General features: G+C 47.8%; 1 protein-coding gene and 1 long non-coding RNA gene across 9 annotated transcripts; one reads left to right on the top strand and one right to left on the bottom strand.

Moving 5' to 3' along the window:
* Positions 1–22875: 22875 nt before the first annotated feature.
* LOC102549056 (uncharacterized) lies at positions 22876–27061 on the bottom strand. Its single transcript, XR_359731.5, has 2 exons — positions 25396–27061; positions 22876–25170 (listed from the first exon to the last, which is right to left on the bottom strand). It is a non-coding gene; the product is annotated as an uncharacterized LOC102549056 (long non-coding RNA).
* An 815-nt stretch (positions 27062–27876) lies between these two features.
* Positions 27877–62693, top strand: LOC120096689 (uncharacterized). 8 transcript variants are annotated; one of them, XM_039092875.2, is made up of 5 exons: positions 27896–28006; positions 30723–30856; positions 47694–47824; positions 48880–48975; positions 49506–50452. In XM_039092875.2, the coding sequence occupies exons 2-5, from the start codon at positions 30771–30773 to the stop codon at positions 49841–49843; spliced, it is 651 nt and encodes a 216-aa protein (XP_038948803.1). In that variant the 5' UTR covers positions 27896–28006; positions 30723–30770; the 3' UTR covers positions 49844–50452. The 8 variants fall into 8 exon arrangements, 1 of the variants encoding a protein (XP_038948803.1); XR_010057615.1 differs by having other exon boundaries at positions 33865–47824; positions 48880–50452; XR_010057619.1 differs by lacking the exons at positions 27896–28006; positions 49506–50452 and adding an exon at positions 60519–62693 and having other exon boundaries at positions 29170–30856; positions 33865–47824.
* Positions 62694–71515: the final 8822 nt, after the last annotated feature.

The following is a 71515-nucleotide window of genomic DNA, read 5'->3' as shown; positions in this document are numbered from 1 at the left end:
GGCTCTTGTCAAGTGCCTGCTGGGAAAGTACAAACCCCCAGATTCGGATCCTTACCACTTTATTGTAACTCTAGCGCTAAATGCGGAGCAAGGCAGATCCTAATATCTCATTGGCTTGCCAGAGTAACCAGGTAATAAACTCCGGGTTTGGGGAGAGACCTGCTTCAAAAAAAAATAGAGATCGGGGTTGGGGATTTAGCTCAGTGGTAGAGCTGGTCCCCAGCTCCGGAAAAAAAGAAAAGAAAAAAAAAATAGAGATCAATGGAGAACATTGACTTCTGGCTTCTACATGTATGTGCACACACATGCACGCTCTGAAACACACGCTGTATTGTAGGGGGAGGTTCCCTAATGGTTTCACTGGGTCAATAAAGACAGCAGAAGCCAATCGTTGGGCGAAGATATGGAGGAGGGTTTTCCAGGTTCCAGGAGGCAGAGGAGGAGATGATATAGAGAAAGGGGCTTTGGGGCCAGACTTTGGAGAGAGGAGCACAGACACCATGTAGGCCTGGGGGCTATTAGAACCGGTGGTGACCTCTGCCACGGGAAGAATTCTGATATAAGATAGCTGATGAGTTTAAGACAATAGATTCTCTGCCCAGTGGTTGTGTTATCTGATTTTAAAATATTAAGGCTGTCTGGTGTTTTCCATCTGCAATGACTCAGGTGGGCGGGGAAAGCCTGCCTCAGGAGCTGTGGTCAGTGGAACACAAGGGGTAGCTCCAAGTGTTCTCAGGAGGGACAGTGGTTCAGTGGCTTAGTAAAGCCAGCCAGAGGAACGGGTGGGGCTCTCAGGAAAACGCCGGTCAACAACATGGCGGTGGCTCTTCTCATAAGCATAAGCATAGCCAGGAACTCAGGGAGAGCTTCCACGAAGGAGCTGGTGTGCATTTTAAAATTACTCGCAACACCACACACGTGCACACACACACTCACGCACATGCACACAACCACTTAAAAATTAGATGGGAGAGTGTTTGAGAAGGACACTTGATTCAACCTGAGGCCTCTACACGCATGTGCACACAAACACAAATGTATCCTCACATGCATGCGCGCATGTACACACACACACACACACACACACACACACACACACACACCACAAATAAGCAAACACTTATGCCTGCATGTCCTTTAGTGCTTAATCTCAGCCTACACTGGGATGTACTAGGAGAAAAAGGCTTATTTTTTTCTTATAGTGAAATCATATGGGTCCTAAATTTGAAGGAGAAAAGGAAACCCGGAGTGAGTATAGATGACCCACTAAACTTACTGAACAAACAGAGAAGGAGCTGCCAGAGTAGCCCAGGAGCTCAGCAGGGTGTACAGAAGTCTATGGGAGGCGAGAGCCTTTCTCCCAGCCTCATGTCCCGTGTATAAAGGCTGGGTTTTCTGAATCTGCAGCAGGAGGCATGGGGCCTTTGTGAGATTTGTTTTAAGTGGAGCAGTGCAGATGGAGGGCCAGCTGCAATGACTGACAATGGCTGCAAGGTAGGGACAGGAAGTGAAAACCAGGGCAGCAGCTGGAAGGGTACATGGAGCTAAAGTGGGTGTCACTAGAGCTGTGTGGCATCACTACTGATGTGTCCAAGTGCACGTGGGAGCAATGCACCGAAGTCAGGGATGGGGAAGAAAAACCAAATAGAATCAGGGCGAGTATGGAAATTAGAGAAAGCTAGGTATGTGGCTCGGATGGTAGAGTGCCTGCCTGCCTACCTGATACCCAGAGCCACACAGAAACCAGTGCAGTGGTACAAGACGGGAGTTTGAAGCAGGGAGGTCAGAAGTTCAAACTCAGGCTCCAGTGAGAGGCTAGCCAGAGCCAGGGCTACATAGAGTGCTCATAGTGAGGCTCTATCTTAAAAACAAACAAACAAACAAACAAACAAACAAACGAGAGAGGGTTAGGGAAAGCGAAAGAAAGAGAGAGAAAGAAAAGGGTAATGGGGGGTGGCTGGGGTGTTAATCATGGTTCAGATGAGCTTCCGAGGCCCCCTGGGCAGCCTCCAGCTGTTCAGAACCAATAGAGCCAGGAGACCCCGGACAAAGGAAATGCTAGTTGCTGTTCATGCAGGCAAACCCATGCATCTGGCTAAGTGGCTTGTCTAGCTGCAGCTAGCCTCTGGCCCCTGGCCAGCCACACACTGGGAGCAGAGTCTGAAGGCAGGCTTTGTTCAGAGGAAGGATGGTGTGCGTGGGCACTGAGCCGTGGAGGGCAGCCAGGGCCCGCTGTAGAACTGAGGGGACCTGGGAGCCTGGGGAGAAAAGGCAAAGGGATGCCACCCCCATCTCCCCCTCTCTCTCTCTCCACAACGTGTCTCTTAACCAAAGGACGTGGTGTGAGGTAACTCGTTTTCTTCTTACCACCTTTCTCAGTGTTACCACTCTGAAAGGCAGCCCTGCTCTTTCTTCCTGGATGAATCTGCACCCAGGTCTAAAGCTCTGTTGTGGAGGCGATGGAGGAACGGGGCACAATGGAGCTCTAGGAGCCAAGAGGCAGGCAGCGACAGCTGGACAGCTGCGGAACCTTCCTTAGGAAGCCCAGGGGAGGTGCAACTCAGTATCCCCGCACCCTGTGTAGATGCGCATGCTCATACCCAATTCACTGTCCCACTCGAGAATCGGTGAACTTGAGCTTTAGTGAACACGAATCTTTTATAATCTGTGCTTTCTTTCTCTTCCAGAACTTCTTTCATCCATCCACCCCCCCCACGCTCCCTCCCGCCTCTCAGATCAGAACTTTTCAAACTATCATGTGCAAATGAGTATCTGTGAGATAGCTCAGAGGTAAAGAAGATTGTGAAACAGATGACCCGGCTACCCACCAGATGAAAAGAGAGAATGGACTGCCTCGCCTAAATTGTTCTTACACACGCATGCGCACGCTATAACATGACGAAGAAACACTGAGGCGTTGTGTTGAAATTGGAAGTCTGGATCAGTAGATTGGGGCTAACCTGAGAGCCAGCATTTACAAACTTGCCTGTTTGTCATAAATGAGGCTGAGGCTCCATGGTTTCTCGCCCACTCTGAGTAGCGAAGTTTCAGAAGAAGCAACAATGTTTTTCCTGGTAAACACTGGTATGCGCCTACGCACATATGGGAATTATTACATATGTACAGGAAGCCACCAGGACCACACACCCCAAACAAATTTGACTGTCTGGTTGATTTGGAGATTTAAAAAATTTTAATTTAGGGGTTGGGGATTTAGCTCAGTGGTAGAGCGCTTGCCTAGGAAGCGCAAGGCCCTGGGTTCGGTCCCCAGCTCCGAAAAAAAAGAACGAAAAAAAAATTTTTTTTAATTTAATTTTTTTGTCAAGTTGCTACCCCATCTATTTTCCCTAACTCCACCCTAGGGGATCTCGGATCTTAAAGGGCATCATAGAGAGGTTAAAAAGGATTCACCTGGGACCTGATTCCCTCGGTTTCAGAATGGATGTAAGATCTCCCAGATGATCCTGCTTCCGGTTTGTTGAATACACCTGGAAAAACAAAACTAGAAACACCGGCTTAGAGAATCTATGCATTGGAGGTTGGAAATAGGAAGGCTTGAAAGGATGAAGCTCGTGGAGGGGAGGTCTACAGTGAGGTTGGTTACTTACAGCAGGGAACCCACCAAGCATCCCCTCGCACTGCCTTGGTGTGAAGCTGCTCAATCACGTGCTTAATTAATTGGTCCTTCTTTTCTGCTGACCAGTGGCTCCCAGGGAGGTGGCAGTTATTTTCTCCAGCAGTGGTGATGAATTTGAACACGCTGATCAGGGACTCCTGGAGACAAAGCACACTTGCTGTTAGCTGCCACTTTTTTTCACATGTGTGTGCGTGTGTGTGTGTGTGTGTGTGTGTGTGTGTGTGCATGTGTATGTGAATTTACATGTGTGGACAGCTCAGCAGTTGATGTAGGGTGTTTTCTTTATTGTCCACTTTTTTTGTTTTAATTTCTTTTGGTTTTGTTTATTTGTTGCTTTGTTTGGGGGGTTGTTTTTGCTTTTTTGTTTTTTTGGGTTTTTTGTTTGTTTGTTTGGTTGGTTGGTTGGTTTGTTTTGGTTTTTTTTTTTTTTTGAGACAGGTTCTCTCACTGACCCTGGAGTTTAACAATCCGACTAGAGCCCTAGCTGCTGGACTTTCTGACCTGCATCCAGGGACCTTCCTATCTCTGCCCCTCAGCACTGGATTACAGACTTGCCTCCAGCCTTTTTTTATTTTTGCATATGGATTCTAAGGGAACAAACTTAGGTCCCAATGATTGCACAGCAGTCACGTGACAACTAAGTCACACACATGCACACAGCCTGTGCTGTTTATCTTGTTTGTTTTGATATAGGATCTTACTCTGTAGCCCAGGCTGGCTCGAAACTCCCTATGTAGTCCAGCTTATCTTGAACTCATGGCGACCTTCCTGTCTCAGGCTGAGTACTAGGATTTCAGACACCAGCTGCCATGTTCAGCTCATCCTGACCATTTGGCCTGCACCAGTACCACCTAGAAGGCCCTTTCCTAGGGCCTCTGATTCAGTGGCTGGTGAATGCCAATGTCTGACAAGGTCCCTGCCGATCTTACGTTCCAAAGAGTCACCTCAGGAATTACTGCTCAGGAAACACTGCTTCACAGACCTAAAAGCATACCTTCCTAAAACGCCAACCATCTGCATGTCTAACAAGCTCCTGTGTCCATCATACAAACCACACTTGAGTGACTGCTGTGGACTCATGAGGCCCTAAGTTTGGTCCGTTGGAGCCCAGGTTTCCCAGGGTAGCTTAGCGGCGGCTCTCAGCTCTGCCCTACAGCAGAAACTTTGCAGAAGCTTTGAAAACGCCCCATCCATGGGCCACACCTGATCAATTAAGTGACCTATTCTAGGAATGAAGTGAGTGGTTTTTAAAGTTCCCCAGGTAATGTGAGGCTGAAATTAGGGACACATAATGAATATGATGCTTGGGAAAAATACCCAGCCTTATTCCTAATCCTTTTTGCATGTGGAATGCTTTTCTAAGTGGCCTAACTTCAATCTGTTACCCACACAATCAGTGCACGCGCTCGCGCACACACACACACACACACACACACACACGTGCGTGTGTGCGTGCGTGCGCGCGCAAACACTCCTTAAAACTTTCAACAGCTTGTCTTTAGGATAAAAGCAACAGCCAGAATTTCTAGAAATGAGGCTTGGGGTCCTTGCATTTTTTTTTTTTTTTTGGGTCTTTGCATTTTAAGTTCTCCGTTAGTCTTAGACCTAGGGCTCCTAGGTACATTTCATCCGCTTGCTCCTCAGTGTCTACCCATTAAAGGCTGCCTGCCTGGGGACACTTCCCTGCCTAGCCTGCCATTGTCTGCTTTGGTTGCTGTCATTGAGCGATATAGGCATGTTTTTATACACTGTGAAAAGTCTACCCTGGTTGTTACACACATGCGTGTTCTCTCTTCATATCTCGTTTCAATGTAGACATGGCATTGTAATGGTTATACCAAGAATCTCCTGTCCCAGGGTTGTGAAACCGTTCTTACCTTGTCAATAAATGCTGATCATCCACAAGCTGGGCAGAATAGAGAGTAAGGCAGGATGTCTGCCAACCTGAAGAAGCAGAGAGGGAGATTCAGACCATTGAGGAGGATGGAGGAACTCGAGCCATGAGGAAGAGGTCCAGAGAGAGGTCATAGGAACACAGCTGAAGCCCAAAGGGCCAGACCAATGGTAATGTGCAGGTATCATGAGCTGGGGCTGGAAGGTAGCTGGGTGGCCATAGAAGGCTCAGGTAGATCATTTAAATGCTCAACTATTGAGGTACAGTTTTAAATAAATATTGTTTCTCTGTGTGGTGACCAGTGGCTAGCATAAGGTAAAGAAATACAGCTGCCAGGCTACTTACTGTCACATTGATTTTAAGAATAATTCATTTGTAGCATGACCTTGGTTTTCAGCATGGACTCTCAGAGCTCTCTTTCCTCTGGGTTCTGACTCTGATCACATCTTCCCCCGTACCCTTGACCTTTGACTCTGCACACTCCCCACTTTACTCCCCACTTTAGTCCTTCCCTATCCTCCAGTGCTGGCTACCAGTTTACACTCAGTGCTTGGGGACGGGTCTATATACCTTCTGAAAATATTTACTGGATGTCTCCAAGGTACCAGGAATGGTGCTGGACATGGGGAATTTTCATATTCCTATATGTAGAGGACAATCATCAAATGTAAAACTACTACAGTGTGTTGTCTGGGAACTAGATGGGCACAGTCATGAGATCTATCACGGAAAAACCTTCCAGGGAGGAAGCTAAGATCCAAAGGTTTGGTGGGAGTTACCTAGATGAAGTTGGAGGAGGTTCTGGGAGGGGGGTTAGGGAAAAAATGAAAAAGGCAAGGTCTGGGTCACAGGGGAGAGTAAGACATGGGGACCATGTAAGGTGGGGACCATGGCCTTGGTGGCTATAACAAATGTAGAGGTTTTGGGGATTTTGTTAGACGTTCTGAACTTAAATGGTTCCTGCTTCCTATTAGGTCCAGCAGACAGCAGCACCGGCTTTGGCAGTGACTGGCCACAATTGGGCATATTATGTTATCCTAGTTACCCATGCAGTAAAATAGACCTCGCCTCTTCCTGCTTCCTACTTCTGTTAAACACACACACACACACACACACACACACACACACACACACACACACACCACTTGGGTACTTCATGCAGAGACAAGCCCAGTTACTTTCTCTATCAAATTAAATCTTTCTGTAGCTATAACTGAATATCAGACATCGATGATGTATAAAGAATAGTTTATCCAGGTCATAGTTCTGGAAACAAGGAGGGTCCAAGGTCCAGGACTTACAATCAACTGATGAAGATCTTCTTACTGGAAGTGCAGAGTCCCAGCATAGCACAGGGTGTCGTGTGTGTGTGTGTGTGTGTGTGTGTGTGTGTGTGTGTGTGTATGTGTGTATGTGTGTGCATGTGTGTATGTATGTATGTGTGTATATACATGTATATATGTGTATGTGTATATGTGTGTATGTGTAATGTGTATGTGTATGTGTGTGTGTGTGTGTGTGTGTGTGTGTGTGTGTGTGAGAGAGAGAGAGAGAGAGAGAGAGAGAGAGAGAGAGAGAGAGACCCTAGCACATGTAACAGTCATTACCATCTTCATCGGAAGCAGCTGTGTCTACTTTTGAGCAACCCTCATGATCATGTGTGGCTGATCCCCTTAGAAGGAGGCGGGGAGAGGCATTGTACCCTGCCTGAGGCTCCAGTTGCTCCTTATCCCTGTTCCCAGCTGGAGTTATCCTGTGGCTGCACAGTGGTCTGTGGTTTTAGGAGGAGATAAGAGTATACCAAAGCAGAAAGCTACCGGAAGGAGGGACTCCACTGTGCAATTACAGGGATGTCGTATCCGTGCAGAGTGGGGTTTTCCTTTATAGTACTGTGGCTACCTTGGGGTCACCCGTGCTGTGTAAGTAAACCCAGTGGACTCATTGCTTCAAGCAAGACTCAGGTGGAATTGTTAGTTTGGTCAGTCATGGTTGCCCTCTCTGGGGTAAGTAAATATTTGTTCTGGTTTCCCCAGGGAAAGTTTTCACAACAGGGCTCAAAGCCAGTGTCAGATTGACATTACAGCAGACTTACTATTGAGAGAACCATTAATTTGTGAATGTATGGGTATATTTAACAGTATTTGTGAAAGCTGAGTCTATGTGTCCTAGTCATTGATTAAAGCCCCCACTGTCTAATACTTCACAATGGGCATTAAACCTCAACATGAGTTTGAATATTCACAACTAGGATGGGAATACGCCCCTTTGGTCATGAGGAAAACTTAGGGATCTTACACAGAACAGAACTTCCTCAGAGGATCTTGAGCCTCCAACACAATGGGGTACCCTCTTATAGTGTCCTGTGTTCCAAGTTGGGGATGATGGCTCAATTCTTGGCTGGGGTTTCTGGCGTTTGCAGTGGAAGACCCAGTTCTTAGCAGCTTGTCCCTGTAACATCCATCCCTGTTACCACTGAGCTTCTCTGAAACACCTTCAAAGAAGCAGGGATGTTCCTACCCCGGGCCCCAGAGATTTCTGAAGCCCGCCCACCATTCTCTTTCCAGGCTGGGGACCATTTTCTTTCTCTGGAAGACAAGAAATGAACACATCTTCTTCAGCTTCCGCCCCTCCAAATACCAGGTGGCCTCCCTTTAATGGGTCATTTCGTTTCTTTCACCTTTCACTTCAATGTCGTTTATAACCAGGACGCCTCACCTTGTCACTAGTCTATGGTTTCTTTTGGTATGTCTTGTATGTCATGGACTTCCTGAGACTTCCATCCTGACACCAAATGCAGAGCTGAATCCACAGAGCAGAAATTAGCTCAGGGTCACTGAGGTAGAGTCCGTCATTACATCTTGGGCTTACTGTATTGGTTTCCTATCTCTTCAAGATGTCAGGGTGTCTGGTTTCACTTCTGTTCTCTGTGAAGCGTCCTCTGCAGACCCTCCTCGGTTAGGAAACCTTTCCGACTTATGCACTAGCTTCTCCACCCTGGATGGAGGGGAGAGTGAATCTGTAAGAGTTTGATTCCCCCCCACCCCCAAGAACAAAAGTTGTTTGCCTGGAGTTTTTCTGCACATGCAGCCAGCAATAGAACCCCTCGGACTTTATGCAAATTGTCTGACTTTCTCACCAATGAGGTTAAGCCTACCATTTTTTTTTTTCTTACTCAGCAGGAGCTTGCTGAACACGGAGTGCAGTCGCTGGCTGGGATCACAGCTCTGCAAATTAATTCTAACAAGTATGCAGTTTTTCTGAAAAGGGTAAAGCCAGTTTAGCACAACGGACATTTGTCTGATAGCTTCCAGAGCTAATGGAAGTTTTTGTTTATGAAGAAAGGGAAGGAAGCGGGTGGCACGCTGTGGTCTGCGGCCCAGAGAAAGTCTGCCCGTGGCTGTGGCCATAGATGTGTCTAAATTTTATCATCATCCATGAAGGAAGTAACAAAGACATTTATGTAAACTTAATTTCATCCCTTCATACGTTCGTTATCGATGCTGCTGTTGTTAAACATCTCTTGGAAGACAACAGAGTAGTGGTGTACCCAAGAGAGAGAGGTAGCCAGCCCTTGCTGAACTTAAATAAGTAACAAACCCCAAAGAAGGATGAGTTCTACTCAGGTAGCCATGGTCAGCCCCAGGAGGGCAAGCAGCAGCAGCAGCAGCAGCAACTATGTTACTTCCTGAAGCTCCCTTAATGAGAAAAACTAGATTAAGTATTATGAGAAAACCAGGGAGATCTTTGGTTAAAGACAAAAACCACACCAAAGACCTTCAGTCATTCCAGACAGTTGACTTCCAGACAAAATACAACTGAATGTTGGTAATGCATAACCAAGCATGAAACCAAGTAAAAAGAATTGCTAAGTATCAGAAGAAAAGGGGAAACTCGAGCGAGCGAAACTTGTGCTGTGCTTGGGCAAGTTGTAAATAGAACTGGGTATGGTGTTTCTCGCCTGAAATCCCAGCATTTTGGATGCTAAGGCAAGGGAATTACCATAGGTTCAGGGATAGCCTGGGGTACAGAGTGAGACCCAGTGACCCAGTTAAATATGCCTTATCTGTAAAAGGTTGATGACACACCGTGATGCTAGTTGGCTCACACAGTCCATGGCATTTACATCCATAGGTTCATATCAACTGAGGATTGAAAACACTTGAAAAAAATTTACTTAATTGTTGACATGTACTATATAGCAGGAAGATGGCTGTGTCTATGTTGAACATGCACAGAAACGTTTTCCTTGCCACTGTTCCTTATGAGGTATCGTAGTTATTTACATGGAATTTACATGTTATTGGGTGCAATCTAGAGATGACTTAGAGCATATGGGAAAATACTCAGATTATATGCAAAACTGGTCAATTTTATATAAGAGTCCTACCATCCATGGGGGTCCTATATGTTTAGGGCCCTGGGTCCACTCTTTTGTGGATACTAAGGTACAACACTGTATGTTCTTTGGAGGACAGGTGAGAAAGACCATTGTTTTTTAAAAGTCATGTTCAAAAATGAGAAGACACAATATTGTGAGAGTAAAGTTTCTGGGGAGTATTTTGTGACTATTGTCCAGAAAAACATCTGCTTTGTATAAAATGTAGACAAAGAGGAAGAAAGGGGGAACCTGCAGGGCTAGGGGAAAGGGGAGTTACCCATCACTATGAGGAGTTACCCATCACTATGAGGAGTTACCCATCACTATGAGGAGTTACCCTATCACTATGAGGAGTTACCCTATCACTATGAGAAGTTACCCATCACTATGAGGAGTTACCCATCACTGTGAGGAGTTACCCATCACTATGAGGAGTTACCCATCACTATGAGGAGTTACCCATCACTATGAGGAGTTACCCATCACTGTGAGGAGTTACCCATCACTATGAGGAGTTACCCTATCACTGTGAGGAGTTACCCATCACTGTGAGGAGTTACCCATCACTATGAGGAGTTACCCATCACTATGAGGAGTTACCCATCACTATGAGGAGTTACCCTATCACTGTGAGGAGTTACCCATCACTATGAGGAGTTACCCAATTACTATGAGGAGTTACCCATCACTATGAGGAGTTACCTATCACTATGAGGAGTTACCCTATCACTATGAGGAGTTACCCATCACTATGAGGAGTTACCCAATTACTATGAGGAGTTACCCATCACTATGAGGAGTTACCTATCACTATGAGGAGTTACCCTATCACTATGAGGAGTTACCCATCACTATGAGGAGTTACCCTATCACTATGAGGAGTTACCCATCACTATGAGGAGTTACCCATCACTATGAGGAGTTACCCATCACTATGAGGAGTTACCCTATCACTATGAGGAGTTACCCATCACTGTGAGGAGTTACCCATCACTATGAGGAGTTACCCATCACTGTGAGGAGTTACCCATCACTGTGAGGAGTTACCCATCACTATGAGGAGTTACCCATCACTGTGAGGAGTTACCCATCACTGTGAGGAGTTACCCATCACTATGAGGAGTTACCCATCACTGTGAGGAGTTACCCATCACTGTGAGGAGTTACCCATCACTATGAGGAGTTACCCATCACTGTGAGGAGTTACCCATCACTATGAGGAGCTATAGGGAGTTACCCATCACTATGAAGTGCTATGGGGAGTTACCCATTACTATGAGTAGCTATAGGGAATTACCCATCACTATGAAGTGCTATGGGGAGTTACTCATCACTATGAAGTGCTATGGGGAGTTACCCATCACTATGAAGTGCTCACAGTAGAGATGCAGGGCAGTGAAAGACAGGCAGATAGAGACCAGTGGGTTAGAAGTGAGTTTAGAAGTAAATGAGGAAAAGTTTATAGATAAGAACACATGGGTTGGTAAGGAAAGGACGCACCTGGAGAACCTTGCTAGTCACACCAATATGAGGGGAGCAAGGGAAGGATAGGGGAGAGCGAATGGATTCCCATTTCACACATGCCAAAAAACACAATTCTAAGTAAATTAAAAATTTAATGTTAAAAGTGGAAAAATGCGATTTTATTAAAAATGTAGAATATTTTATGACAACTAAATACATAATCGTCAATAAGTAACAAAATTCTAAGAAATAATTCATGCATTAAAATTTAATCCGTTCATCTTATCGTTAAATTTTTGATTAGCATACAAAATAATGAAGTCCACAATGACATTTCCATGAGTGCATATCAAAGTACCTCGATCATGTTTCTGTCTATGCTGTCGGCACCTTCTTTCCCCCTCCCCCGCTGAAACTCTTCTTCCTAAACAGTCCTCCCTCTACTCTCTGTCATTTGCATATTTCACAATCTCTCTACCATTCGTGAGAACAAACATGCACTGTTCAGCTTTCTGACTGTGGTTTATTTTACTTAACATTATGTCCAGTCCCATCCACAATTAAGCAAATCACTTAGTGTTGTTCTTTATGGCTGAATAAAACTCGTGTGTGTGTGTGTGTGTGTGTGTGTGTGTGTGTGTGTGTGTGTGTGTGTGTGTGCGTGCGCGTGCGTTAGGAGTTTTGAAGAAAGCTCCTCCACCCAAAACTGGAGAATGAAGGGGCATTCCTCCCCCAGCAATGGGAAAGAGCCTAATGTAGATGCCTTCAGTTCAGGTCCCAGTGAACAGGACCAGTCTGGATGGCCTAACAGATCACAGTGAGGAGAGAGGGCCGGGCTGGCACAAAGGGCCAAAGGCAGGGGGCTTTGTATGTCACATGGGGAATGGATGCTGCCCCTCCGTAGTCACCTTGGTTGTAAACCAGCAGAGATGTTGCTAGATTTCCAGAAACCCAAGAAACATAGGCACCCAGTATGACTTAAAGGGACTGACTCCTATCTGGGCCCCATGAGTGATAGAGCCTTGTGACAATGGTGAGGAGGAGGGTGACTCTGAAGAAGAGAAAGAAGTCCCAACAAGGCTGTGTCCTTCTTCAGCTGTTCCTCCTCTTCCTGCTACTGGGGGCAGGGCTATGGGAGTGCTAGAGACCGGAGTCAGCACGCTCCGAAGGGAGAAACAGAAAGGGGCTTGATCATGCTGTCCGCCATAGTTCGTCTGAGCTTGAAAGGAGAGGCCTCACCTTAAAATCCAGTTTATGGAGGGCCCGGTGCCACAGACCTGAAATCCAGCTATCTGGGAGCCAAAGCAGACGGATCACAAGTTCAAAACCAGCGATTTAGCAAGATTCTATCTCAAATTTGTCAACCTCAAGAGTCTAGGAAGATGTTTCTCAACGGTAGAGCACCTGTCTTCCATGTACGAGGTCCTAGGTTCAATCCCCAAGGTCTGTTTATAGTATTTCTTTTCTGTGGAATCAGAAATTTAACCTTAAAGGGACCCTGAGACCACACAGAGCCTCTTGTGTGATTTAGCACAGCAAAAAATAAACAGACTCAAGAGCAAGTCTGAGCCTGTCCTGCCCTGGAGCAGGAACGCTGGGGGCGGAGAGTCTGCTGAGGGCAGGCTCAGGTGCACAGCACCTGCAGGGAGTCCTGTCCATGTCCAGGTCGTGTCGCCCCTCTCCTGGCGACTGGCAGGATGCTGACTTCACTCTAGGGCACCTGGGAGTCTGGGAGTGAGATGACAGCAGTGGACAGGAAAGCATCAGGTGGAGCCCATGTGAAGAGGCCTCTGACTCAAGGCCCAACAGAGGCCCAGCCAAAGCCAACAGGGAGGGCTCCTCCCTCAGGTAACACCCACACACCCTGATGCCCAAGGCTCAGGCACCCAAGGGGACTTCAGAACAAAGAAAGCACAATTCGAGTCTGCATTCCCATACAGCCTAGTGTACTTACTACCTGTGGCTCACAGCTGTGGGGACTCTGAGCGCTGTGGAATGAAGGCACAGTTCAAAAACATCGGATTGTCTTCTTACTTATAATTAGAACCTGCAAGTCAAGTCTTGAAAGACATTTATAGCACACCCTCACTTGTTTAGGTCAGCTTCCCAGAAAGGGAAAAATAGACTTGAACGTTTTTTCATTTTAAGCAAGAAATAGCTACACATCCATGTCATGGCTACTGTCTACATTGTCTCTATTTTAAGGCTGTGCTTTGGGGCTCAGGTATATTAAAGTGCTGGCAAGAGCCTAAAAGCTCAACATACTAGAAAGTAGGCTTGTTTTAGCTCTGGAGGGCTCCCAGCCAATTGGAAGCTTCCACCCACTATGGAGTACTGTGATTGGTCAAATAGTTGGCAAATGACCAGGTCCGCAGAGTGATTGATGGCTCTGCACGGGACTCACTCACCATAGACCTTGAGGAGAGGATGCCAAACAGACCTCTATGGATCCCTGCAGTTCTAGATTATTCCTGGGCTTACTATGTGCACGGGGACAGTTCTGCTCACTGATCTTGCCCTGCTCCTCTTCAGGGTGAGGCCGGAGAGGAAATGCTCCCCCCTTAGCTAGCTGTGGAGACAGCTCTGTGGAAAATGCCTCGAGCAAGCAGATTAGGGCTAAGGGTCACAGTGAGGCCATAGTTTCCGTGAAACAGTTACCAGTGCTGTTCTTGTCCTGTGCTCCCGTGAATAGTCAAAAGCCAGCAGGCGGGGCTTTGTGATGGGGACAGGGAGAGTCTCACCAGTTCGGTTTGCAGGCTTCGGGACAGACTTTATGAAAAGATTGTTTACAGAAAGTGCCTGTATCACTCACTGTCCAGGGGAACTTTAAAAAAAAATACCGTCGCTTTGCTGAGTGGCCATGTGGCATCTCGTTGCAATTATGGCCATAGATGGGCGCTGTTGTCGACTCTAGTCAGAGAAGCTTCCTTTGGGCAGAGAAACTCACAGTTGCTCAAATGTTGAGAACAAAAGACTATTGAATGCTGTGCTCTGAACGAGACATCTGTATCACCCCCTTCCAGGCCCAGGGAGTACCATGAAAGAGCGGGGAGAATGAACGTAAGAGCTGCAAAGAATGGGCTGGAATGGCGGGGAGACTCTCTTCAGGGCATGACGTAGCAGATGTGCAGAAGACTGGCACACAACTGGGCTTGCCCAGGAGACCTCATGGAGTTGGTAGGGGCTCACGAGGCCCCTGCTGGAGGATTTGCAAGGCACTAAGAGACCTGTCTCTGAGGATGGACAGACAGAGGTTGCTGTGAGAGGATGAGATACACTTCTCAGTGATGTAGCCACTAGAAAGGTGCCGGTGCTCTTGTAAATAACCCTTTGCTTGTGCACCTATAAGCAATGCTAATGAAAGCCATTTGTTTACAAAAAAAGGTTATGAAAGGAGGAGGGGAGCTGATTGCAAAGATAGGTATCAAGGGGACTAGGAGGAGGACAAAAGAGGACACTAATACACACACATGCACGAAAATGCCCACTTAAAAGCCACTGTGCATTATGTATAAGTAACGCATGTTAATAACAACTTCTAAAAAGAAGAGATGTGACCAAGAATTAGTGTGTTTTGCCCCACTTCCTGGCTAGCTCTCCTGGCTCCCCGGGGCCCTGTCATGTTGTCTCCTTTGCTCTGTCGTCCTACGATGCCCTCTCTTGTGTCTCTTTCCTTCACTAAGGTTCTATGTTCAAAGCTTACCTCTCAGTACTTCTCGGGCTCTGACATTTGAAAATTGGCCATGATGGACTGCCACATCCAGATGACTCCTTATCTCCAGGAGAGCGGCAGGCATGTTGGATGCTCTGTGTAGTCCAGTGAGGGAGACGATGTGGGCACAGGGTCTGTCCACTCCGCACTTGGGCACGTAGGGCTGAAAAGTCTGAGTCCAAGAGTGCTCCGAGTTTGGGCTTATTATCCTTCGTCAGGATACTTTTTCTCTTTCTAAGATTCCAATCTCCAGGTTCTCCATAACTCCCATTTAAAATAAACACATTTTAATCATGCCTCTGAGGTGTTGCAACAGTTTCTCCCTCAGAGGGAAAGAAAACTTAGCACAAGGAGTTTCCTGTCTGCCTCTTGACCACTGTGGTTTCAGTCATAGGACTACCTTACAGGAATAAAGGTCATTTTTTTTATGCCTCTGGGTAATTCTGTGCAAAACCCTACAATGTTAAGAGAAAATGCTCATTAAAAAAGCCAACTGTGCAACCTTTAATTCTGTCCCAGAAAGAACCATGGTGAGTGAAGATATCAGGTTCCTTCTGCTTAAACCTTCTCTGCCTGGTTTCTGCCAGCAGCAGGCTGAAGTGTGAATGTGCCAATTCTTGCTCCAAACTGGCTAGACTCACATATTGTAAATGTTATTTCTCACTATCCCATCATATCTGGGAAACCGTGTTTTGCCAGCAGGCTGAGCATGGGTGATGGTTCTGCATAGACTCTGCTCTGGGGACCCCCGTCCATGGGTGACAATGCTGTACAGGTTCTGCTCTGGGGAACACCCTGTCCATACAGCAGTCATACTTCTCACCAAGGAGCTTTTTAAGGAAACCTCTACAGGTCTTCAGAGATGAAATTACAAGCTCCTTGATTCTTTCTTCTCTGGAACACTTTGCCTGCAACAAAATCCTATACCCAACGCTTGTGTCCTTCTTCCCCGACAGTGATGTGAAATAGGTTCAACAGACACTAAGATACAGAACTGAAAGTGTGTCACACATTTAACAGAAGGATCTTCACGAGAGAACAATCCTGAACCTCTTCCCCTTACAGCTAATATCATTATTTTGAAGTATTTTGGGTGATGTGAAGCCAATAATACCAGGTAATTTCCAGATTCTGAGAGAGATTGCTTAGTTAAAATGGAGGAAACTTACTTCTTTCAGAACCACTAGGTCTGTGTTTACTTGGCAGGGTTTGTAGTGAGGATGCAAGCCGGGACATATGCAGGTCCCTAGTATTAACCCCAGAAGGACACAGAAACACACTTCATACAGTCTCCAATCAGGATGTCCTGTGTTCTGAATAGTGCTGGTGACATATATGTGCAGCACAATATGTGTGCATCTAAATAAATACAGTCGTCCTCCAAACTCCAGGGCTGAGTGCAGGCACTAAAGAGATACGCAGTCAGTAAGGCGGCAGCGAAGGTTCAAAACGACCAGCTTCTGCTCAGATTACACTATGTTCCCATTTGCCAGAAATATAAACTACTAAAAATATCAAAGTGTTTCAGAAAGACTGCACATTTATGAATTGAGCTTTGTGTATCTTGTAGCTGAGTTGATAAGGAGGTATATGGACCAAGGATAGAGACATCTAGCTCACCTGTTCTCAACCTGTGAATCACAACCCCTTTTGGGGTTGGACAACCCTTTCTTAGGGGTCAAATATCAGGTATTTATATTATAATTCATAACAGTAGCAAAATTAAATTATGAAGTAGCAAGGAAAATAATTTTATGGTGCATGGAGGGCGGTGCCACCACAATATCAGGAACTATATTAAAGGGTCACAGCATAAGGAAGGTTGAAAATCACTGGTTGCTTATCCCTACTCCCCCCAAACCCCATACCCAGGCTGGCCTCGAACTCAGAGATCCACCTGCCTCTGCCTCTCGGGTGCTAGGATTAAAGACAAGCGCCACCACTGCTGAGCTCTTTAGTCTCATCTTCATACTATTTCTCAGTCATCATTGCTAAGTCTTCTCCTTACGCATGGTGCTTGGATCCCTCCCTTATAGGAAACACCAGTTCATCTCCTCAGCAGAGGCCCCCTAAGCTGCATAAGACAGGAACTCTGAAGTCACAGTTACAATTGGACTAGGACATTTGTTTCTGCCCATCTCTGTAAGAGACAGGAGGATAATATATTAGCTGGGGTTGGAGATAAGTGTGACCCAGTGTCCCAGACATACAAAATAGCAGGTCCTTAAGTGAAATGGAATTTCAGTTTCTCCTACATGCAGATTTCAGTGTTAGGGTCAGACGCCACTGTGTGAGATCGTCATCAGGGATCTGGGCATCTTTAATTCTATGGTTCTGTGCCCTCTCTGTGTTCTTCAACTCCTGGTTCTAGATGTTCATGCACACATGGAGTAGGTATAAAATTCCCTTTGGGACACAATCTGGAAATCGTCTTCGTCTCTCACTCTAACATCTATGAACCAAAACGTCCCACATTCCCGAGAGCCACTGAAAATGTAGTCTTTATTTTAGATGACTGTGTATCTAGCTAAGAATTAGAACAAGTGCAGAGATACAGTCTGGGTTTCCAGAGTGTGTGGGTCAGAGGTGGAGTGCCTAACAAAGCAAGCAAGCAAGCAAGCAAGCAAGCAAGCAAAAGACCCATTGTCTAATAAAGTACCCTCTAGTCACATGTGGCTAATTTAATTTAAATAGTTTATTAACATTTGAAGTTCCATTCACCATTCAGACTGGCCCCATTTTGAGCATCTATGGCCATTGTGTTGGAGAATGTAGATTTAGAATTTTCATGAGCACAGAAGATTCTTGTGGATGGGGATGTGCAGCTAAAGGAAAAGAAAAGTGAAATACCGGGACACGACCGGCAGCCATTGTCACGAGGATGTAAGGAGTCATTCTTCCCCTTAAGCGTGAGTCGCAGGAACTTTGTCCGGGGTAGCTTCTATGTGGTAGTTGCTTCCTTGTCTGCCCTGCCCTGCAGCTGCTCTCTAGGCTCTCAGCATGAGCAAAGGGTCTGCCACGTGCCAGGCACAGGCCAGCTGTCAGTCAGTGCTCGTCCCCTCTCTCTGCGACCTCCCTCACGACTCCATGCATAGCCAGAGCTCCGTTCTGTTGCCGGAATTCAGTCACAGGACTCTGTGTTCTTTTCCTGAGACACTCCAGGAGGTGCAGATCCCTGTGGAATCTTCCCCTTGCTCCTTCAGCTGCCTGTATTGATGCTAGGGAGGCCTGACAGACAGACAGCCACTTCTGGGACTTTTTAAGAATTTGGGGAAAGAAAAGGATCACATTCCCAGCTAACCAAGCTTGGTCTGCAGGTGCGCTCTTTTAGATGTTTGCTTGGGGTTTTGTGGGTTACCAAGAACCCACATCAGCTCTTTTCTTGTTTCTTTCTGAAGAATCGATGAACTCCAGGATTCAGACTACTTTGTTTCCCAAGCCCGGGGAACCATATCTGGTAATGACAGGGGTCAGAAGTGGAAGGACAAGAAAAGTGAGAGAAGGAACCCAGAGTTTAACCTTCATCCCACAGATCAAGAGAACTGCGTTTGGGGTTCTGGAGAAGGGGGAGCATAAAACTGACAATTTTTTGACAGGGTTTGGTAAAGCTAAAACTGGCCTCAAACTTGCTATGTGGACAGCTGAGAATGCCCTACCTCCCCAATACTAGATTAGATTAGAGATGCACTCCCAAGCCAGGTTTTGGGTGGTACTGGGGATCAGACCCAGGAAAGCACTCAATCCACTGAGTGATGTAGCTAGTCCAAGCTCTCGTTTAAATGACACATACCCATTTATGTAATCCCCGCATCAGGAGGCTGAGGTAGGAGGTTCTCAAGTTCTGGGGCTGCCCGAGCTACATAGAAATCTTGTCTTATCAGAAGGAAGAAAAAGAAAAAGAAAAGAATTTGTAAAAAAGCTGCAGACTAAACTGTCTCCTCGGACAAAACCAAATGGGTGTCAATACCGACTATCAAATGTCTCAGTTCCTTCTGACCTACATAAGCCATGTCTCTGTGGCCTAGAGTCGCAAAAGGTCATTGTGGTTTCTCCAGGTTTTATGAGGGAAGATTATCAGGCTTAAAGAAGTTCTCCAGGGCCCTCAGCATGCCAAGGGCCAGTGTGTAATTCAGTAACAGCCGGCCACAGCTGTGTGTCACGGCATGCAGGCTCCAATTTGCTTTCTTTGTTGCTGGGCATAAAGAATACCTCAGAATTACATCCAAGAACTGTGGCAACCACACTCACCATGGCTGAGGAAATGACTGAAGAGCAGAAATCACACAGATTGGAGATGTGGACATTAAAATGCAGGAAAATGAGAATATATAAGGCCCCATTACTCAAACGTGCAAATGAGAAAATAGGAATGTGACCTGTCCGGAGAGGAGAAAGGGCTTGGCCGGGTTGGGGACTGCAGGTTGCTAAGGGGTTCCTGCAGGGTCTTGGCCCAAATACATGGAGTGATAAATGAGGACATTGTAAGTAGGAAGCAAGGAACGGGCCAGGTGCAGTGACCGTATGATCACTATGTGCTGTCACCTGGGGCTGCTAGGACGGTGTGTTTAGCTTTTCCTCCTTGTCCAGAGCTGTGGTGTGGCACTCACAGCTTGATCTCCCTCTCCCACTCCCGCTCCCCCTTCCCCTCCCCCTCCTCCTTCCTCTTTCCCTCTCCCCCTCACTGTCTGATCCTCACCTTGGCTGCACATCAGAGCCACCTGGATGCTGCTGCCTGGACACTGCCTGCAATTGCTCTGGGGTGGGACCCAGGAATCCCACACACGGTGTAAGCTCTGTGAGTGATCCTGATCAATAGCAGGGGCCAAAGCCCCCTTCCACAAGTCACTGAATCGCCCACCTCTATTCTCTGGGCCTGGCAGAGTTTAGACACTGCATAATCAGAGAAAAAGTAACAAGATCTCATTCTTGGAGTCAGCTACCTGAGGTAGCAAAACGGTTGTTTGAAGAAGGGTGGGAAGGAAACACATGCTGCAAAAACAGGTTTGCGGGGCTGATACAGTGTTAACTCTAGGTCAGAGCAGCAGCCGAGCTTCCTTAGATACTTAGTAAGATGAGAGTTGAGCAGATGTTACTCAAGAAGTTACTACAATGCAGCACATCAAAATTTAAGACAAAGACATACAAAGGAGTCTGTGCTGACCAAGGCTAAGCTTCCTACCTTGCTTTGATGGGCAATGCACACAGCTACAACTGCAGCTTTCACCTAACTAGACTATTCACCTAACTAGACTATTCACCTAACTAGACTATTCACCTAACTAGACTATTCTTGGTTTTAGGAGGCAGAGAGTCAGGGTGTCCCTGGGGACTGTTCCGTCACATGCTCAGAGCATCAGTTATTTGAATTTAGGTTCCCCAGAAGCGTAGGTCTGAGAACTATCAGTTTACTTAGAAGGCATGTGTAGGAGACACTGGAATCGCACGACTAAGGGAAGAGCATATAGGTTGAGCTCAAAATGGTGGCTGCTGATGGCAACTAATTCCATCACACAGAGGCTGAAGAAATGCAAGGACACTAGGGTCCCAGGCAACATAAGTTGAAGGTTGCTTCTGGGACATTAACTCTTCTTTCCTGTCTTTCCATGAATAAAAACTTGAAACAGGTCAGAGACAGTGGAAGGCATGGAGGGGTGAGCAGTCTTTCAAATAACGGGCAAGGTACCAACAGTTTCTGCCACAGATGAATCCATCCATCCACCCATCCATCCATTATCTGTCCGTCCGTCCATCTCTCTGTCCATCAGTTCATCCATCTAGTCATCCATCCATCCATCCATTCATCCATCCGTCTCTCTGTCCATCAGTCCATCCATCATCCGTCTCTCTGCCCATCAGTCCATCCATCCACCTAGTCATCCATCCATCCATCTGTCTGTCCATCAGTCCATCCATCCACCTAGTCATCCGTCTGTCCATCAGTCCATCCACCCACCTAGTCATCCATCCATCCATCCGTCTATCAGTCCATCCATCCATTTAGTCATGCATCCATCCATCCATCCATCCATCTATCCATCTATCCATCTGTCTGTCCATCAGTCCATCCATCCATTTAGTCATACATACATACACCCATCCATCCATCCGTCTGTCTGTCCGTCAGTCCTTCCATCTATGCACCCATCAGAATCATTTCAAAGAGGCAGTCCTTTGCTCATTACACACTTCCCTAATTCCCTGGATTTCTATAGTGGCCCTACAGAAGGGAGAGCCCACAGTTAAGTTCACTTCTTCTCATCTGTGTGCACATCTCCCAGGCCACTCAAACCCTGAATTCAGGAGGGAACATTCTGTCCTGACTTTCTGGAAATTTATTTGCTTAAAACTACCTTGTCATATCCCTCACTTCTACTCCCAGGTTCAAAACCCAGTTACAGGTTAACAAGCAAAAGTCCACCGAAGCTGAAAATCACTAGAATGTGGTCATTGAGCTTGCCCAGTCAGGGTGGGTCTCATGGTATTTCTGTCATTACTACACCCTTTATGTCATGGTCTCCAGATCCAGCCAAAGCTCTTTAACACATTTTCTTTAATACTAAGTGACCCTCCCCAGGGAGAAGCAAGCACTGAGACAGAGACACGTGATGCGGTTTAATCACATGATGTGGTTTGAATGTGTGTATGCCCCAACTTAAACGAACAAGGCTCTGGCATTATAATGGCTCAAAGAGGTAGTGCCCTCAAGAGGTGATTTTCTGCAATGAGGCTCTGCCCCCATGAGTTGTTAGAGGAGTAGGTTGGTGGCTACAGGTCCTCATAAAGGGGTGAGTCTCTGTCACCTTTCGTCTCTGTCATCTTTCCTTCTGTCATGGGACGACACAGCAAGAATATCACAGATACCAACCCCTCAGTGTTGAACTTCCCAGCCTCCAGAACCATTGCATGGCACTTGTCTTCCAAGGCTCATGAGCTAGAAGCTTGCTCTCATTTAGGAGCTGGCACCCACCATGGGGGCATAGTCAGGTTCTCCAGGATGCAGCCCTTGGTGGGACTGATGTAGCTCTCAAGGGACCCCAATTCGTTTTCACAAAACTGAATGCTAAAACAGAGGTGAGCTCACAGAGGTGAGCTACACATGTCCCGTCTGTGTAGCTGCTCCTCCCTTTCTCTGCCGTGTCACGGCACAGCCAGAAGGCTTCTGTGAGATGCTGTTTATACTCTCCAGCCACTGAACCCGTGAGCCCAACGAACCTCTCTCCTTTGTAAAGGCCCCAGCCTCTAAACCTTTGTCATAGCCACAGAAAGTAGATTAATATGAACAGCACAAATGACTTAAGACATGGCACCATGGCAGAGAGTGGTAGATAAAATTGTCATCCCCTGGGAAAATTCTCTCAAACCCACCTCTGAACAAACAAACCTCTAGCTTTCCAGGCTTTTAAAAAGATGTGCTTTGCACCACTAAATGTCCTTTTCTTACTCCGGGAAGAACGTGGCTTGAAGCAGGAATCTGGAGGAAGGTGGTAGAGAGGGGGGCTGGCATCTAGAGGGCCTCCCTGGCATATCTCAGTAGGACTGTCAGTCAGACCCGCAAGGCCCCTCCCCTCTGAGAAGGAGCTGTCTCTGCAACCCACGTTCTCTGCTGTGTTCTGCAACTGAAGTCACGGCGCTGGGGCAAAGAGCATTCTAACCATAACAGCATCCATTTTCCTGAACCTCAATTGAACTTCTGGTGCTTAAGTACTTTGAATAAAGACACACATGAAATACATTCTATTCCAAATTATGATTTTTAAGGCATAACTAATTAACCTTGGAGTCATAACCAGTTTTGGCAGACTTGAAAATTTACTTTTAGCCTGTTCTGATCACCAGAATAACTCACTTCATAAAAAAATTAAACCGTGCATAGACTGCAAGAGTCCCTTCTGGCCAGGTTCTTACTGGGAACGTCGCTGGCTGTGGTGCATGGCAGGAGGACCGAGGCCTGCCCCATAGACACACATCTCACAGATTCACTCTCCAAATAAATGTTCATTGGATGCCACACACTGGAAACACACAGGAGGAAGGATAGATGAGATGTACCTCCTAGGAGTTACCTCTGCTGATGGCTGTCGGGGGTCACCCGGCCTGCTTATGCCTCTCTTTCCCTGAGCTGGGTGTTTTCCGCTTCATGGGCCCTTGTTTCCAAGTAATGTACGTGGGGGTTACCACCAACCAAGAATACTGGAGACTTCCTGGTAGCTTGCATCTACACAAGAATTAGTTTCACTCTATTGTTAGTTAGAACTTCAGGAAATTGAAGCTTATTGTAAATAAAAAGTTTTTGGGAAATCAAAACTTATGCCATCGGTTTCTGATGTGACGTATGTTTTTCTTATCATTACCCTGAAAACCAGTCTGTGTTGTGTGATTTTTCTGCTGATAAGCAAGTGATTTTTGCTTGTTTAAATGAGACTTGATCAGAATACTGTCTTGTCTCCATTTCTTGCTCCTCTTGTCCCATCCATCCCACTCCCCTCTCCGGGGTCTCCGTTGATGTTCCTATGGGTTGGGACAGACGGACCCAGCTAAAACATGCACTCGTCAACACACGGTCACCATCAGCGACAGGAAGCACCATGGGAAAGAGCCTCGCTCTAGGACAAGTGCTAAGGCGTCCGCCCTGGAGTTCCAATTATGGTGAGGTGAGAGGAGACACCGATGGAGGGAGGGGTGTGTAGGTTTAGGGTGTTCAAAGCCTACTGTGATACGGGTTCTTAAATGCTTTAACTTCCTTTCTAGCCCACCGACCGAAGTTAGGAACGAAGAAAGGTTAATAGAAAATGAAAAATGTGGGTATTTATAAGTAGTTCTTTGGGGGGTGATTCCAAACACGAATCAGAGGCCATAGTCCAGTCCAGTCACAAACACCAAACACAAGTCAGTGGCAGCAGCTCAACCCAGAAGAAACAATGAGGCCCCGCTGAATCAGCTCCAGTCAGAAGTGGCAAGAAGCAACCGGAACACCACGAGAAGTTCTTTGGCGAGTTCCTCTCCATGAAATTACAAGTAGAGATCAGTCAAGACCAGCAAAGCGTTGCAAGGTGAACCAGTGCAAGAGCGTCCTCTCACTGTCTGTGGAGTTATCTTCTTCCTAAGCATCACCTGCCCTCTCAACTGTCCGCTCCCACAAAACGTTACACGGTCTTTCGTAAGACAGCTTCCAGAGAAACATCACAGGACACAACTGAGTCTCCAGAGAAACCGGAACTTTCCAGTTTAGAGATGAGCAACGGAGTGGGGAACCCTCTGCACTCCATGTGCAGGGGAGAATGTCCGTCCTTGTAGACCTGAGGAGAGCTGTAGGCCTGGGGGTGTAGAGCAGCAGATGGCGCTCCTCCAGCTGGTGGGAGAAATGCGTATCTTTCTCCCCACTTCTCTCCACCAAGGTTTTCTTGAAAAAATGTCTGTTGGATTCCAACTGCCTCAGTCAAATGGCTTCACCCGCTCATGGATTCCATAATCCATGAATCAGGCATGATCTTTTCCTTTTATCCTTCCCTGGAGTTGCTTTGAGGGTCTAATGGGATAATGGATCTAGATAACACAATGGGAATTATCATTGTAAAAGGCAATGAAACTTTCTTACCGGGTATCTTGCCTCTACCCTTCCTCGGCTTTGTCAAAGCTTTTTAAACAATTCAACAGCTTGGTCCTGAGTCCCCCAGGGAGGGCTCGCTCTTCTGCTCCTGGACCTGGGGGATCTTCCCTCATTCTGAGCAGCGGCTCTCACCTCCCCTCCCGCTAGTGAGCACAGCCACAGCCAAGACTACGGAGAAATGACTCTGGTGCTCTCGTCTGGCTCTTGTCTGATGTTCACTCTGTGTTTATCAGATGATCACTACCCCTCCCTTGAAGTGGTGAGGAAACGGTCTTAGTGAGGCTGGAACTCATTGGAGGCCATGTGACCTGGAAAGCTAGGGCCACTTCTGAGTTTACTCATCCCTCTGCCTTGATGCTGCTACTGTTTCTCTCTGCAGGTCATCCCGAAGACTAGACAGCTTTACCTCCACTTTTGATCCTGGAACAGGATGTCTTAGTTGAGGTTGCAGTCATAAATCACCATGACTGACAGCTGCCTGGGGAGGAAAGGGGTCATGTCATCTTATAGGCTATAGTTCATCAATCCAGGGAAGTCCTGTCAGAAACTGGAGGCAGGAACTGATGCAGAGGCCATGGAAGAGTGCTGCTTGCTGGCTTGCTCAGCCTGACTTCTTATAGCACCCAAGAACATCAGCCCAGGGATGACTCCTCCCCCAGTGAATTTGGCCCACCCATATCAGCCATCAATCAGGAAAACTTACCACACGGTTGCCCTCAAGCCATCCTGGTGAGAACATCTTCTCAACTGAGAGTCCTTCTTCCAAAACGAACTCACGTGTAGCCAGCACACAAGACCATCAAGAAAAAGTGATTCCTGGGGGAGGCCCTCACTACTGAGATGTGTGCCCGATCTCAGAGCTCTCCTGCGGTTTGCTCACTAGCATTTAAACAGGCTGGACTTCTCGTTCATCAGCTCCTCACGTGGTCTCAGCGAGTTACACCCTGTGGCTTATCACTGCAAAGGACACTTCCTTCCGTGTCTCAAAGACATGGAGTCAAGCTGAGCATTTGCCATTGAGTTTTAATATAGGAGCCTCTCACTTGATTAGACAAGGAAGGTCATCTAGTCGTCTGCAATAGCTGAGTGGCTGGAAAGTATTGAATATAAAAATCTCCAAGAGCCAAGGTGATGTTTATGTTTTTAGTCCACTTCAGATAAGAGGACTCAGAGCCAGGTGCTCTGCAAAGCTTTTTATTGGGGTCTCATTGAGTGGGGTGGAGTCTCTCAGGCCAGTATCCCATCTTGAGCTCTCTCCGGTTATAAAGTCGCATTGAAACTGACCCGGTGAGCTGTGTGAAAGGCAGGGGACCTGGCTGCTGTCCTCATGGAGTTCGACCAGTGAAAGAGAAGTAGATAAACATGCAGGGAATCTACAGAGGAAATCACAGGACCAGGACCCCCTGCTGTGACAGGTCAAAGGAAGAGTGAGGCTTTGGCCGTGTGGTTTCCACTGACCGTGGAGCACAAATGGCATTGCAAGAGAAAAGGGTGGAGTGGAAGTTAGGGCAGGTGAGAGTAAAAGCCATCAGATGTCTTGGGAAGGCAAAGCCAGCACAGGGAGTGTAGCAAGCAGTTTAGATGTGCCGGGGCCAGATGTGGTGTTTGATAGGGAGTTCCGTCTTGCTGGCGGGGCGGTGTTTACGCTGGACATCGACTGACTAGGATGAAAGTCACTCAGCTAAATTCAGCGGGTGCAGGCCGAAGGTGCTGTACACGGGGATGGTGTGGTATTGCAAAGGTGGATCTGGCCTGCAGCAGTGTGACACAGGCTCATTGACACAGGTTCTCCAGTCAGTGTGCAGGGCCGGCTGAGAGGACTCAGCCGAAGGAAGCTGGCGACCGACCACAGGATCTTCACATTAACTTCTGGGAGGAAAGCCCTTTCCTGTCCCACTCAGAGGTGGGCAAGTTTTGGACAAGAGTCATTAATTCATTCTGCTCGCCTCTGACCTCAGATACTCTGCTGTTAAGCCTTCCTCAAGGTTTTAAACACTGAGAGGTGCCGTGCGGTCGGCTCTGACCAAGTCATGTGGTTCCCAAAGTCTTTTCATCCAAATAGAAGAGGCTGATGTGTTCTTCTGGAAGGAAAGTCACGCTCAGGACAACTTCAGTCCCTTTTCAGTTGTGACGACAAACTGGGGTTAAAGTTAGGGAGGCTGGAGCTCCTGGTACAGTTGTCTCAGGCCAGAGTTCAGCAGGGCTCTTGGCAGGCAGAGGTGGGGGGGGGGGCATTGCCCTCTGCTGGGGCAGATCAGGAGAGAGGAGCTGAGGCCAGCGACCGTTGCAACTCAGGGGACAGGGTCTGGGGTCCCAGATTATATGGTTTAAGCGTTGTCTCTTTGACCTCTGCAGCGTGGATCTCCCCCGCACCTTCAGAGCAACAAAGCGGTCAGCCATTTCTTCTTTAAAAAGGAAGCTAATTTGTGTCAGGTTTGAGAGAAACAGAACAGACGCCAGCTGAAAAGCCTCTTCTCTGCCGACGGGACTTTCTCCTCTAACTGGCCTCTTCTCTGCCGACGGGACTTTCTCCTCCTCTAACTGGCCTTGAAGACCCCTGCCCTCCCGCTGGCTTCCCTGGATAGATCACAGACCAGAATGTCCAAGAGCCAGTGCTACTGTACCAGTGCACAGCACCACCAACTGTGGCTTGGATTTTAAACTAATTTCATCAACAAGGGGGTGGATGGCAGGGAGGAGAGGGGTTAATTATAACAGAGGGGATTTTTTTTTAAAGACCTAATTTCAGAAACCTCAGACTTAATTTAGTAAATTTCTTTTTACGGAGGGAGTTGCTAAGCTGAAGTCATTTGCATTATAGTCTTAATTACCACTGCGTTGTATATAAGATCGTCAATAAAGCTTTTTGGCCATGTGTACTCGGAATAAATGATTGATCCTAATGAGGCCTTTGTTCCCCTGGAGCCTCTCCAAGCTAGTTCCTCTCTAGTGGAGAAGCTCAACATTTGCCAAGCCATGGAGGCGTCTTAAATTAGCAAAAGCCTGTGAAGAATCAAGAGACTTTCAAAGTGGGCGCATTGGGAGAGGGGATGCCAAGCTGTATCTGTGTGCCATACTTCTTGTGAGGCTGGGTGCACTGCTGTCTGTGGCTGCATTAGCTTGCTGCACGATCACAGACAATTCCCCTCTGTGTCCTTCCAGCCACACAGGAATAGCCTCTGGGGCCCTTCCTCCTGCAAATCACGGATGCTGACTAGAGCTTCCTGTTTTGCCCTTCCTGCTTCCGCTAAGGGACGTGCGTGCAGTCCCGGCCGGCCAGCCACCACGCTCTTATTGGAAAAGCTGTCTTCCAGGTTAACTCTAAAAAATAAATAAGCAGCCCTGATTACTTTTTAGGGGTGGGAAACACTGGCGAGTGTGTGTGTGTGTGTGTGTGTGTGTGTGTGTGTGTGTGTATGTGTGTGTGTATGTGTGTGTGTGTAGGTCAGGTTTGTGGTGTGTGTGTGTGTGTGTGTGTGTGTGCAGGTCGGGTTTGTGGTGTGTGTGTGGTCTGTGGGGCTGTATTGTAGGTTGGGTTTGGTGTGTGTGTGTGTGTGTGTGTGTGTGTGTGGTCTGTGGGGCTGTATTGTAGGTTGGGTTTGTGGTTTGTGTGTGTATGTGTGTGTGTATGTATGTGTGTATATGTACATGTATGTAGGTCGGGTTTGTGGTGTGTGTGTGGTCTGTGGGTGTGTGTGTGTATGTGTGTGTATGTATGTATGTGTGTGTGTGTAGGTCAGGTTTGTGGTGTGTGTGTTATGTCTTGGAAATCCATTTTGAAGGAGACAGACTTCTTTGTGGGGAGGGAAGGAGTTTGAGAAGGCCACAGTGGGTGCCCCCTGAGCTCTGCAACACTCACACCACTCCTTTCCCACACCTTCATGCACCTCACACCCTGCAAGGCTCCATAGACATGCATTCCCCTGCAGTGGTTCTTACCTGAGGAGGATATGTTCCGAGACAGTGAAATAGCAAGCAGTGCCCTTATGTGAATACATTTTCCTTTATAGACATTGTAGACATTAGGTAGAATAGCCAATCAATAACAGCTCATAATAAAATAGGACAACTCTAACAATATGTTGCAATAATGGTTATTTAAAGTATGAGAATTGATTATTTCTGAAAATTTTCACTCAGTACTTTTATGTCCAGGATGGCAATATCAGTAGACATGCTAACACGGAAGGGGGAAATCTCACACTAGACTCTTGAACGAAGAACTCCAGGCAACCGAAGATGAGAGAGAGAGAGAGGAGAGAGAGACAGCTTCTCCCAGGAAAGAGCCCCCTAGTTGTTTGAACAATACAAAGTAGTCAGCCCTGAAACCATACACACAGAACAGCAGCAACAGCAACAAAACAGACTTGGAAGGGTGCATTTCTATGTCTGTGCACTTATAAGCAAATATACATATGTGTAACAATAACTAGCGTGTGTCACTTTGAAAGTGGAAGGAGCAGGAAGGAAGACAGGAAAGAGGTTAAAGTATTAAAAAAAAAATAACACTAGTCTCAAATCCTAGTTGACCATGGGTAACCTAAAACCAAAGAAAGCAAAAGTAAGGATGGGAAGAGAGCGACTGATGTTAGCAGCAGGTAAAGGAGGGCTTCATGGTGCAGCTGAGAGGCATTAAGTAGTCTGTCACAAGTCACAGAATTGGAGAGGAACAGATGGACTGAGGTCCAGGTCCTGCCCCTACACAACATCTCCAGACCACTCCCTGTGGCTCCTGTCAGGGTTGGGTCTTGCTGCTGCGTGGTACCCCATGAAAACCTTATTTCAGACTCTGAATGCTTAAGTAAGGTTCCAGAGCAGCCTTCCAGAACCTTCCTCTGGAGGTGTGTCTGTTTGACAGAGCATGGTGGAGGGGGTCGGGAGGGAAGGGAACAGAAGGCAGGAGTGGGCAGGTTATTTTCCTAGTTTCCCATTGCATAGAGCCAAAGAGCAGGAGACAAAGACAAACTCACGCTCCTGACGCTGCGGATTCGCTCTGTGCTCTGGATAGCCCACTGGAGTGGTTTGCGAGCACGGAGAAGGGCAGCCTCAGGAAGTGTCCGTGTTGAGGGCTGGTGCAGGACATTTGAGTACAGCAGAGGCTTACAGCAAGACCCCTTATTTGGGGGTCACAGTGAATGGCCCAGGGCAGGAAGTAAAAGATATTTGTCTCTTCAAAAACCTGCAGGGACTGGAGAGGTGGTTCAGCAGTTAAGAGCCCTTGCTGCTCTAACAGAGGAGTTCCCAGCACCCACATGGTGGGTCACAAAGGTCTGCAACTCCAATCCCATCACATCCTTCCGGAAGATCCAACACCCCTTTCTGACTGGAGGCACTAGTCATGCACCTGTGCACATACGTCTGTGCAGGCAAACACTCAGAGAATAAAAGTAAATGACTCTTAGAGCAGGCATGGGTCAGGGATCCCCTTGGAAAGGTGCGCTTGCAGGTGCGTGCGTGCGTGCGTGCGTGCGTGCGTGCGTGCGTGCGTGTTGCGAAGTGGGCAGTCCCATGCCTCCTCTCTCCACCAGCACCGTTTTTTCTTGTGTGTGGAACGGGATAGGGGGTACTAATAGCCCTTCTAGTTGTTTCTCTGAATGATAATAATTTAATGAGAGCAATAGCAAATAGTGGCTGTAACTAGTAGAAAGTTAAAGTTAGAGGGTAGTCAGGTGCTGAGCCAGCACAAAAGCGAGGCTGACAACCAAGATTTGGCTGGTTCCGAAACAGCAGATTGAAGGAATCTGTAAAGAGCCCTTGTACTGGTTCTGAGAGCTCTAAAAACTGGGTTGAAAATGAAGAGTACAGGAGCCATAAAATAGCGCCAAGTATTTTTTTTCCCCTAGTGTGAGCCAATCTTTTGAGACTTGGACTCTAAATATTACATATGAGTCACTCCTACTTCCTTCCCCTCCAAAACAATCTTGTCTGGGACACATTAGGAGGGTGGCTTTTCAGCGTCTCCCACCAAACTCTTGTCTCTCATCGTGGGCAGAACAGCCCCTTGCAGAAAAACTGTCTCCTTCATTTCAGTCCCCTTGGAGGCTAGAGCCAGTTTCCATAGAAAAAAAGGAGCGTCCTATGAGCCACAAGATCCAGGAAGACACTAGGTGGCGCCAGACCCTCGCGGTTTCCAGCCCGTCAAACACCGTTTCTTTTCCTGCGAGGTAAGTCCTATCCTTGCTAGAGACTTGGGGCTATTTCAATGCATTCCACAAACATAAAGCGACTTCCTATCTGTCCCAGGTAGGCTTGATATTGCTGTGATAAGACACCATGCTCAAAGCAGCTGGGGGAGGAAAGGGTTTATTTGGTTCATCCTTCCACATTTCTGTTCATATTACAGAGGAAGTCAGGACTCAAACAGGTCAGGAATCTGGAGACAGAAGGTGGTGCAGAGGTCACAGAGGAGTGCTGCTTACTGACTTGGATCTTCATGGCTTGCTCAGCCCTTTCTTATAAAACCCAGGACCACCAGCTCAGGGATGGCCCCACTCACAATGGGCTGGGTCCTCTTCCACCAATCACTAATTAAGAACATGCCCTACATACAGGCTTACTATAACCTGATCTTATGGAGGCATTTCTCAACTGAGTTCTCTTCTCTCGGATGACTCTAATTTGTGTCAAGTTGATATAAAACCTTGCCCATCACGCTGTCTCAGCTCAAGGCACCCCTCTTGTACCTTTGTTGCTGCTCCCCACCCCCTTTCTGATGGGGTGGTGGAAGGAGGTTCCCAGACCTGATGCTGACACCCCAAGTTTGTTACCAGCTATAAATATATTCCTTTGCAACTTCTGCCATACCCTGAGGGTCAGGGAGAAAAACTTTCTTCCTTAGGAGGCACAGGAAAAAAGAAAAGAAAAAGGCAAATCTCTCTGTGAGAACAGCTAAGTCTTCTGTTCCCACTGGGTCAGAGCTGCCAGCACAATCTAGGCCTTGCCTGTCTAGGGGAATACAGGACCCCATTGTCCTCAGTTCAATTCCTAGCACCTTTTAGAAGAGAAACCCCCGTTTTAAGCTCCCGACCTTGAGAGCTCAGTTCTGGGGCAGATGGGTTCCAAAGCAATATCCTGCCTTCATCGTGAGCACTCCCCAGACCTGCAGGCAGGCGGACAGCACAATCAGTGAACAGATAAAGCGATTGACCCCCCCCCCCTCGGGCCTCCTGGTCACTGCTGGGTCTTATGTCTCTTTAAAACGAAGCTGTTCAGGGGTTGGGGATTTAGCTCAGCGGTAGAGCGCTTGCCTAGCAAGCGCAAGGCCCTGGGTTCGGTCCCCACCTCCGAAAAAAAGAAAAGAAAAACAAAACAAAACAAAAAAAAAGAACCTTACCCAACACATTCAAGATGGCCACCAGAACGTGTGCACGTGTGCTCTATGGCAGTTTTGGCAAATAGAGTTCCCATCAGCAGTGGCCGTCTGGGGATGTGAAGGCTAATGGTTCAGAGGGAAATCCCAGGCCCCACTTCTTCACCTTCTTACTCTGTGGAGTTCCCTGTGGTGAGAGAGGTTGGGCTGTCACAGAGTTGTGGGACAGTTGTGAGGGGAGGCTCCTAACCTCTTCCACCATGCAGACACAGTGAGAAGCCAGCTCTGTCTCAGACACTGGAAGTTGCCCTCAGAGGACTCTCTGGGGATCAGAACGTGTCTTCCCCAGGCAGCACGCCCTGTTAACACTGCTGCTTAGATTAAAGGCCCTTGCAACCACCAGAGATTGGAAGGAGTTTTACTTTATAGTCCCTTGCCTTCTTAAAGACCAGAGCACTAGGCAGAAAGCCTTTCCCTTTGGTTAAGGCAGTGGTTCTCAACCTTCCTAACGCTGTGACCTCTTAATGAGGTTTCTCACATTGTCGTGACCCCCGCAACCATAAAATTATTTTTGTTGCTACTTCATAACTGTAATTTTGCTACTGTTATGAATCATAGTGTAAAAATCTGTGCTTTCCCATGGTCTTAGGTAACCCTGGTGAAAAGATCAGTTAACACCCCAAACGGGTAGTGACCAACAGGTTGAGAAGCACTGGGTTACGTTTTCCCAGACTGGAGGCACATCCACAGGGAGATTACAGAAAGTGGCCACCGTGTGGATATCAGTGGTCTGTGCTGCATCCTGAAGACACATCGCTGTCTACAAGGCCCTGCTGCAGCTGTGGGCCATGTTAACACCTGCAGTCCCCGCTGCCTCTGAGCTCCTTGTCTGGGCCAGGGGTCCTGTTGTAGAGGGGAGCCACGTTTGTGGTTGTGCTGTGGCCAGAAACTTTGTGGAGACCCATCATGATCCATCAGTCTGTGTCGGGTCAGTCATCCATCCTGTGTCATGTGTGTCCTGTTGCCTCCCCCTCCCCACTGGCCCCCACGTGCGTGAAGAGCAGGGAGTGATATGGAGGACTGCAGACAGACAGTTGAAAGGGAGGAACATGGATGGCATCTGTGACAACCCCTACCAACCCCAACAACCTCCCCGCCCCCTAAAGTAACAGCCTCGACAGGAAGCTGCTAAAGAGAACTCTTAGAACAGTGTGATTGGGATGGCGTAGCTCTCCACAACTGGTGGTTTCTGACAAAGGTGTGGGAGGGGAAGGACTCAGTTCTCTCTCTCTCTCTCTCTCTCTCTCTCTCTCTCTCTCTCTCACACACACACAGTGAGTATACAGATGACACAAAATGGACTATAAAATTATTATTTTTATCTTTACATGTTTTGGGGGGGTTACCAGGGTGGGGGACTGACACAGAAGGACTGGAAAGTGAGTGTGATGGACAGCCATGATGTAAAATCCTCAGAGAATCAATAAAAATGTGATGTTGGGAAAAGTGGCCACTCCTAGAGTCATTCTGGTCCTGGGCCCATTTCACGTCTATAGAATTTTTTTTTTTTTTGGTTCTTTTTTTTCAGAGCTGGGAACCAAACCCAGGGCCTTGCGCTTCCTAGGTAAGCGCTCTACCACTGAGCTAAATCCCCAGCCCCTATAGAATTTTTATTGTTGTGCATGCCCGTTGAGTTTCTTCGTTCACTCAGCCAGTGTCTCTCTGTGCCTCTGCTTCCCAGATTGCCACCTTCTCTAGCTCCCTCCCCTGACAAAGCTCAGTGTATAAGCAACGGGCCTGCACTGCGTTACTGAGTCACACATGTTAATACATCCCTATGCCTTCTTTCCTTCTGTTAATCAGCTGCCAGCCTCCAAAACTATGGCTTCTTAAGCTCTGTGCCGGGATCCCACATGGGGCCACACAGCTGAATGCAGGGTTTGAACAGAAAACTTGGCAGCAGCGAAATGCAAAACGACTGAGTATTTCTGTCGGCACTCGCCGATGCTGGGTTGAGTGATGTCACTGCAGCCTTGGTTCTGAACATACGATGTGCACACTTTGCACTGTGCACACCACCACCACAGAATACCAAAGGATGCTGCTTGAAACACTCGATCGTATGTTTCCGACTGCATGTACAAGGCTTCCCGCTCTTATAGGAACTCAGTGGCTTCATTACAGAAAACAAGACTGAATTTCCTTCTGCTGCTCCTCGGAGGCAAGTATCAGATCAGTGAACTTGGGGCTTTGCAGTTAGCATGCTGGACTTTAAGAACTGTTGTTTGAGTTATGGACCTCAGTTGTTTTACTTTAAAAAAAAAAATCATCCAGTGAGTTTTGGTTTGGGATTAGGACAGAATTTCCAACAGCGTCTGAAATGTCTGAAATGGCCCTAATGGTGCTTCTGCCATTTTGTGCTGTGTATTTGTGTGACGGGACATTCTCAGCACCGGTGATCATAAAACTAAAATAACAATCAGCTCAGAAAAAAAATGTTGAAGACGCAACGTATTCCACAGTGTCCAGTATCACACTGTGGTTTGGTTCTTTATGTAAAATGAACAAGCATCTCATTAACGTGTAAACTCGCTTAGTGTCTGCTTTAATAGACAGCGAAATTGTATGCATGCCAAAGAATTGTTTTAAAGTAAGCTTCTTTATGATCGCCCATCAGCAAACACTTGATTTGTCGACCCATTCTGTTTACTTCTACACCCAGCCACAGAAACACTTCTGAGATGAAAGGGCAGTCACAAGTGGAAAACTTTTTTTTTTTTTTTTTTGGTTCTTTTTTTTCGGAGCTGGGGACCGAACCCAGGGCCTTGCGCTTCCTAGGCAAGCGCTCTACCACTGAGCTAAATCCCCAACCCCACAAGTGGAAAACTTTTAAGAAGCCCCAATTTAAGCCACTAGTCTGGGGTACGCACCACACCACTGTAGGCAGCAAATATTAAGCCCCCAAAGATCTGTGGGAGCAGTTGGTTGAGGCAGGTACATGATATAGAAATAGGAAGGGGAAATATTGGTTGGAAGACATCCCAGATAAGCTCCCCATAATGGCACTGAGGTAGAAAAGAACTGTGGAGGTAGGAGATGTCGCAGAGGGGCCAGGCATGCAGTCGGCCTTGGGTAGACATCACTGCCTGTGTCCACTCTAGACATCCTGTTGGCCAGTGCATGATGAAGGATAGTGGGCCAGGAAGCCTGGGTGACAGCAGCTTCCAGGATGCTCTCAAGGTCAGTGTTACGAACCGTGAGCATGTCGAGATCACTGCAGGGACAGCTTATGCCATGGGAGGTCAGAGTGAAGTTACCAAGGGGCAGGTGGCTTCTCTATTCCCTTCCTTAGACTCTTGGAGTTTGGGAAGGTCTAGGCCCCTTCTGCACTGCTTGACACCCTTCCCATTTTTATTTTTTGTGTGCTGGCGCTGAGGACACTCAGGGCCAAACTCATTCCACTCCAGCTGCTCCACTGCACTGTGCTTCCAATGGTCTTGGTCCTTCAAACTGCACCCCTCCCCATGGACCATAACCTCACCCCTCCCCATGGACCATAGCCACACCCCTCCCCATGGACCATAACCTCACCCCTCCCCATGGACCATAGCCACACCCCTCCCCATGGACCATACTCACACCCCTCCCCATAGACCAGAGCCTCACCCCTCCCCATGGACCAGAGCCTCACCCCTCCCCATGGACCATAGCCACACCCCTCCCCATGGACCATACTCACACCCCTCCCCATAGACCAGAGCCTCACCCCTCCCCATGGACCAGAGCCTCACCCCTCCCCATGGACCATAGCCACACCCCTCCACATGGACCATACTCACACCCCTCCCCATAGACCATAGCCACACCTTCCCCATGGACCATAGCCTCACCCCTCCGCATAGACCATACTCACACCCCTCCCCATAGACCATAGCCACACCCCTCCCCATGGACCATACTCACACCCCTCCCCATAGACCAGAGCCTCACCCCTCCCCATGGACCATAGCCACACCCCTCCCCATGGACCAGAGCCTCACCCCTCCCCATAGACCATACTCACACCCCTCCCCATAGACCATAGCCACACCCCTCCCCATGGACCAGAGCCACAACCCTCCCCATGGACCAGAGCCACACCCCTCCCCAGGGACCATAGCCACACCCCTCCCCATAGACCATACTCACACCCCACCCCATAGACCAGAGCCACACCCCTCCCCATGGACCATAGCCACACCCCTCCCCATAAACCATACTCACACCCCTCCCCATAGACCATAGCCACACCCCTCCCCATGGACCAGAGCCACACCCCTCCCTGTAGACCATAGCCACACCTTCCCCATGAACCATAGCCACACCCTCCCCATAGACCATAGCCACACCCTCCCCATGGATCAGAGCCTCACCCCTCCCCATGGACCAGAGCCTCACCCCTCCCCATGGACCAGAGCCTCACCCCTCCCCATGGACCAGAACCTCACCCCTCCCCATGGACCAGAGCCTCACCCCTCCCCATGGACCAGAGCCTCACCCCTCCCCATGGACCAGAACCTCACCCCTCCCCATGGACCAGAACCTCACTCCTCTGCATGGACCATAGCCACACCCCTCCCCGTGGAACATGCTGCAGGGCAGCTTTGCTGAAGACCTTTTCCTCGTGAAAAGAAAACTCTAGAAATCAGGCAGCAAGGTTTATAGTAAAGAATCCCCCCTTCTCCCACAAGAATGTTCATAGCCTCCTGAGTTCTCTCCTCAGAGGCAACCTCTGACCACCCCCACCCCTTCCCCACACATTCCTGTTCCCAGAATTTTCTTTTTAACAAATCGATCTTTCCTTTACTCCTGATCCCACCATGGAGGGTCTTTCCCATCAGGCTCTCGAACGTACCCTCCCCAGTCTCAACTCCACCCACAGAGTCAGACTCTTGCCGCCATCGCAGTCCTGCTCCCTGCCACAGCATAGTTTAAAAGGTCGTTATACAGGGCTGGAGATGGCTCAGAGTTACGAACTTGCTGCCCTTACAGAGGTCTGGGCAATGACTTCCTACGAAACGGCTCACAACGGTTTAGAACGCTAGTTGCAAGGGCGTCTGATGCCCTCGTCTGAATTCAGTGATGCATATACACACACGTAGGCGAGACACTCATACGCATAAAGTAAGGACATCTAATGTTTAAAATAATTGATGGGCTGGAGAGATGGCTCAGTGGTTAAGAGCACTGACTGCTCTTCCAGAGGTCCTGAGTTCAATTCCCAGCAACCACATGGTGGCTCACAACCATCTGTAAAGAGATCTGATACCCTCTTCTGGTGTGTCTGAAGACAGCTACAGTGTACTTATATATAATAAATAAATAAGGCTGGGGATTTAGCTCAGTGGTAGAGCGCTTACCTAGGAAGCGCAAGGCCCTGGGTTCGGTCCCCAGCTCCGAAAAAAAGAACCAAATAAATAAATAAATAAATAAATAAATAAATAAATAAATCTTTAAAAAAAAATAATTGACACGAGCTTGCTTACTCCTTTGAGTAATGACCACCCATAAAACTACACACAATTTCTTTTCTGATCTGCGTTCCCTAATCTCTTCCAGCAAAGAAAACCGCAATTAACCAATTGCTTGCATTGTCTTCTAGACCATTATTACACGTATTAAATGTACACCAATTAAAGCAAGATATTCTTTTGCTTTCACTCACAGGACCGAATGGGATTCATGCTTTCTACGTCGACTCATTTAAAATGTAGTAATAGATTGTAGGAGCGTTCCCATAGCAATTGGTAAGAGCCTCTGGTTGCTTTCTACAGCTGAACATCCAGTCTCATGGACATAGCCTAGTCCAGCCAACATTCCCCGTCACACATCAGATAGTAAATATTTTAGGACCCATGAGGTCAGAGAGTCTCTGTGGAAAGTATTTAGCCCACTTGTGCAAGAGTGCAGGGACAACATGGAAAGAAAGGGACATGACAACGTTTCAGTAAGATTCATTTATGAACAATGAAAAGAATTTCCCAGAAAGCTCGTGAATCACGGAGACAGAATTTTCCTTTTGATTTTTAAAAACTATTTTTAAATGTTAAAAGCTAGGTATGGGAACTCACGTCCTGGTAATCCCAGCACTCAGGAGGCTGAGTCGGGAGAATCACCCTAAGTGTTAAGGTCAGGCTGGCTACAGCGTGGGACCCTGACTCAGCCCTCTTCCCCAGAAAATGTTAAAACTCTTCATAGTTTGAAAATGCTGCGCAAGGCCCTGGGTTCGGTCCCTAGCTCCGAAAAAAAAAAGAACCAAAAAAAAAAAAAAAAAAAAAAAAAAAAGAAAATGCTACAAAAGCAGGCAAAAAGCCAGATTTGGCTTCTTGGTGGTAGAACACCAGTCCTTGGCTTATCCAACCAGTCCCTGTTAATGAGAATCAAATGGTTTGGGGGCTTTGCTGGGATGTGCACTGCACACGCATGCAGATGCTACGGGACAAGCTCCAAGAAGGGGAATTGCTGGACCTTCGTGGTTCTTACTTAATAGATGTGACTAATGGCTGTGCCGATGTGTCCAGCAGCACGGCACAGGACGAGCTGTGTCTTCACAGCCAACTGCAGGCCCAGGTAATGGCTCATCTGAGCCGGGAAGGCCAAGGCGCCTTGGTCGTCTCCTCTACATGTTACTTACAAAGACGTCGCCATCTTTCGGCATGCTTAGCTGCTACTTACGTTTCATGTTTCTTTCCTATCTTGTTTTTTTCATTTCTTCTTTCTGTTTTTGAGGCAGGTTCTTGCCCAGCCTGGTCTCACACTCACAATCCTCCTGCCTCAGTCCCTTGAGTGTTGGAATTATAGCCACCATGCCTAGCTCTGCTGTGCATAAACGTTTATTGGTCTTTTCTTTTGATACTGTTTTGACCTCTATTTTTATTTTCTTTCACTACTTTCGGCTTGTGCCTCTTATTTTATCCTCCTACAGCTTTTTAAATTTTTATTTTAATGGATATAATTACATCATTCCCCCCTCCAACTCCTCTCATAACTCCCCCCTACAACTCTCAAATTTAGAGCTTCTTTTTCTTTATTATTCTCACACACACACACACACACACACACACACACACGCACGCACGCATACACGCATAAGTATATGAATACAACCTCCTGCTGATTCCATCCACTGTTGCATGTATGTATATGATCATTTGATCAAATGATCAGGACTGATCATTTGGTATTGGATATCAATAGTGAAGACTCAGCAGCCATAGCCTGGTCTGGCCTCAGACATGTAATACTCCTCTCTCCCGCTGGGATGGCAGGCACCCGGCTCTTGTCATCTCTTTTGCACATGCTGTTCTTTGTGCCTGGAACAGGATGCAGAATGCTTACTTGCCCGTCTCGGAGCAGGAGCCATGGTCATGTCTCTGTCTCCAGCTGGCCACACTGAGCTAGACGCAGCGAAGGTCTCTCTCAGCCTCGTTAACTGAAGGGACAAGTGGATATTTCTTTGACCCACCTACAGTCCGTTGTAACAAAGAAGACATGGGCAAAGCATGTGGTGTGAGGTGTTGAACAGTGAAGTCCTGATGCAGCAGGGCATGGGAAGTCTGTCACGAATTTGTGAGGGAATGAGGTGAGGAGGAATCTACCAGTGCTGTGCCTGAGAATGGCCAATCCAAACTCTGACTACAAACTCTACACTATAACCCCAGCTCCTGCTAGAGTCAAACATCACCCAGTCAGAACTGGTTTCCATTTGTATGGTGGTAAATCAACACCAGAGAGAAAACAGGATCTGTGTGAAAATAGCCCTCCCCACGGCTCTCCTACAGTGAGCTCAATGCACTTGTCTTTTTCTAGTCTGATCTGACTCAGTGACTCTTTCACCCCCTAGGACCCTAACTTGCCAAAATGTTGACTGTCTACTACAGGCCAGGTACAGAAGTAGAACCTTCTGGCATAGCCTGTATAGACAGTTTGCCAACCACAGCTGCTGGCTGGCAGGCATTCAGCTGTCAAGACAAAGGAGACAGCCAGGGAGCACCAATGATCCTCATAGAGGGCTAAGTTGTGTTGAAAGCATGAGCCTTATGCCAAACTCCTATTCTAGCCACTTACAGGTACTCTTCAGGCCTCAAGCTCTTCATTGCTAAGCTTCCTCGTGGGGCTTTGGCAGAATAGTGTGTTTAAACTGTGTGAGACCACATGCAGGCAGTGTGGCAGGAACTTCAACAAGCTTATCTTACGACCTTTAGCAGGCTGAGGTACCTTTTCTAACCAGGGGGGTCTGCAAACTAACCTCTGAGATCCCTGGAGACCCAGAGTGGATGTTTGAGGCTCCTTGCAAGGGACTAGAAAGCCATGTCAGGAACATCCTCCACAACCCACAGGGACCCTGAGGTTGCTCCTCCTTGGGTAGCTTTCCCCAGCTTCTTCCTTAAGAGATATGAATAGAGAAAAGCAAAGGGAAATAATTCTATGAAGGAGCAGGGCTATGTGCAAGAGAATGTGTTTGGGGATCATAAGCCTGGGAGAGCCTGTAGTGGTTTGAATATACTTGCCCCACAGGAAGTGGCACTATTTGGAGGTGTGGCCTTATTGGAGGAAGTGTGTCACTGTGTTGGCAGGCTCTGAGGTCTCCTAGTGTTCAAGCTTTGCCCAATGTAGAAGACAGTCTCCTCGTCCCTGCTATTGGATCAAGATGTAGAACTCTTGGTTTGCCTGGATGCTGCCATCCTTCCCACCATGATGATAATGGACTGTACTTCCTAAACTGTAAGCCAGCCCCAGTGAAGTGTTTCCCTTCATAAGAGTTGCCTTGGTCATGGTGTCTCTTCACAGCAGTAAAAAGCAAACTAAGACAGAAGTTGGTATCATGGACTGGGGTTCTGATGTGACAGCTTGCTTGTATTTTTGTCTGGAGGAGTGTGGGTCTTGGGACTTTGTATTTGGAAGGCAATGGAATGCTTTAACTGGGGCTTAATGGGTTATCCTACTAGGGATGTGGAAAGCAGTGGTACTGGGGGCGATTTGAACTGTGAGTCCCTGTCTCAAAAGGTTTCAGAGGAGGATTTTAGTAATGCTGCCTACAGATCATTCTTGCAGTATTTTGGTAAAAAGATGGCTGCTTTTTTGCCCGTGTCTGAAGCGTCTGCTTGAGGCTAAAGTGAAGAGATTTAGATTAATTGCATTGACAAAGAAAGTCTCAAAAAAGCCCAGCATAGATTTTTGTCCTCTCATTTACTCTCATGAAGATGATCTTGATCAAGTGTACCAAACTTAGAAAGGAAAAAAATACAAAATGCATGATAAATTCATATGTTAAATTCAAGTATTAGGGGCTGGGGATTTAGCTCAGTGGTAGAGCGCTTACCTAGGAAGCGCGAGGCCCTGGGTTCGGTCCCCAGCTCCGAAAAAAAGAACCAAAAAAAAAAAAAATTCAAGTATTAAAGGGCACGAGTAAGTGGAATAGAGCTAAATCTTCTGTTCAAGGATATTAAATGGAATTAAGGGAGTGGTGACCTCAGAGCAAGACCCCACCCTGCTAAGCTTGTTGATTATGCATTTGCAGTTGAACTAAGGGATAGGTGTATTATGTTAGGCATTACTATGACCTGGTTATTTACACTTAGATATAAGGCTATATGATTGTGTGTCAGGCTGATAAGGGATGGACTGTGATGACTATTCTTGTTTGTCAACTTGACTATATCTGGAATTAATTATAATCCAGAACTTATAAAGATCTTGTAAAAGGGAATTAAAGAAAAACTTAGGTTCAGGCATAGGTACACACCTTTAATCCCATCACTCGGGAGACATAGGCATGCAGATCTTTGAGTTCAAGGTTAGCTTACGGAGCAAGTTCCAGAACAGTCAAGCTTAGGCAGTGAAGGAGTTGGTAAACAGAAAGTTGGTGTTGATGTAATCTAATTGGGCCAGTGGAAGGGGCAGCCCCCAGCAAGCAGCAGAATTTAGCGTCTTCAGCCACATGGCTCTGGCTTTAGAGTCAAGAATAGAAGAAGTTATCGGGATGATGTATGCTGGCTAGCTGGAGCTAAGAAATTAGCAGTGATTAAGAGACCAGCATCACTTGGTGAAATCTTCTGGGGAGTGTTTTCTGAGAGCACAAAGAGACTGTGTTCTAGAGATAGGCATTACGCTGGCAGAAAGACTTGGTAATGTGTAAGAATCACCCAGGTCATACTAATTTTGAAGGCCTAAAGGGGTCATGGAGAGCAACTGAGGCTTGGCACCGTGAGAGGCCATGGGAGACCATTGGCGAAGACACCAATTCAGTTGCAGTTGATGGCCCAAGACTATGCAGGGGCTATGCAAAGAAGTTGAGGCTTGGCACTATGAAGAAAGCCTAGGAGAAGCTATTAGGGAAGCCTCGTTGGAGCAGTACACCCCAGTGTATTGGAGATGCCAGTACCACGGGGTGATCACCAAGAGCAGCAGCAGCAGTGGAGTGGAGTCAGCCAGACCCTAGAGTGCCACAGAGGGCAGAGCTGGAGAGATGACTCAAGCTCTTTGGAGGAGCCCAGAAGATCGTACATGGATATCAGACATTGGAACAAGAATCTGTAATATGGAGGTTACCTTTCAGAGCCCAAGATGTTCAAGATGCCACAGCCTTGGGATTCCTGCTAAGGAAAGCTGCTGACAGAAATGGAACCAGCCCGAGAGAAAGAGTTGTGTTGCAACCAACAAAGCAGAAAAGAGTTGGACATCAGACACGGAGATACAGAGTTTGGAGTTCTACATCTTGACCCAAAGACAGCCAGAGAGAGACTGTCTTCTGAGGCAGCCAGGAGGGGCCTCTCCCACACTGGGCAGAGCTTGAGCATAGGAGCCCTCAAATCCCGCCTACGCAGAGACACACTTCCTTCAACAAGGTCACGCCTATTCCAGCAAGGCCACCCCTCCAAACGGTGCCACTTCCTATGGGCCAAGCCTATTAAAACCACCACAGAGCCCAAGATCCCTATGAGTTTCAAGAGGCCAGAGTGCATGAAGCATAGGGGTGGGGGATGGCTCAATGGAAGAGAACTTGTCCTTGAAAGGGACCCAAGCTGTTTCCAGTATCTACATGGAGGTCACGACATTCTGTAACTTCAAACCCAGGAGATCTGATGCCTTCTTCAGAACCCCCCCCCCCAACACACACCCATGCATGTGTGTATGTATGCATGTATATGTGGGCAAAACATACATAAAAAACTTTTTAAAAATCTTAAAGTCAAAGCATTTACTGAAACTCTTACAGAGGGTTTTTTTTAATTGTGTACACATGAGACAATACCAGGAATAAAAAGCATCTTCTGCATACTTAATGGCAGACACAGCACTAACTGGTTTGTATGCAATCACAGCTCATCATGTGTCAGCCCTTCCAAGCAGGTTTTCACCAATTCTCTTACTAGTTCTAGGCCAGTGTGTTTCTTCCCTAAAGGCAGGAGAAGTTTCCCTCTGTGGGCCATGCCCTGCTTTGGTGGGTTAACTGGGCAAAGAACAGATTCAGAAACCATCAGGTGTGCCTGCAAACCGTCACCTTGGGTTTCAGGGACAATCAGAAGGAATAGGGCTGTGACACACAGTGCCCAGCCTACAACTTCAGCTAGTTGCTATATACCTGCTCCAAATAAGAGGGAGAGGGGGACAGAGAGAGAGGGAGAGAGGGGCAAGGGAATGGGAGAGGGTGAAGAGATGGGGGAGGGAGAGAGGGAAAGGGAGACAGAGACAGACAGGCAGACAGACAGACTGACTGACTGACCGACTGACTGAGAGATTCCGGTAGCCAAAAATCAGAGAATTCATGCTTCTCTTTGCAGGCTCTCTAGAGCCCGAGTGCAGCCTGGGGTACTACTAACTGGGCAGACATTCCTTGCCGTCTGAACTGGTTTCTAAGGGAACAAGCCAAGCCTGGCAGGTTTTCTTGCAGAGATCCTCCTAGTAAGGGAAAACATTATACTCCATGGATTTTTTTTTAAACAATAATCTTCATCTAAACCACTGGTCACTTCTTCCTCAGAGTTTACAACCATTTTCAAGGTGTCTCTAGACATTGGCAACTGCCCCCCACAAGAATGCTTGCAAGGATCCAGCTCGGTCCCCATCCCAGTGCTCTCACCAGGCTGCCACAGCCACAGTGCCCATCCGCAGCATCTGTGCTGGCCCAAAGATTCCTCCTGCCCTTCTCCAAAGTTATTCATTGCTGCTGGATACTGATTTACCCAGTGCGCCATTTGAAAGACATGATGGGGCAGAGTCTAAGGGCCGAGGTAAAGGGTTAGTGCTTGGTTGCCGACAGCAGGACTTTTTAGACTCTTAGGAATTACGGTGCACGTTGTGAGTTCACGCTGTGAGTCTTCCCAAGAGGGCTCAGGGTACACATTTTCTGCAGCTGTTTGGCATGGATCTTTAAAGCATTTCCTGTGGCCATGGAGCACAGTTCAGAAACACTGTTCCACAGAACCCCCAAGAACAAACCTACCGACCTCAGTAGCGACCTCCAGTCGCTATCCTTCCTCTGTGGCGTTAACCTGGCCCTTCTCTCATTCTGGCTCCCCCTAGGCTCTGGAACCAGAACAGACTTTCAGTTGCCTGTCTGTCTGTGATTGCCAGCCACTGTTTTCTCCTCAGTCTGCGAGGTCCCGTGGAATCTGACCACCTGATTCCAGCACACACCTAACGAGAGACGAGTGAATGAGGAGTGATCCTGTAGATCCTGCTGATACACACGTGGGAAGGTCTTAGGATTCTGCAAATATTGCATTTAGTCCTCAGTCCTCACAGGAGGCCATGGCCTAGGCGATAGCCGCTCTATTTTGCACTCAGGATCCCATAACCAGCCAAAGCCAGGATTTGAACCCACAGAAGCTGGTACCAGAGCTTAATTACTAACCGCTTTTTTTTTTAATGGCCTAAACTATTTTCCCTGTGTCTTAATAAATTCACAAATTTCATTTTGATTCTAGCAAGCGATGACACCATGATCTACATCTCTTACATTGAATTAGGTCTAACTTGGTAGGGTACTGAACAATTTCCTTGAAAAAAAATGTTTTCCAAATAGGCACCTAAATAAAAGGAAACCTGAGTTTTTCAGAATGTGTACATATATATTTGATGGCAAATCTATCCATATACCTCACAGTTCATGGGTTCAAACCCCTGGTCTACAAGCTGTTAACAAACATTCACTGTGCTCCATTGATCCATTCTCTTTTGCAGACTAAATGTTGCTGACTATTACCCTGGGAACAGCACATCTTCCTGACTATACTGAACACTGAGACCTCCCCCACCTCCGAAGAACAAGGCCAAGCTTGTTCTGGAGGGGCTCTTTCTTTATAGCTAGGTGACTGGCTCTGCTGTAGGCAGCAAAGTTACCTTCACCCCTTGTGGGGCAGGGCTGGGGATGTTAATCAAGGGCTGTCTCAGGTCATCTGAAAAATAGAATTGGAAACAATTTAGAGGCTGCCCCCTGAGATTCTGTTTGGCTCCTTTGTCAAGCTCAGTCTGTTCCCAAAGTCATTCCTCTCAAGCCATTTGCCAACAAGAAACATGGGGTACAGATGGGGACCCAGGACTCACTTGGGGTAACCAAGGTCAGGCTTCTGCCTTCCCTCCTGCCGCTGAATCACGAGGTCACAGGGAATGATGAATCGGTTCCACATAGCCTCATATACACCCCTTCCTAGACCCATTCTTCATACCCCTGTGCCCCAGCTTCTAGGTGGGGTTGCTCCTTGGAATCCACTAAAGTCTGCAGGGTCTCAGAAGGCAGAATGGGGCACGGCCTTGAATTCAGTTCTTCCTACCTTCAAAGTCCCCGATAATACCTGCGGTCTTCTGGGGCCACTGTTCTGTTGGATCCCCAATACTGCGTGAAGTGTGTGTAGTGGTGCACATCTGTAATCCTGGATTCGTAAAGTGAAGGTGATGGGAATCAGAAAGTTATTGTTAGCATTAGCTACATAGCTAGTTCAAGAATATGGGAGACACTTTTCCACAGCAGCACATATGAAAACACCAGTGCACTTGTATTTATGTTCTTTTATATATATATATATATATATATATATATATATATATATATATATATATACATATATATATGTATATATATACACACACACATATATATGAATATGAATGAGGCAGGTGCATGTGCGTGTCTGTTTGTATGTGTGTAGAGATAAGAACATTGGTTCAGATTCCTCAGAACCCTCCCTCCCAAGTCAGACATTGTGACAGAAGGGTTAACGAAGGAAAACTTCTAATTCGGGCAGGAGACGGGTCTCTAGCATTCACTTGGGTCTTTACAATTAGGCTGTATAGTCATGGGCTGCTTCACGGAATAAACACATTCTGAAAAATACTGTTAGAGCATCTCATCATGGTATAAGCATCAGAGAGGGTACCTATTCACAGTGAGGAAACATAACATCACTAGGCAAAACAAACAAACAAACAAACAAAAAAAACCCAAACCCTCACAGGACCACCATGGTCCTGTGGCTCCTCGATGCCCAAACACTGCTGGGCAGCACACAACTGTGCTCACACACCAGGTGAGCTTCTGTCCCGAGGGAGGGCGAGTCAGGGAAAGCGTTATTGTTAGTGCCGAGAGGGGGCGTGTTGGGAGGGAGGCAGAGAGAAGCACTTTCACTTTTTACTTTGTAGATGTCCGTGTCATTTGAATTTCTAAACCCCTGTTCTTATTTATAGCTATTTTTGCCTCAGAGAAGTTAATCGATGAATTCAACCTCTAACATCTTTTGACTCTCTACTTGGCTTGGAACAATGGTATTCCGAATCACAGAGGGATCTGGGGCCCAACTTCCCATAGAACTGGCGAGTGCTCACCGGCTGCCTGCTGTACACTGGGCATAGGAGTGAGGCCTGGGAGGGCGAGGTTCTGCCGCTTTGGCGTGAATGGAACCCAGTCAAGAAGGAAAACAGGAAGTGGAAACCAAGGAAACTAATAACTGAGGAGAAATGACTACAGGGAAAGACTTCCTCAGACAAATGTCCCTAAAAGTTGGGTGGCGTTTGGGTGGCATTAAAAAGATGGGTGCGGGGTGGGGGGCTGTCTGCCATACCAATAAACATTTTCATTTGGTTCTGTACACCAAGATGCACCACATCACAGGACAGCTCAGTCCAATGACTTCGATTATGGGCAGATGAATCCTCACTGGGGAGATGTGAGGGGTCATCCCACTGTGTCCCCAGACTGGAGAAAAAAAATAAGTGTCCTCATGGGTAAAACCCAGTCATGGAAGAAATTATGTTACTAGATCAAAGCAGCTTCCCCATCTCCAAGTCAGCAAGGGACAGAACCATATGCCAAAGTCCAGACCACACCAACAGTGCCATGAGTCAGCGTGTGGAAAATCACATTCATGCCGCCGCCTCTTATAAAGGAAACAAATGCCCACCCCTCTCTCCAGCTGTAAACCGTGTCCCTCTGGTAGGTTTCTCCCCCAGGGGCCTCTGGAAAAGGTGTGAGGACAAAGAAGAACTGGGCGGGGAGGGGTTGGTGCAAGGTGTCCTTTTCTCCCCTTAGTCATCCCAAAAGATGGCTCCTTGTGCTCACCCAGTCAGGCAGAGGGTCTTGTGGGAGGTCAAAGGCCTCAAGGGCTGTGGGAACCAAAGCATGGAGCTTTTTTTTTCTTCTCAACGTTACATGTGAGAACCTGCCTGAGGCTGGACCGGGGTCAGAGCTCTGATAATGAGAAGCAAGTACTGGGAGGACCTGAGGGAAGACCACAGCCACCCCAGGCGTCTGACAGCAGTGCTCCAGGAGGCAACTCCCAGGAAAAAGGTCAGCTTTGGGCCAGTTACTACAACAGTACAAAATTTACAGGGTGTCAGAGCCTTGTCTTAAAAGCTGTTGATAACCGTTGATATGACAAGCCTAAATAATTTCAATTAAATGAAACTACCAAAATTGCAATAAATTGAGTTTGAGGATAAATCAAACACTGGAACTAGAATCGGTGTGGTCAGTTTTAACACAGTCTTCCATTTTCATTTACTTGAACGCTGTAGAAAAGCCGGTTGTTAAGGAACTGTGGAGTGCAGTTTCTCTGTTTCATAGCTGTGGTAGGTGCATGGACCCACTGGCTGCAGTGACGGGCAGTCCCAGAGGCTTAGGCGCCTTAGTGACTCTTGCACTAAGAGTCAGCTGATGCCTCCTCCCTCCATTCCACAAAGGATCCTCTGGCCTCATTCCCATCCCTTTCAAGGATCGCAGTGCAAGAGCCGTCTCATCTGCTCGCCTACAGGTCATGAGATCACTGGAGACGGGAGAGGAGAGGAGAGGAGAGGAGAGGAGAGGAGAGAGAGAGAGAGAGAGAGAGAGAGAGAGAGAGAGAGAGAGAGAGAGAGACAGAGACAGAGACAGAGACAGAGACAGACAGAAAGAGAGACAGAGAGAGAGACAAAGAGACAGAGAGAGACAGAGAGACAGAAACAGAGACAGAGACAGAGACAGAGAGACAGAGGTGGGGAGACGCTGGCCTTTGGGGAGAAACAGCTCACAGTGAACACTAGGAAGACCTAGGCATGCCTGACAGAACCTATGACTGACTTGAATGAACTGCGTGCCAGGTGTGGCTGTATGGAAGTTCCTGTTAAAGGAATCTTTCTGAGATTTTCTTTCAATGTGTGTGTGTGTGTGTGTGTGTGTGTGTGTGTGTGTGTGTGTGTATACACGACGCTCGCATATAGCATGTCCACATGGTCTAAAGTTCAAAGTTACTTGTAAAGATGAATACGGAACACATTCCCTTGCCTGTGCCCCCACTCCTCTAACAAGCAATGATATTTAGTAATTCGTTGTCAATATGACTTTCTTTCTTTCTGTTTGAATGGCAGGACTTTACCGCGCAGCCCTGGCTGGCCTGAATCCTGCATGGAAGAAGCCAGCTTCGAGCTTGCGGCACCTCCCTGCCTCTGTCTCCTGGCTCGCGGGTAAGACTTCTCGATAATACTAAAATGGTGCTATGCTTCAGTTGGAGACATCCAGCTCAGCCCTGAGCCGAGCCCTTGCTCGGGCGTCCTCAGAGTCCACAGAGCTGAGCCCGCAGACATGGATCTAAAGCCGTGGGCCCTGCTGAGCTGCTCTTCATGTGGCAGCTTCAGTCTAATAATAATCCCAGGGAAACCGGATCAGTGTTTCCTAGAAACACACAGCAGGCTGTAATCTGCCCCACACTGAACCACAGACAGACTTCTGCATACTCGGGATTACACGCACCCTCTCAGCCGGGATGCTATTCTAAACCACAAGCCCTGCGCGTCATGTCTGTGGTCAGCAGGGACCCTCAAGATAGCTGTTGGTTTCCCGTGCTCCCTCCACTGTGGTTGAAGGGATCAGTAGGAGAGCCGTCACAGCCTCCCCCCACGCCCCGCAGCCCCCACGGGCTCAGAGTATAGGCCGAAGATCAGAGACCACAGCGCAAACTGTGCGAAAGGCTGACTGGGTCCCTGCGTTGCTTTAGCTGTACAGCGTGCCGGAGACAGCTCGCAGCCCTCACCCGACTCTTGGCCAGGTCCCTGCTCATCCCTCTTCTCTACGTTGTTTCCCACTGAGTCACCACCCACAGAGCTGGCTGGCACGTTTTCAACTCCTGGACTCCACCCAGGGCCCCTCCCAAACAACCCTACGGATTCCCACTCTCTGTGGGGCCCTGAAAAGCCACTGTGGACCCTAGTGTCTGGGAACCCTGGTTGCTTGCAATATTCCCTGAGGCCACAGCATATCCTAACCAAAGCAGTGGCGGAGAGCAGAACCCTCAGCCACCATGTCTATTTGGAATTTTGGACATGGAGACCATGACATGTGGGTCCTCCTGACAGAGAGGGTTTTATTGCTAACCCAGGCTACAGTGAACGCACTTTCATGCTCTGTTCAAGCAGAATTAATTTTCCTCAGAGAAGTGGAAATTACTGGGGAGCCTATGAGAGAAAACAGAAGAAAAAGGACCCTCTGTGAGGCAGGTAGGCTACAGGCAACACCTGTGTTCTGGAGACAGAGAGTTCTGGAAATAAACATGTGGCTTAACAGGCATTAAACGTGAAAATGCTCATTTCCAGAGCTAATATACAACAACTGCTTCCAAGGAAGACTTTGTCTAACTTAATGAACTGATGTTCACGCACAGTAGCCACTTGTATTCCCCAAGGGGTCACTTCCTCCTGTTGGTGGAATAGCTATACTGGCTAATTCAGTGTCACACACAGCAGGGGAGATGGGTTCCTCCTCCTTTGTAAATCCGTCCTGGGCATTGGCTACACTCTTTCTAAAACCCTGTGATTTTGAGGTCACATTGACAAAATATTCCTTTGTATTCTTGCTGCTGTCTGCAACCCGCTTTCATCTCACGGATTAAAGAGAGCTCAGGTTTCTGTGTTTTAATAAATGTGACCTAGATAATGGTAAACAGCCCATGCCATTTGTGATCTGTTACAGAGCATCTGAAGATGCCTTTTGTAATCCTGATTAGCACAGGACAGGGACTTGAACTGCTCACGCTCAACTCCAGGAGTCTTGCAGTTAAAGACAACTTCTCTTGTCTACCTCTACCCTGCCTCCCTACCCAGGTACTTCTTCCCACCCCAGCCCACAGAATAAACTAACGCCTTTCACACAAACTGTAATTAGACGTCTTCCCAAGGCCCTTGTCCCTGTGGGAAGATCCTCCAGCTTCCAGAGATCTGCATCTTGGTGCAGCTTTTCTTTACCCTTCCTCCTGGCGTGGTACAGCTCTCTCTCCTGAGTCCTCCCATCTGCAGCAAAACATCCACCTTAAGGTTCCCTCTTGGAGGACGAGGGTGTGGCTCAGGGGGTAGGGTGCTCGCCTGTTGAGTGTAACGTTCCATTCCTAGTGTGGGACACTATCAGTGTCCCACAGCCATGCTCCCAAAATGGCCAGAGGAACATTGCACGCTGTGTAGCCTCTGCCACTGAACTGGGCCTCGTCAGGTCTCCAGTGACTCGTCCACTGCCTGAACCAATGTCATGCTTCTGGCCTCATCTTTTTCATACTCCTGACCCCTGCCACAGTGTCTGTGTATGTCTATCACGGCTATCCTTCTGCCTCACCGAACACCTCCATTCAGTTTCCTCAGCTCAGCTGTAGAGGCAGCTAAGGGTGTGGCTTCCCTCTCCCTACAAGCACCCAGAACTGAAATGTGCTGCTGTGCCCTGGACTGAAAGGAAACCAACACAAGGCCTCTGTGGCCTAGAGCAGCTCCAGAACAGACTATTTATGTGACTTCTCCCCATCCAAGGTGTTGTCGTAGAGGTCCCAAGACTAGCCCATTCAAACTTCCCTTTCTGAGCATTTGGAAGTTGAGGGAATGTGTCCTTGGGTTTGGTGGAGGTTGCTATCAGCAGACCTGTGTATGAAACTCTGTGTGTGTGTGTGTGTGTGTGTGTGTGTGTGTGTCCTTGTTTCAGTGTGTATCTGAGGTGATTACCGTGTCACTAATAGTTCTCTCACTGACCTCCATCGAGTACCACTTAATAAGCAGCTAGGTCTCATTTCTCCTGCCCCAGCCCCTGGCAGAGCTGTTTTCTTATGTTTGTAAATGTTGGTTCACAAAGTCTAGAATGGTCTTTCACACAACACTCTCCCAGCCTTCAGATCCCTTTCTCCAGGGCAAGTACTTCTTTTCATACATGTGCCTTCTGGGCTACATCCTGTTCTCCTAGGACCCAAACACGCTGAGGGCACTCTCCCTAGAAGCCACCAATGGAGGCCCTCGCCAGATTGTAGCTGCAGGTAAGGCTATGACTTCCCACCCAAGAGAGCAGCCCTCACAGTTGGCTTCACTCTTCCCGGTGGTGGCAAGAGGGTCAAGTAAGGGTTTTAAGCAGGGAGCTGTAACTTTAATTTTTCAAACCTTATTTTTAACGGTGGTTCCGAAACACTTTAACCTCCCTTGTAGCCCAGCACCCACCAGAGGTAATGGAAAAGAAAGGATATGGAGGAAGTGGACCTGTTTAGAAAGGTTCTTTGGAGCAACTGCCGTCCGTGTTGTCTGGAAATCAGGAGTTCATTTCACAGGTCAGCAGGCGGCAGCAGCTCTATCCATTCACGAACACCTCACGGATATACTAGTTCAGTAGAGTTGGGTTAGCAACAGTAGTGGCATAGCCGAGACAGCCAGGCCTCAGCCTCAGGTCCGGTCAGCAGGAGGGACAGCAGGAACACCAGAAGTCCTCAGCTGTGCCTCTCTCGGGGAAGTGAAGATCAGTGAAGATGTGAGACCCACACGTGTTGCGCCGCTAACTGCACCAGCAAGCCAAGCTCTGTCTTCATCAATCCGTGGGGTCCTGTTTATACCTTCCAAACATCACGTGTCCTCCACGTGCCTTGCCTCAGCACATGCATCCAATCAGAGTCCACAGAAGGGACAACAAACTGGAGAACACCACCAGAAGTTTTTTGGTGCATTTCTTTCTCTCTATGTGATCCTGACAAGTGCAGCTCAACTATGCAATGTAAGGCGAACCAGTACATGCATGCTGTTAGCAAAGAGTCCTTCATCACGTGTCCTTACACATGCTTGCTTTAGCAGAACATCCTTTCTCCTGCGTCTGCTTCAGCGAAACGTCCCTTTAGGAGTCTGCCTTAGCCTTTCGCACCTGTGTCCATTTTAACAAAACAGTCCTTCACGAGTTTGCCCCAGCAAAACACCATACAACCAACTTTCCAAAGAAGCCACTTCAGGAAGCCAGTCCAGGGACAGCTGAGGCTCTGGTAAGATGGACTTGGAGAGGTGAGAGTGCCCATGTCTGAGGCTGAGTCCTGTCCAAGTCAGCCAGCCTGCTGGACACAGTCAGCCTTTGCCCTTCCTTGGGGAATAGCTTCCAGCCCTGTTTCTACCCCCACCAGCTCACAGCTTTGTGTTTCTTCCTGAAAGCGAGTCCTCCCCTTGGTAAGGACCTCTTGTGTTGGTTCCCATTGGCTGCCCTGCTCTGACGTGGATGAGGAGAGAACTCAGTGAGGAGTCTGGATAGCCTAGCCTTTGCTGTTACAGTACCAAGATGGGGTTTCTCTCTAGCCCAGATTCCCTGGTGTGCACGCCTATGCCCCTGTAGATAAGCACTGTAGCTAGTGCCTGACCTCAAGGGTCCTGGCATTCTGGGGAGGCCTTGTCTGCACACAGAATGAAGGCAGTCATCTTCACACCATCAGTAGCACTCACTAGGCACAGCCAGGTCAGATCCACTGCTAAGTACTTTCCAGAACCCCCCTAGAGGCACGTTTTGCTTTAGGGGTGTTTACAGCAGACAGAGAAGCTCGGAGAGGTTTGGACCTGCTCGTGCTTCTTTGTGGCAGGTTGGGCTGAGCATCCAAGGCCATTTCAAAGCTGGCGTCCCTAGGACACTTGAGGGGATGCACAGCAATGTGAACAAAGAGCGGGTGGAAAGGGAACACAGGAAGGGAGACTCCTGTGCTAAGAGGAAGGAGTGGAGAGAAAAGCCGGAAGTCCTTGGAAGCCTTGGTTCTGGTTAAGGCTTGGTCTAGAGAGAGCTTATAGGACGTGCTCAGGCAGACCACCTCTGTCACCAGTGCCAGAGTACTTTCCTTCTGCTGCCACCATGTCTGGTAGCCTCAGGCTACATCCTCAGGTCTCTTGGTTGAGAGCTTTGCTTTGAGCAAACTATACCTATGGTTTCCTGTGAAGTGCGAAGCTCCTGGGATGCCTGGAGCTATCTTTATTCTCAGGGACAGGAAGTCCAAGGGATGTGTAACATATACCCTACTCCCCAAAGATCAACTGATGTATGGTTGTGAGATTGAAGGCAGCTGATGTTGACAGATGCAAGCTCTGTCCTTCACCTCAAGCGACACCATCTCTCAGGTGTCATTTCTTCTCTAAAGCTCCTTCAGGGAGGCTGGTGCCAGACATCAGTGTAGATGGAGGCCTTGTTTAGGATGATTCCCCCACAGTTTCTTCAATTGTGCCTGGGAGCCTCTCATTCATAATCCCTGGGGTTAAGGCCATGATACTCCATTCTAGCTCCGAGGAAAGCCAATTGGCTTCTGGTGATCTGACATGAAACCATCCTGAGACTCTGGGGGTCTTCCCCAGGTCAAAACCCCCATTCCATGAAGGGATTCTGGAGACTAGATAGCTCTGTACCCTGTGAAGAATGTGTCTTAGTCAGGGTTAGTATTGCTGCGATGAAACACTCAGAGCAAGTTGGAGAGGAAAGGGTTTATTCGGGATTGCACGTCCATAGATGTTCATTGCCAAAGGAAGTCAGAACCTGAACTCAAATGAGGCAGGAGCCTGGAGGCAGGAGCTGATGTAGAGACCATAGAAGGGTGCTGCCTGTTGGCTTGCTCCTCAGGGCTTGCTCAGCCTGCTTGTTTATAGAACCCAGGACCACCAGCCTAGGAATGGCTCCACCCACAATGGGCTGGGCCCTCCCCCATCAATCACTAAGAAAATGCTCTACAGGTTTGCCTGCAGTCCAATACTTCCAGTAATTTATTTATTCACTTTACATACAGATCGGAGTCCCCTCGATAGCCCATCTTATGGAAGCATTTCCTTCCTTTTTTGACATTTGTGCTTTCCTTTAATAACTTGTTTCATAATTTTCTTTTATATTTAAATTCTTTTTTTTCTTTCATATATTACATCCTGAGCAATGTTTCCCCTCCTCTCCTCCCAGTCGCTCCCCCAAACTTCTCAGCCCCTCCCATCCACTCCTCCTCCTCCACTCCTCCTCCATTCCTTCAGGAAAGGGCAGGCCTTCTAGGGATAGCAATCAAACATGACCTATCAAGCTGCAATTGATAAGGCTAGGCACCTCCCCTCATATTAAGGTCCTCAGGGGAGGACAAGGGTCCCCACAGCAGGGAAAAGCATCAGAAGCAGTCCTGCCCCCCTACTAGGAGTCCCACAAGACCACCAAGCTACACAGGCCCCTGCAGAGGGCCTCGGTTAGATCCATGCAGGCTCCCTGATTCCTGGAGGACCAGAACCAGAGGCCAGATGGTCCAGAGGCCTAAGATAGAACCAAACACACCCAGGAAAAATAAGTAAATTATTTCTAATGAGTATCACAGGAGTGTCATGATACTCATAGACAGGAGCCCGGCACAATCACCATCAGTGAGGCTCCATCAAGCCACTGATGGAAAAAGATGCAGAGACCCACAGCCAAACATTGGGCAGAACTCAGCGAACCCTGCGGAAGAGGGAGAAGGATTGTAGGAGCCAGAAGGGACAAGGACACCACAAGAAAACTCATAGGGGCTCGCTGAGACTGAACCAATGACGGGGGAGGGATTTCCTTAACTGAGGTTCCCTCCTCTCAGATGACTTTAGCTTCCGTTGACATAAAGTTGATCCAACCCAGGAGGTGATCGTGCACAGACTTGGTGACAGTCTGTGGAAAAGACTCCACCGTGAGTGTCTGCTCACCCCATACCACCCACAGCAAGGGTGGACTGAAGCCACTGAGCAGAGGGAGCTGAGCTCCTGAAGGACAGGGCATGATGGAGGGGACATTCAGGACCCAGAGGACACCGAAAAGCAAGGGAGTCCTCTGTGACCTTCTGTCCTCAGAGCGTAGAGCTGGTCCCATGGCCTTTTGACTCCTCCACGAGGTCTACTGATGAGCCTTACCTCACACAGCTGGAACTGTCGCTAAACGCAAGCCCTTTGTTCCTCCGATAAAAACTGTGCTCTTGTGAACCTTCAGAGAAAGGGAAGGTAGTGGGTGGTGATCCCATGGGGTGACTGGCTGGGAGCGTGCTCCCTAGACTTTCGAGATGGAATATGTGGACAATTTCCACAGAGCCCTTACATGTGTGCGTGAGGACACATGCATGCATGCATGCTCTCGTGCTCTCCTTCATGCGTTGGCCTGCGGGGACAGGCAGCTAGAGAACTGGTCTTTGGAGCATGTGAGTTTTCCTGCTTGAGCAAGTCCTGGCTAGTAGCCGGACAAACAGAACCATCAGCCTAGGACACCCGAGAAGTGGAGGGTGGGGGTAAGAAAAGGGAAGCACGCGGAGCCTTGAGACCTGCCTGGCTGCCACTCCCGGGCTGCCAGGCACTGAGACTCTTCCAGAAAGTGTGACAGGTGCATAGGGAACTCGAGGCCCTTCCCTCACGTGTCCAGAACAGCACTTCCACATTTGGGTAAAGAGTCTCCCCCATATAGCAGGATGTTACCTCCGCCTTTTTCCTCATTCCCAAAGCTGTGGCAACGTTCCCTTCCCATGCGGCATCAGATGTGGTCCCCTACCAGAACTCCTGTTCTCCTTGGGAGTGTCCAGCCATTGAAAACCGAGAATGTGCTCCCCTTCTCCCAGTGGGGCTGTGTTGAAGCAGTACACAATGCCTCCCTCTCCTGTCAGAACAGCTGATTCTAGGGTTGGAATCAGAAGGAAAGTGGGCGGTGCTGTCTCCATTCAAGAAAAGCAGCAGGAGCTGATGAGATGGCTCAGTGGTTAAGAACATTTGTTGCTCTTACAGAGGCACTGGGTTCAGTTCCCAGCACCCTCACGGTGGTTGACAACCATCCATAACTCCAGTTCCAAGAGACCCAATACCCTCTTCTGACCTCTGTGGGCACTAAGCATGTTGATAAGGCCCATAGCTATATGCAGGGAAAACAGTCCTACACATAAAGTAAAATAAACATCTAAAAGAGAATTAAAAATCTGCAACTTCAGATTGTCTCACTAAAAATCCGATCAAACCTCTAGCTGTATGCCTTGTTCACTGTACAATGTGGCCTTGCAGGGAAGAGTGGAGGGTGGAGTTCATCTGCAGCCTTTTCACCAAGCTGTGCCCTCTGCTGTGGGACAGCACCCATTAATTCGTACTGCAACATTTCCTACACTCGAGGCTGGCTGTCTATACAGAGGGCTCTCCCCACACACAAGTCTGGTGCCTTGGTCTCTCACTCTTACGAGCTTCTTACAAGGCAGCTCCTCTCTCCTCTTCTGTCTCAGGACAGTCTGACCTCTATCATCCACCACGGAGAAGGCTCTTATAGACAGACAGCAGACCTGGCCACTCCGTGTAGAACCCTCAGCACTGCCCACGTTCTCAGCCTGTCCTTCTTTACTTTCCTGCTTCTTTTCCTAACCCACGAGGCCATTTCTCATGGCACAGTGATAGAGGCTTGTCACTATCCCCTAGCCTCACCCTGCTCACAGGAATGGCAGGTGGAGCTCCAGGCCTGCTCCTCACCTCTCCAGGCTGCACACACGTCTCTTTGTCACATCACTGGGTCTTCTCGGCTCTGCTGCCAGTTGGAATTCAGTGTCCCAGCAAGGGTTGTGCCCCGTGCAGAGAGGCCTGAGCAAGGTGTACAGTAGACCTGTGAGCCCGCAGTGCACAGCTCTGTGAGTCACAGATACTGCGTTCCGTTTCCCATTCTTTCCACTGGGGGTGTCCAAGGAGCAGGGGTTGCAAACCTCTGCAGAGCTTGGCAGTGTCAGTACCTGCTGTAGACCAGCCATGTTCAGAGAACGTCAGGGATGAGGGTAAAGACAGACACTCAGTGGTGACGATGTCGTCATCGTGTCTCAGACGCAGGCAAGACACTGCAGAGGTTGGGACTGAGTCAGAACAAAAATGAAGCTCGCATGATCACTGTGGAAGGAGGGTGGGGGCTTCTCACCTGGTAGTGGCTGGATTATCCTGTAGCAGGGTCACCTGCCATGCAGGATAAAGACAGAGTCCTCCCCAACACCAGTTAGGAGTAAAGTCAGTGAAGCAGCAGCTGGTCTCTCTCTGAGCCTGTCACTCCCCCTCCCCCACCTCTAGGCTTCATCTTCAATAGCATCTTGACTCGAGAGAGCATTTCTTGTGAAGAAGTCAAGCGCTGTATTACCTCTTTAGCCACATCCTCCAGAGGCTCTTTCCTGCTCACAGCTCCAGGCGCCTCTGTCTGCTGCTTCTCCTGGGCTGGCACAGCCAAGGGCAGAGCAGTTCCTCTTGGTCAAGGCACCTAGCAGGAGCCGAGTGCTGGGTGGTCACCCGAGGAAAAGAAAAGTGGCACTGTGACAGAGCTCCAGCTGTCCCCAAATGAAAACCAGATGCTGTGTGGGGCTCCCTCGGCACTGGGCCTTGAACATCAAGGCTAGAGCTGGATATTGATCGGGTAAGGGAAGTGCTTTGTGGGTTTTAAGTGCTGGGCCCATGACAGTTACATCTCGGTTGACCTAATCACTGTGTGTCTGCACCCGTAGCAGGACGGTGTGCGCATTTTGGGAAACATCCATCTCCTGACATCTTTAGCGTTTTCTCCTCCCTCGGGCCTTCATCAGCTGTTGTTTAAATGTCTCCTGATCTTTCCGAGTTGGCTCTGGTTTTCCTACTACCTTCTCAAAGGCTTCAGAAGATCGGCCCTTACAACCACATCTCCATCCCTGCGACCCAGCCCTGCTCTAGCTCCTGATATGGAGGGACCCAAGAAATGTAAATCACCTTTGGGGAAGGTATCCTTCTCACCACACAAATGAGTACCCAATGCTGACACTAAAGAAAGGAGAGACAAGGGGACAGCATTTTGTGCTAAGCTCTACACATTTAGTTCTAGGAAGTATTGTATGAAATAAATTGTCCTTGTGCTTCTTAAGAGGAGATGGGCCCCTCAGTGACATGGCTGGGTCATGAGCCCTACAGGGTTGCAGCTCGTTTCTGAAACTCCCACACGAGGGTGGCTGGCTGAGCTAGCTGTCAGCGGTGAGGGGTGGGGGAGAGACTGTGACAGCTGAGCCTGGGAAACGACCATCTTTGAAAGGGGCCAGTTTTCAGCTTCTGGAGACAGGTACTTGTTCTCACTTTGAGAAGGGTTCTGCTTGACTGGAGGACATCAGCCCTGGAGTGGGCTTCCTGGTGCTGTATCAGCCTTGAAGAAGCAGATCTACCAGGGGCTAAGCCAAGGGAAGCGGCTTCTGGAGTCCAGAGAACAAGTTCGGCACAGAAAGAAGCCCAAGCCCTCTTAGGTGTGCAGGGCTCTGGGCTTTGTATAGGATCTTTATCAAATCATTTGACCTTAAGATGTATTGCAGATTTCTCGAGTGCCTTGGTGAATATTTAGAATTAGGGAAAGAAAAAAGGCAATGTCCCACCAGTGTCCCTTAACATCTCCTGAATGGACCCAAAACTGACACCATACTATTGCCCCAACCATGCTTTCTGTGCTGTCTGTGATCTCTGTGCTGTCCATGCTCTCTCTGTGAGCTGTCTCTCAGTTCTATCTGTGTTCTCTGTGCTGTCTGAGCTCTCTCTGTGCTGTCTGTGCTCTCCCTGTGCTGTCTGTCCTCTCTCTGTGCTGTCTGAGCTCTCTCTGTGCTGTCTGTGCTCTCTGAAGCCCCATTAAATCTGAGCAGGGTAGAGCTTCCCTCTGCAACTCCCTGGTTGCTGTTTCTTTCATGCTGGTCGTGTTACTCAGGGACCATCCCACAGCACATGCTGCTACCTGTCACCCCCTCAGAGACTGTGTTGAATGAACTTCACTGAAAGTGAGTTGTCATTTGTTTTCTCGTGGGAATTTTATGTCGAAAACAGAGAAAACATGGTTTTAAAGTCTTACTGATATTATTTTATGTGCGTGGATGTTTTGCTTGTATACGATGTGCATTTCTGGTGCCAGCAGAAGCTAGAAGGTGACACTGGATTCCATGGATCTGGAGGTACAGGTGGCTGTAAGCCACCGCAGGGCTGCTGGGAATTGAACCTGGGTCCTCTTGAAGAGCAGCCAGTGCTCTTAATCACTAAAACATCTCTCTAGCCCTGAACATACCTTTAATTTTCCCCCCAATGTTATGTGTCTGAGTGTTTTGCTTGTGTGTATGTTCGTGTACCACATGCATATCTGGTGCTCAAGGAGGCCAGAAGAGGGCATTGGATCCCCTGGAACTGGAGTTACAGGTGGCTGTGAGCTGCCAAGTGGGTGCTGGGAACGGAACCTTGGCCCTGTACAAAGGCAGCAATCGCTCTTAATTATCAAGCCATACCTCTAACCCACGTTGTCCACCCCGAAAGTCTTTTGATTTTTGTCTTTTCTTTTGGTTCTGTCTAGTCTGTAATTGTGATGTTTCTAGAACATGGCAGGGGTTGGTGTTGGCTTATTATTTATGGGGGAGGGCGGGGGGGGGGCGGGCTTGTTTTGTTCTGTTTTGAGACAGGCAGCCCAAATCCCAAACCATTTGAGAGCAGCTTGGGAGACTGTGACATCGGCACTGACCTCTAAAACCTTCAAAGAAATGAGCGAGGTCACTCCCAGGAAACAATATAACAAACTAGACTGTGTCAAAATGTGAGGGGACGCCCTTGACTGTCATGTTGTCAGGAAGCACATAGGCCACAGGGCACACATTGCCATTTGTGCAAGGCACAGAAAGGGCACCCTATACTAGCGAGAAATCCAGCCAACCGTGGGCCATGGATGCCCAAAGCTTTGACCTTGTGCTTAGTCTAGCACGAGAAACTCTGCAAATAAACATCTCTTCATCTTTCAGTGATCTCCAGGGATCCTTGAAAACAACACTGTACCAGGCACTGAGAGAGAGAGCAATCTGCTGACCAAGCCTTCCTACAGGAAGCCAAACCTCTTCACAGGAGCCAGTCCAAGTTAAAAGAAAGAAGGACATCCCAAAGAAGACAGCAGTCTCCCTGCCTGGACTGAAGGATCTCTCTCTCTCTCTCTCTCTCTCTCTCTCTCTCTCTCTCTCCCTCTCCCTCTCCCTCTCCCTCTCCCTCTCCCTCTCCCTCTCCCTCTCCCTCTCCCTCTCCCTCTCCCTCTCTCTCCCTCTCTCTGTCCCTCTCTCTCTCCCTCTAATCTCTCTCTCCGTCTCTCCCTCCCTCCCTTCCTGCCTATACCTACACACTTCTGGGAACAGGCAGCAGGAAGAAGTCTTTGAAGGTGCTCCCAGCACCTTGGGGCACACCCTTCCTCCCTTTTGTGGCTTGGACAGTAAGGACAGCAGACAGGGGTGCCTGGAAGGATGAACAAAACCACAACGGTGCTTAGAGAACATTTCATGAGTCCATGTGTTGTCTTTTTTTTTTTTTTAAAGATCTTTATTTATTTATTGTATATATGTGAGTACACTGTCACTGTCTTCAGACACACCAGAAGAGGGCATCAGATCCCCTTACAGATGGTTGTGAGCCACCATGTGGTTGCTGGGAATTGAACTCAGGGCCTCTGGAAGAGCAGACAGTGCTCTTAACCGCTGAGCCATCTCTCCAGCCCCATGTGTTGTCTTTTTAGGGGCTGCCAGAAAGCAATGGAAATTGCTTTAAAGAAACCGGAAGCGATGGGGGAGGAGCTGAAATGCATCAAATCACCTTCCCTTTGAGAAATCTGTGAGCTTGTACTAGTTTTAAACTGGGTATGCGGCTTCTATAAATCCACTTAAGTGACTTTGAAAGGCTTTTTTTTTCCTCTCTTTTTGCTCCAGATATATTTATACAAGAACTGAGACCAACCAATGCTTCAAGCCTAATGAGGCAGGATCCTAACGATTTCTTCACTCTTTAAATCCTTTCAAGAATTTAAAAATTCTTGGGGGTAAAATATGCAAGGACACACACGGGCAATCTGGAATGTTTGGGGAGCAGTTACACAGCTGTGCGACCACAACGGGACGGATATCCTCATTACCCTGCAAAGTCTCTGCTCCCCTTCAAGATACACGGGGCCCACACAGCTGCTGTTCTGACTTAGGGGACTGCCATTGTGGTCGTTAGAGCCTCATACAAATGAATGCTTTGGCAACTGGCTTCTTGCACCAATGGTGCTGTTCAGATCCACCAGTGGCACACCGATAGTCAGAGCCTCATGTTCGCACTGAGTTTATCCTGGTATATTCCTCCCTATGGATGAATGTGGCTTATCTGTTTTCTCATTGGTGGGCTCTAGGCTGCTTCCATTTTCTTTCATTTTCAATTGATCTTAAGGTTCCTGGGGGCCACGTTGTTGCTAATGGTGGGAGCCCTTCCTTGAGGTGCACTTCTGTTTTATTAACATCTTGAGGTTTCTATGAAATAGAATTCGTTGCGATAGAGTATTCTGACAGCTGGGCTCTCCTCGCTGGAAAGAGATGACTGGCCTTTTAAGGGGTGGGGATCCTTGTTTGGTGTGGCATCCCTGGTAGGGAGGGGCAGCTAAAGTAAGCCAGAGTCCAGGGAACAAAGCTGGCACAGCCACCTGATGGCTGACTGCCAAATCCACCTTGGCAGATATGCTACTTCAGCAGGCCCTGGGAGTCACTCCACTCCTGGAACAATGGCTGCCTGTGTGTAAAAGGGCAGAATATGGACTGGCTCTCTCTGCCTGCCATGTTCACAACTGATGAGTCAACTGGAGTTGAGTGGGGATCTCAGCGGGAGATTAGGTCAGGCACATAAAGACCCAAACAAAACCAAACAGAGAGAGCGTCTCCAACTGACCGGGCAAGCAGAGAGTAGATGACAGAGCTCCCACAGGAAGAAGGGGAGGGGGGACTGTCATCAACTGCTCCAGCATGGAGAGCCGGACACAATAAGAAATATAGCCCCTTGACGTAGGATTCTCAAAGCGAGTCCCCAGACCCTCTCTCTTCCTTCTGACCCCTCCCACACTATTGCACCGTAATGTCATAAGGCTGGGTCCACTAACCCAGCCGCCTGGAGAGACACAGTAACTGCCCAGAGCAGCAGACACAGTCCCACTCCCCTTCCTGGGAAACCATCCAGTTTCACAGGAAGTTCCGTGTCTTCTGCTTTGGGCTGCCTGCACACTGAGTGTCAAACAAACATCTCGGGTGTAGGTGACTGAATTCTGGGCAATCTATCCTGACTGGCCCTTTCCCTCCCCTAATTATATTCCGTCTGCGTGTTTCACTAATGCACTGTGATCCACATCTAATCCTTTATGGAATGAGGTGGGGTATGAATAAATAGGTAAAAGTCATTAGGCTGACCTCAGAGTGAAAGTCAAACAGCCCACCCAGCAGGGGCGGGGAGACAATGGTCTCTTCTTCCTGCAGAAGGTCAGGAAGGTGAAGGTGCAGAACTGCCCTGGGGTGGTATTCTCCAGCCTTCTCATGAGTACTTCGAATATTCGTTCATTCATGGTAAGCTCAGGTTTTTCAAATCCCACTTTAATAAGGGCTCTTAAATGCTTTGACCTCCTTTCTAGCCCACCGCCCACCAGAGGCAGTGGAAAGGATAGGTTAGTAGGACAAAGAGGGATGTGGACCTGTCTAGACATTGTCCTTTGGGGCGATTCCCACCTTGTTGTCAGGGTATCACCAGTTCAGTTCACAGAAATCGGCAGCAGTAGCTTGATCCACTTGCAAACACCAGCAACGGCAGAGTGGTCCAGTAGAAATCGCAAGGCTCTTCCTATTGACCTGAGGTCTGAGGAAGCGGCAAGGGGCTGCTGGAATATCACAAGAAGTTCTTTGGTGCATTTCTCTCTACAGTCATGACAAACAGTGACTAACAAAGAAGGCAAGGCGAACCCATGCTGTACAGCACCATCCACTGCCTGTTGGGTTATAACATCATCTGTCCCCCCTCAAGTGTCTAGTCCAACATGCCCTTTTCCCAAGCAGCTTCCAGAAAACACCACACGTCTGTTCTCAGCAGAATATCCTCTCACATGAAGACAGTTTCCAGAAAAAATATCACCTGACACAACTGAGTCTCCAAAGAAACTCAAAATTTCCACTTCAATGTATTCATCATTCATTCATTCAGACTCAACAAACACACATTGGGTTTATGGTATCTGGTAGGAGCTGGTGACCTAGGCAAGGGTCCTCCTCTCAATGAACTGACACCGTAGCGGTGGTAGTAGGGGTAGAATGAAGAATAGCAACCACACAAGTAAACCACATGTTTCCAGATAAAGCAAATAAATAGGTTAAGAACGGCACACACACCTACAAGCTCAACACTGTAGGCATGAAGGCTGGAGGATCATAAGTTCAGAGCCAGGCTGGGAACCACGTGTGAGTTCCAGGCTCAGCAGGGCTACTTGGTAAGAATCTGTTTCAAAATAGCAAAAGAAGACGAGGAAGACAAGGAGGAAAAGGGGAAGAGAGAAAGAAAACAAAAAAGTAAGCAGGCATCGTTGGTGAAATCTCTAGGGGTCATACTTGAGCAAAAGTCGGAATAAAGGGGAGGGATGACCCAGAAGAAGAGGTTTCCAAAGGCCCTGTGGTAGGAATGTGCTTGATATGTCCTGGGTATGGTCAAGAAGGCTCCAGAACCTGGCTGGAGCACAGCAGACAACGGAGGAGTCTGGAGGAAGATCGGGGAGCGAGGAGCGCCGATCGTACAGGGATGCACACTCCAGGGGAAAGGGTAAGATGCTATGAATATTGTGGGAAGCTGAGGAAGCCTTACAGCTCACTGTGGAGGGAGAGATCTCTGGCCCTGTGGAACAGACGAGTCTATGGAGCATGCATGGGCCTGGGGAGTCAGTCAGTCATCCAGCCACTGCTGTGCTGAGGGTGAAAGATGCCTGGGCTAGGGTGCTGACGCAGGAGATCCAGTGCAGTCCACCTTCATAAGGAAATTAACCAATTAAACTACTATTCCACAGGGAAGACCTGTCTTAGGATCAATGAAATGCAAGCATCAAGAAATAGAACCTCGGGGCTGGGGATTTAGCTCAGTGGTAGAGCGCTTACCTAGGAAGCGCAAGGCCCTGGGTTCGATCCCCAGCTCCGAAAAAAAAGAACCAAAAAAAAAAAAAAAAAAAAAGAAATAGAACCTCAAAGCTTTGCCCTCGAACAAGCATGGAAGAAGTGAAAGTCAACCCCTTGGCTTGCTCTGAGCAGCTGGTGAACAGCAGTACCAGTGACTGAAATGAAGAGACCAAGGGAGGTGCAGCTCTGGGGACAAGCAGAAAGCACACTGGGAGTGAGAGGGACATATTCCCAGCATGCTGTGGTCAGCTCACCATCACACACTCAGGCGGCTCAGCCTACTAGAGTTGGATCTAAGATCCTGGGGCTCAGTAAGGTGGGGGCTGGGTGTAGAATTTGGGGTACTTGGCACTGCGATGGCTGGTTGCCATGAAACAGGGTGTAATCTTTCTTCTCTCCTCTGGCTCTCCAGGGTTAGCTTCACTTTTCCAGTGGAGGTGTAAGCATCTATTTACTCCAGACAGGGCAGCATCAACAGAGCAAGGAAACAGTGCCATCCAAGTCCAGCTCGGTGGACAAATGAGTTAACAGGGGTTGCTTCCAAGAGCACAATGAGGGGTTTCTACAGGGGAAAAGGTAAGGGATTCCTAAGGGGAACAGATCAGAGGTTTTTATAGGGAAGCAGGTGAGGGATTCCTACAGAAGCATGGGGGAGGGGTCCCTACAGAGCATGGGGGAGGGGTCCCTACAGAGCATGGGGGAGGGGTTCCTACAGGGCATGGGGAAGGGGTCCCTACAGAGCATGGGGGATTAGTCCCTACAGAGCATGGGGGAGGGATTCCTACAGAAGCATGGGGAGAGGTCCTTACAGAGCATGGGGGAGTAGTCCCTACAAAGCATGGGGGAGGGGTCCCTACAGAGCATGGGGAGAGGTCCCTACAGGAGAATGGGGAGTGGGGAGGATTCCTACATTAGCACAGATGAGGGGTGTCCTGGTTAATTTTTATTGTCAATTTGACACAGCCTAGTGTCACCTGAAAGAGAGAATCTTAGTTGAAAATTTTGCCAGATTAGACTGGTCTGTCACCTTGTCTGTGAGAGACTGTAATGATTAATGATTGATAACTGATGTGGGAGAACCCAGCCCACTGTGGGCAGCGCTATGCCTAGGCAGGTGCTGGACTGTACAGTAAAGCTATGTGAGTATGAGCCAGTGAGCAATCCAGCAAGCAGTGTTTCTCCATGGCTTCTGTTTCCCACCCTCACCTTTACCACCATACCTGACTACTACCACCAAAATCACCTTTACCACCACCATCACCATAGCTGCTACACCATCACTATAGTTACTATACCATCACTATAACTACCACACCATCACTATAACAGCCACACCATCACTATCACAACCACACCATCACTATAGTTACTACACCATAACTATAGTTACTACACTACCATTATCATAGCTATACCACCATCACTATAGTTACTACACCACCATCACTATAGTTACTATACCATCACTATAACTACCACATCATCACTATAACCACCACACCATCAGTATAGTCACTACACCATCACTATAGTTAGTACACCACTATCACTATAGTTACTACACCATCACTATAGTTACTATACCATAACTGTAACTACCACACCATCACTATAACCACCACACCATCACTATAGTCACTAGACCATCACTATAGTTACTACACCACCATCACTGTAGTTACTACACCATCACTATAGTTACTACACCACCATCACTATAGTTGCTACACCACCATCACTATAGTTACTACACCACCATCACTATAATTACTACACCATCACTATAGTTACTACACTATCACTATAGTTACTACACCACCATCACTATAGTTACTACACCACCATCACTATAGTTACTATATCACCATCACTATAGTTACTATACCACCATCACTATAGTTGCTACACCACCATCACTATAGTTACTACACCACCATCACTATAGTTACTACACCACCATCACTATAGTTACTATACCACCATCACTATAGTTGCTACACCACCATCACTATAGTTGCTACACCACCATCACTATAGTTACTACACCACCATCACTATAGTTACTACACCACCATCACTATAGTTACTATACCACCATCACTATAGTTGCTACACCACCATCACTATAGTTACTACACCACCATCACTATAGTTACTACACCATCACTCTAGTTACTACACTATCACTATAGTTACTACACCACCATCACTATAGTTACTACACCACCATCACTATAGTTACTACACCACCATCACTATAGTTACTACACCACCATCACTATAGTTACTACACCACCATCACTATAGTTACTACACCACCATCACTATAGTTACTATACCACCATCACTATAGTTGCTACACCATCGCTATGGCTACTACACCACTACCACTATAGTTACTACACCATCACTATAGCCACTATTCTACCATCACTATAGCCACCACACCACCATCACCTCTCACCCTCAGTATCCCCACTACAACCGTGACTGCTCCCATCACCTCTGTTTTCACCACCCTCACCTCTACTACCACTCCTACCATCAACTCCATGTTACTGCCATTGCTCTTACTCAGGGCTGTCTCATGGTGCTGTAAAGCACCCAGGATAATCCTACTAGTCAATGCCTACTCAATGCCTGCTCAGTGCCTACTCAATGCCTACTCAATGCCTGCTTTATGTCAGACACTATGCTTTCTGCTGCCTGCATACCTGCTCAGGTAAAACTCATAACAGCTCTGGGCGGGGGGAGGGCTATGAGTACCACAACCACACCATTTGTAGTTAAGGAAACCAAGGCATGGAGTGAGTGAACAATTAGTTTAAGATTTGCTACTTTGCAGGTGATAGAGCCAGGATGCAAATCCAGCCATCCTTGCCCTGGGGTTCACATCCTTAACTTCTTCCTAAAAAGCCCAATGTCAAGGCTTGATGAGTTCAAGGTCCAGTAGGAGGTTAAAGGGAGGAGGAGCATCCTCCTCCCCCATCTTGCTGGCCAGGATGTAGACACTTGTAGGCAACTCTCTTAGAGCACACGAGAGCAATACATAAATCTATCAAACCAAAACAAAGCAGGAGGAGGAGGCCGAGGAGGAAGAGGAGGAAGAGAATGAGGAAGAATTACTACTTGAGTTTCCAAAATGGTGCCACCCCATTATTGGTTTTGGTCTGCTAAGGGGAGGGTAAGGGCAACCTCTGCTTGGCTGCAGCTGCTGTTGATCTTAGCTTGAATAACTGAGTAACAACCACTGGATGAGCGTCTGTAATGGCACAGGGGCAAAGCAAGGCTGTGAGCAGTTAGGCACCTGACGGCATCCCAGAGGAGCTGTCTCCAGCTCTAGAATGCCAACGGCCCAATCCCACCTCCTTAACATCGAGCCTTCCAAAGATGGCTATGCCAAGCCACAAAAACCAGACTCTCGGGCTGGAGGTGGGGAGGGGCCTGTCTCCATGACAACAAGGTGGTGATGTCTTTATTTATGTGGAATAATAAATGCTTCAGTTGTTTTTATGAGCATAAGGCTGAAAGTGATCAAACCCAACAAGCCTTGCTAAGCAAAGAGCTGACACTCCAAAAAGATGTCTCGTCTCACAACGCTGGGTGTGCACATGCACAAGAAGGCAAGATCTGAGTAGAAACCAGATAGACGACCTAATCTGATCTGAAGGCCAGGAGAGAGAAAGAAACAAAGGAGCCAGCTGCATACTTGGACATGACAGTTGGCGGTCTAAACCATTTTTCAAATCATTTTAAATTAAAAAAAATAGACTTACTAATGTAAGAATTTCAAGTGTCTATCATTAATCCCAAACAGAACTGTGGATGGGTCTGTTTGTTTTGCCTGTTGGCTGGTTGTTGTTATTTCACAGTGGTGGAGATAGAACCCAGATTTTCCCATATTCTAAGGTGTGTCAGGCAGCTACATCCTCAACCAGAGCATGCTTTTGCATTGCATAAACATGGAACACACACACATGCATGCACACATGCATTCACATACATATGTATGCATGCACACGCACACACATGCTTTTTAGCTTCTAGTTAAAAAGCTCATAGTCACCAGGCTTATCCACTAACTCTTCAACTTTTTTCAAACTTGTAATTTGCTCTATTTCTATCTGTTTGGAAAAGACATTTAATCTAACGAAGCCTCCATTTCCTCATTCCTAGAGCAGGAGTAATAATACCCAGAAGGGTTGTTGTAAGCACCAGATAAAGAGTGGAGATGCTCAGCACTAGGCCTGCCACAGAGTCAGAGAAGCCACCATGCTTCTTCTCATAGAGTTGGACACAGTTCCACCAGAGCCTTGAGGCTCCTAAGATTTCAAAATATCCTCGACATCTGTGAATTCCTAACGGTGAAAGTTCTCAAGTTCATTCTCTCTCTCTCTCTGTTTATTGAGTGTTTCCTGTCTATATTAAACCAGAAAAGTTGTGCCTGAAAATGAAGGCTTGGATATTCTAATTAATTGTAATATAGACATTAGATGGACTGTCAGGCAGCAATAAAGAACAGAGTTCTAAGCTGGGTACATGGCTCAGTCAGCACTCAGTGCTTGCCTAGCATGCATGGCGCTCACTGGTAGAATCCGTATCCAGCATGCTTTGTGAACTTGTGCCCAAGCTCAAGCACCACAAAAGAGCAAAAGCAATTAGTCCCTGTGACGGTATTAACTGTCAACTTGACCCAACCTAGAAGCACCCAGGGAAAGTGTCTCAATACACCGTCATCTAGATCAGATTGGCCTATTCAAATGCCATGGGAGAGTCTCTTAAGTTAATTGCTGTGGGTGGACCATTCCTTAAGAGGGGTTCTAGATAGAAGTGGAGAGGTCAAGCAGAGCACGAGCAGTCCAGCCTTACCAATTTCTCTCTGAGATCTTAAAACCATGGATGCGATGTGACTTGCTGAGTTCCTCCCTTGGCTTCCTAGATATGATAGAGAGTAACCATGGAATTGAGTTGAACAAGCCCCCTTTTGTTCTGGGTTGTTTTCTTCATCGTATTTATCATAGTGAGAGAAATTAAGCTAGAACAATTTGATACTGAAAAAGAGGTGCTCTGCTATGATAAACTGGCCATGTGGCTTTTATGCTTTGGACAATTTTGTAGGACAGAATGTGCAAGGGTTTGGCACTTTGGGGCTAGAGAAGCTATTAAATGCTGTGAGCAGAGCTTAATGGGCTGTTTTAGTGGGAGCTTGAAAGACAAGAGTGTTGAAAGAAATGAGGTTTCTGAGGGCAACAGGGAGTCTACAAGAGATATGGACGACTTGCGTGATGTTGTGGCTAACACTGTACGTGCTGATCAGTCTGAGGCGGTGACTAAGAGATCTGTACCACTAAGGTGAGTCCTTCTCTTCTCCAACAGGACAATACAAAAGTCTTAATTTAGCATCAGGACATAGACACTGATGTGGTCTAAGCAGGCAAGGCTACATCTTGAGCTCACAGAAGAATTTGGCAGTGGAAGAATCACCCATATGGTTCTGAAGGCATGAAGGGATCATGGAGAGCATTGAAGCCAGGCAAAAGGTGAGGCATAGTTGGGTCCCTAGGAGAGGCCCTGAGAAGCCTTTTAGGATGGCAGTGCCTCAGCTGCTATAAAAAAATCCAGGATGCTGGAGATGCCAAGAGTGTGGGCTGTCCAAGCAGGAGGGCTACACATATGGAGTTAATATGGCCTGTGAGGGAAGCATTTCTTTGGACAGCAGAGTTAGAGAGATGAGGCTGCCATGCTGTTTGGAGTCCAGAAGATTACCGTATGAGTGAGTCCCAGATGCTGGACTGGGCTACAGAGTTTGGATTTACCCTGCTGGCTTTTGCCTTCACTGTGGTATGATTGTCTGTATGCCTCAGTTCTTTTATTTTGGAAAAACATTGTTTAAGTATTTGTTTTCTTTATGTTCTAGCAACCTACAGCTAAGAAATTTCGGACATTTGAAATGACGGAAGTTTTGAAGACTTTGGAAGGTTTTCTGAGTCAGACTGTGTTTTATATTATAATAGTAACATGAGATTTTGGGGACAAGGGTGAAAAGACCTGGCTTAAATTGATGTGTTTGTGTGGTAAAATTCACAAATGGTTCTAACTGTCAGATTGACACAACTTAGAATCACCTGGGAAAAGAGTCTTAATGAGGGATTGATTATACAGATCCAGCTGACCTGCGGGCATGTCTGTGGGAGACTGCCTTGATTGTTCATTCATGCAGGAAGACCCAGTGCATTGTGGGAAATGCCATTCCTTAGGCAAGGTTGGGGGTGGGGAGAAAACTATTAGAGAGCAGGCAAGCCACTAGTTCTCTCTTTGCTCTTGACTGCGGATGTGACTGACAAATGTCTAATTTCCTGTCTTGATTCCCCTGAAAGGACAGTCTACAAACTTAGAATAAGCCAAACAATCCATTTCTCCTCTCGGTTGCTTTCCTTCAAGTCCTGGGAAATGATTATTAATATTACGTAAATATGAATTAATGCCGGAAATCAATGTGGTGGCAGTTATTCCTTACCTGGCTAGTTCCCCAAATAACCACGCAGATATATTTTAATATTGCAAAGTTTAGCTGGGCAGACACTCTATTAGCTCGCCCAAGTTAACCTGACCACCTAGTCCCATGCAGCCATGTGACTAGTTATACCTTCCAAGTGTGTAGTCATGTCTGTCTCCTGGTGAGAAACATTCCTCTTTCTTCTTCCCAGAGTTCCTTTCTGCTGCCCACATCCCAGAGTTCTGCCTTCCACATCCTGCCCAACTAATTGGCCATCAGATTTTTTAAATTTAATTTTTCTTTTTAATTATTCACT

This window comes from Rattus norvegicus, chromosome 14 (genome assembly GCF_036323735.1).
Source record: "Rattus norvegicus strain BN/NHsdMcwi chromosome 14, GRCr8, whole genome shotgun sequence".
Classification (NCBI taxonomy): Eukaryota; Metazoa; Chordata; class Mammalia; order Rodentia; family Muridae; genus Rattus; species Rattus norvegicus.
The sequence above is the reverse complement of the archived record's forward strand: the minus strand, read 5'-3'. Positions and strand labels throughout refer to the sequence as shown.

Coding starts and splice junctions, on each gene's coding strand:
- LOC120096689 (XM_039092875.2), top strand. CDS start 30,771: ATGAGCCACAAGATCCAGGAAGACACTAGGTGGCGCCAGACCCTCGCG. Junction 47,825..48,879: donor AGGCAACTCCCAGGAAAAAG/GTCAGCTTTGGG, acceptor TTTGAATGGCAG/GACTTTACCGCGCAGCCCTG. Junction 48,976..49,505: donor CTCTGTCTCCTGGCTCGCGG/GTAAGACTTCTC, acceptor GCGTTGCTTTAG/CTGTACAGCGTGCCGGAGAC.